General features: G+C 49.9%; 4 protein-coding genes across 4 annotated transcripts in view; 1 reads left to right on the top strand and 3 right to left on the bottom strand.

The window, feature by feature from the left end:
• Positions 1-721: 721 nt before the first annotated feature.
• On the bottom strand, positions 722-14,345 carry KCNK4 (potassium two pore domain channel subfamily K member 4). The gene is made up of 6 exons (XM_060269583.1): positions 14,063-14,345; positions 12,151-12,271; positions 8,808-8,968; positions 8,159-8,345; positions 6,998-7,137; positions 722-2,890 (listed from the first exon to the last, which is right to left on the bottom strand). Exons 1-6 carry the CDS (start codon positions 14,318-14,320, stop codon positions 2,360-2,362), a joined length of 1,398 nt encoding a protein of 465 aa, XP_060125566.1. The 5' UTR covers positions 14,321-14,345; the 3' UTR covers positions 722-2,359.
• Positions 14,346-22,608: 8,263 nt separating this feature from the next.
• LOC118076235 (centromere protein F-like) lies at positions 22,609-38,014 on the bottom strand. Its single transcript, XM_060269849.1, has 9 exons — positions 38,006-38,014; positions 37,728-37,920; positions 37,316-37,452; positions 32,186-32,294; positions 28,968-29,944; positions 28,205-28,367; positions 27,056-27,223; positions 26,059-26,215; positions 22,609-24,809 (listed from the first exon to the last, which is right to left on the bottom strand). Exons 1-8 carry the CDS (start codon positions 38,012-38,014, stop codon positions 26,073-26,075), a joined length of 1,899 nt encoding a protein of 632 aa, XP_060125832.1. The 3' UTR covers positions 22,609-24,809; positions 26,059-26,072.
• A 7,277-nt stretch (positions 38,015-45,291) lies between these two features.
• On the bottom strand, positions 45,292-57,705 carry GPR137 (G protein-coupled receptor 137). The gene is made up of 7 exons (XM_035099094.2): positions 56,220-57,705; positions 53,473-53,522; positions 51,974-52,199; positions 50,694-50,843; positions 50,211-50,339; positions 49,071-49,165; positions 45,292-47,441 (listed from the first exon to the last, which is right to left on the bottom strand). Exons 1-7 carry the CDS (start codon positions 56,583-56,585, stop codon positions 47,276-47,278), a joined length of 1,182 nt encoding a protein of 393 aa, XP_034954985.2. The 5' UTR covers positions 56,586-57,705; the 3' UTR covers positions 45,292-47,275.
• A 1,525-nt stretch (positions 57,706-59,230) lies between these two features.
• Positions 59,231-60,948, top strand: part of BAD (BCL2 associated agonist of cell death) — an 11,018-nt gene continuing 9,300 nt past the window's right edge. The window contains exon 1 of the mRNA XM_035099085.2: positions 59,231-59,359. The gene's annotated coding sequence lies outside the window, so the exon portion shown is untranslated. The remainder of the gene's footprint in view (positions 59,360-60,948) is intronic.

The following is a 60,948-nucleotide window of genomic DNA, read 5'->3' as shown; positions in this document are numbered from 1 at the left end:
TTTTGAGTGTTTTGTAAATGGCATTGTACAAATGTGACACTAGGTGGCGACGGTGAGCTATGGCAATTTTGATATATTTTTCTAAACTTTTTTTTAAAAAAAAAGCATTTTCACAACTTTTTAAATATGTGCCTAGATTCCACCAAGGCCTCAGATTCCTATACCTGACCATAAATGGTCAGGCGGCATTGTGGCCTGGCCACGGCCATGTCACCAATCCAGAGGCTGGCTGGGGAGGACTGCATGCAGGCCTGGGAATGGGGATTCACCAAGGTTGTGGGACTCACCTACCTACCAATGAGCATCACTTCGGTCTGCCCCTTGAGCGGGGGGGAGGCCGGCCCAGCACTAACCCCCAAATAGCCTGGAAGTGCTATCAGTTAGATAAGGCCAGTTGGAGCAAATGCAAACTTTCTTACTACAGTACAAACTTTCCTTCCTTCTTGCATTCCACCTAGGGAAGCTTTTTGGCCCAGTGGACTGTGGACCAGATCTGTCTCCCCTCACTTCGCAGGCCAACTTAGACAGGTGGCTGTAGGCATGACTGAGGTTACCTGGTGACATCAGCTGATTGACATACAGGTATGGTTTAGTTGACCAAGACGGACCCACAGGACAAAGGTTCCCCACCACCACTGTAATTTAACATGGAGACGTGTCCCTTTGTGATTAATACAAACAAACAACACAGACACACAAATGCTTCTCGTGTAGTTTTGGTTTTAATATCTGGAAGACCAGACCAATATATAAATAAATAAATAAATTAAATACTTCCAATATACAGAGTCAAGAACAGGCACATTTGTGAAGTGAAAGATGGAAGATGGGGAGAGATGAGGGTAGCCTCCTCCCACACTCTCTTCTCTATAGCTTGGGGTGGCTGCAGAGCCTTGCCCCATGTAACCAAACAGCCCTTGGAGGAAGCCCAACCAAGAGGGAGCTCCCGTAGGGTTCACACACTCCCAAATCTTACCATACCTCTCCAACATGACTGGATCACAGGAAGGGTTGGATAGGGACCCCTCCCCAATGCAGTTGTTGGCATTTTTTAGGCAATCACACCCCAAAACAGCCTTCCTAGACACCCCATGGTAGGGATGGGCAAATCTGTCGATTCTGATTTCCCTCAGTTTCTTATTTTTTCCAATCTTAAGTTTAGCTATTCACATTTCTACATCCATTTGCAATTGCTTTAAAAAAGGAATGCAAAAAGTCACCATGACAACTCACTGACATTTGTGTGTGAATTTCTCCTAACAGACACATTTTTACAAAGCAGTTTTCTCCAAACAAAATGCATTTTTTGCACTTTGTTTTCAGCACTTATAAGCATTTTTGCACATACTTTACCCCAAATTATGCATTTTTCTACACATTACTTGGCTGGAGGAACTGCAGTGCAAAACACAGAGGAGTGTGAATCTCCAAAGAGGGTTGTGTTTTAAGTTTCAGGTAGTTCCAGTTTGGGAGGTTGGCCTCTAGATGTGAACGAAACCAAATTTCTCCTCCGTCCCTACACCAAAGCAGGGGAGGAAAGGTGCATAAGTTTGTGACAAACTTTCAGCAAGTGTACAGGTGCAATACTATCATGAGTTCCCCACCCCACCCCCATCCTGGGAACTGTAGTTTGTCAAGGGCACTGAGGCTTCTCAACAATGGTGACATCTGTTCAGACATCTACTCTGTTAAAAGCCCAATGCTAACATAATTCCCTGGGGGAAAGGGAACAACAGCTATGAAACTCATTCACACTTTGTGTGGATATTTGCCTAATTTGACTCACAAGGCAGGAGGAGTTTTGTGCGTGTGTGCTTGGGGACAGGGATGATCAGGAGAGCATGCAACAGGAAGTAGACCTGGTGCTTGGAGCCAGAGTGGATGGGAGAGATGTTGACCTGTCCACCCACTCACAAGGTGCAGTTCTGGAAGATTAAAGGAGGACAACCATAACAGGCACACAGGTTGAGATGAGGCTTCCAGTGATGCTCGGGGAACAGGAGTATAATCCTGCTGCCAGGAGGAAGGCTGAGTTGGGGAGCACCATGCGGAGAGGAGAGCGGTGATGCCAGGGTTTGTCCCACTGGAAGCAAGAGACTGGGTTGGCACAGCAAAGAGGGTGGCGTTCCTAGTGTCTCTGGAAATGGGGACAGAGCCCAGCTGGCAGCATAGAATGGGATACCGCAGTGCAGAGGGTTTGTGCCAGGGCACACAAAAAGGCGGGCACTTAGCACCTCACGGAAACAAAAGCCGAGACGCTTGGGTTTCACTCTGCTGGGCACAGGAGGAGAGGAACAACGAGAACTGCACCAAGAGGTCGGAAACTTGCTCCAAGACAGGCTTTGGCCTAGCCCTAGCCTTAGACAGGTTCACCTTTGTCCTGGGTCAGGCTCAGCAGGACCATGGGCAATCCCGGTGGCTGGCCCGTGTTGGCACGGTGCCGTGCCCGAGGGCGCATGCGGCGGGGCAACCTGGCAGAAGGCGGCCCTCCATCGCTCAGCGCATCCGAACTCTCGTCAATGAAGGCCAGGTTTTCACCCGCGTAGTCTATAGGCCGCAGCTGGGCCACACGCTGTGCAGTTCCTGGAGATGGGCGCGGGGATGGCGGTGGCGGTGGCAGCAGCGGGGGTGGTAAAGGTGGCAGCTGCGGTGGCAATTGCTGCTGCGGTGGCAATTGCTGCTGCGGTGAGAATTGCTGCTGTGGTGGCTGTGGCAGTGGTGGCAGTACCTCTAGGCTGTCCCCCTGCTGCAACATGGCCGAAGGCGACAGCGGCTTCCCTTTCAAGGTGCCCACTCTGTGCAGCTTTTCTGGAAATGCCATGTTTGGGACACGGAGCTGGGAGGCCACGTTGCCCGTCCAGGAGGCAGCGTGCGCAGTCAAGTCTCCCATCTGTAGGGAAATAGGAAGGGGGAGATCTAGTTATGACAGAAAATTCCAAAATCCACATTGGCGGAATGCCTTTTATTCAGTCATGCAAAAGGTCAGAAAGTAGAAAGGTGGGGAGAAAAACCCATTAGATGCCACTTAGGAACATGTAAAAACTTCTATGCTAAAAGATCTATCTAGTTTAGCATGTTATTTCCCCTGATGCAATATCCCCTAATGCAATACATTTCACATGTTATTGTTGTGGATAAAGGTAAAGGGACCCCTGAGCTTTAGGTCCAGTCGTGACTGACTCTGGGGTTGCGGCGCTCATCTCGCGTTATTGGCTGAGGGAGCTGGCGTACAGCTTCCAGGTCATGTGGCCAGCATGACAAAGCCACTTCTGGCGAACCAGAGCAGCGCACGGAAACACCGTTTACCTTCCTGCTGTAGCGGTACCTATTTATCTACTTGCACTGACATGCTTTCGAACTGCTAGGTTGGCAGGAGCTGGGACCGAGCAACAGGAGCTCACCCCGTTGCGGGGATTCGAACTGCCGACCTTCTGATCGGCAAGCCCTAGGCTCTGTGGTTTAACCCACAGCGCCACCCGTGTCCCTATTGTCATTTTTATGCACAGATTTTTATATGCATTTTTGTAAACACTGGTTGGAGAGGAGAGCTGCATTGCTCATTCCGGATAAATGCAAATTCTAAAGGACTATAAAGGATATAGGAACACATACTGAGTCAGACCAATTTAGCTTTGTATTGCATACCTTCTAACATGACTCAGATGGAAATAGGGACATTTCTCATTTCCCCCGCAACTGATCCTCCTCAACCCCCCTTTTTGTGTGTGTGTGTGTGTCCCAGCAGAGCATTTCATATCAGACGGGCGAGTGCACCACTGCCACACCAACAGGACCCAGCACACATGCCCTCCACCATCCTGAGAAAAACCCTTAATCCTGTTGTTGTTGTTTTAATTCTATTCTTTAGCAGATTTATAAACAGGGAAACACACACCAATAAATAAATTTTAGGAAATGGCTCCGCTCCCCCTTTCTTCCCACCCAGGGCAGCCCTGCCCTCTGCCTGCCCCTCAGAGACGGCACATCACAAGGGGCTGGGACCTTGGCGACTGCAGCCTTTCCTTCTCCTTGGCCAAGGGAGGAGGCCAGCAGTGGCAGCCATGGTGAGGCAATGGGATGCTGCCGCCGCCATCTCTTGATACAAGTGCTGGCTCATCCTCTCCCCTGAGCTAGGCAGTGGTGTTGTTGGTGGAAATAGGGACATTCAAGGATCAAATTAGAAGCTGGGATGGCTTTTGTAATTCCAGGACTGTCCCTGGAAAATAGGGACACTTAGAGGTGGTATTGTCTACATCAAGTGTGGGGAACCTTTGGCCCTCCAGATGTTGCTGAACTACAATTCCCAGAAGCCCCACTACGCCTGGCCAATGGCTAGTTGCAATTCAGCAACAGCTGGTGGGCCCAAGGTTCCCCACACCTGGTGTACACTGACTGGCTGTGGCGCTACAGGATTTCAGATCGGGAGTCTCTCCCAGGCCTATCTGGAGCTGCCGGGGATTGAACCCAGGACCTTCTCCATTGAAGGCAAGCACTCCACTCCTGAGCTGCAAGGATCCTTGTGTTTTGGTTCTCAGTGTTTGACCCCCCCCCCCCCGTGCTTGAATCTCTCCTGCAAAATATTTATGCTCCAGAGGTCAACTTTCAGCGGCCGTTTTACTGCAGCTGATTTTCACGTCTACCCCTCTGAGGCTGCGTTAGGAATTATTTCTTTTTGTTTGCCCTCAGCTGGCTGCTGACATGCCTATCGTGTGTGATGCCCTGCTACACCCATTGCATCCCCGTTGAGGTGGTTGTCTCTCACACCCAACAAGGCCAGCCACAACTTGGGCACGGTAGGAAATTGTGCTGAGCAGCAGTTGCAGGGCTAATGCATCCCCTGCATTGCAAACCGCTTCACCACCAAATAAAATTGAGACCCGCTGCAAACACATACATATATCTCCTTAACCACCCCCTACTTCCCGTCACTGCGCCTGGTCCTGTTTCCAAGCTCTTTGCCTGTACAGGGGGGTGGGGCGGGTGCAAAATGCCACCCATCATTTCCAGCTGTTTTTATTGCCTTTCGTCTGAACGCCAGGGTCAGCGAGAAAGAAATGGCTTTCAATTAGGCAAGCCGCTTAATGAGTTTATGTACAAAATTGATGCCATCTGCTTTTTTAATTGGCAAAAGGGGAAATGCTTCAAAACTCGGAGGCTGCAGATTCTCGCCTTCACTTTGAGTTATGATAGAGCACCGCCAGCAAAAGGAACGCTGTGTGTGTTTGGAGGTGGGGATGAGGACACTGTAGGAACAAGGCCCCCCAATTGTTGTTTATTTGTTTGTTTGCTTGCTTGCTTGCTTGCCAGCTGTTAACAGTGGCTTGATCTGCAGACTTCTACCTTCACACCTTGCTAGCGGATCAAGTTGCAATTTGAAGGGAGCGTGGGGCTTTTTTCAGTTCAAGGGCCACATTCCCTTCTGGGCAACCTTCTGGGGGCCACATGCCAGAAGCCAAAGTGAGTCATGGATGTAAATTTTGCTTTGCTCTACCTTCCACACAGTTTTCGCAGTAGTGATGTATGGAAGTGAGAGCTGGACCATAAAGAAGGCTGAGCACCGAAGAATTGATGCTTTTGAATGTATGGTGCTGGAGGAGACTCTTGAGAGTCCCATGGACTGCAAGAAGATCAAACCTATCCATTCTGAAGGAAATCAGCCCTGAGTGCTCACTGGAAGGACAGATCCTGAAGCTGAGGCTCCAATACTTTGGCCACCTCATGAGAAGAGAAGACTCCCTGGAAAAGACCCTGATTTTGGGAAAGATTGAGGGCACTAGGAGAAGGGGACGACAGAGGATGAGATGGTTGGACAGTGTTCTCGAAGCTACGAACATGAGTTTGACCAAACTGTGGGAGGCAGTGGAAGACAGTGCCTGGCGTGCTGTGGTCCATGGGGTCATGAAGAGTCGGACACGACTAAACGACAACAACAACAACCTTCCACACACATTAAACATCCATCTCTTTCCTTGAGCAAGACAAATAAGAGGCATGAACATTCCAGCCAGGCAAAAACACTAAAGGAGGATGAGTCCAAAGGGCCGGATAGAAAAGGCTGGAGGGCCACATTAGATTTCCAGACCTGAGGTTCCCAACAAACAAACCTTGGTTGGTGCTCAGGAGTTGGCCTGGACTGGGGCGAGACAAATCACGAGGCTAGATTTGGACAACAAGCCTGGCATAGCTCACAATACCACAGCAGGAGGAGAACCAGGGTAGGGGAGGAGCACAGCAGTCAGGGTATCCTCTCCAGTGTGGAACCATGCTAGGCCATGGTTTGGGTTAGTGTTCTGTACAAACTGGGCCAATACTGGTCTACATGAACAAACAGTCTTTAACCTAAGATCTAAGGTGGCTTCCAATGTTACACCATTGGCTTTTGGGAGTTGTGGACTGGAGAACCTGGAGGTGAAGAGGGAAGGTGTGTCAGAAGGAAAACGAATAGATATTGATTTGTAAATATTAGTCACTTTGTATTAATTACAGGTAGGTAGCCGTGTTGGTCTGATGTAGTCGAAACAAAAAATTTTTTTCCCTTCCAGTAGCATCTTAGAGACCAACTAAGTTTCTTCACATTTGTATTAATGTGACCATTTTACATGTAGCGGTGTATTTTTGTAATATTTTGTTTAAGTTGTCTGTTGTTGCTTCCTTTTTTGTACACTGCTTAAAGATATTTCTAATATATTAAGTGGTATAGAAATTAAATAGTCAGCCAGTCAGTCAGTCATCACCACACCACCATAACAGGGAAATACTGGGAGAAGGTAGGGTTGCCAGACCTCCAGGTCTGACCTGAAGTCTCCAGGTTGCAGCTGGAGGACTTGAATCTTCAGGTGAGCTATAATAATGTGACATCACTGGGAACCTCTCCTAGGTCTTGAAATCTCAGGGTCTGGGATACTCCTGACCTGGAAACCCTAATAATGGGGGTTGTAGAGGACATGGGGATGATACAATGGACCTATTGAGTGCACTTAAAGCACAGTGTCCTCACCTCAGCCCTCGTGCGCCGGGACAACACTCTCAACCAGTTGCCAATCATAGTCAGGATGGAGGCGAAGTAGGCCAAACCCAGCAGAATCCAGACCACCACCAATGGCTGATACCACAGGTATTCTTCGCTTTTGGTATCACCTGGAAGGAGCAAAGTTTAAGGCAAGACACTTTGTAATGAGCACTCCCACCACCACCCAAACTGGTAACTCTGCATCTTAGTACGGAGGGAGGAAGAGAGAGGCGAGAGGGGTGGTCCCAAGAGACTTGACTGAACCACTTTGCTGAAGCTAAGTTAAGATCATGTATGGTCAATGCCTGGATGAAAGGCTCTGTCAGAAAAACCCAACCACTGTAAGTTCTCAATTGGAATAGACCAATAGGGTGGCAATTTGTGCTAGTCTTAGGCCACATCCACTTCATACATTTAAAGCACTATGGTGCCACTTTAAACAGCCAGTATACCTGAAGTATACCTGAAGTATACCTGAAGGAGCGTCTCCACCACCATCGTTCTGCCCGGACACTGAGGTCCAGTACCGAGGGCCTTCTGACGGTTCCCTCGTTGCGAGAAGCCAAGTTGCAGGGAACCAGGCAGAGGGCCTTGTCGGTGGTGGCGCCTGTCCTGTGGAACGCCCTCCCATCAGATGTCAAAGAGAAAAACAGCTACCAGATTTTTAGAAGACATCTGAAGGCAGCCCTGTTTAGGGAGCATAGCTGCCAAGTTTTCCCTTTTCTCGCGAGGAAGCCTATTCAGCATAAGGGAATTTCCCTTAAAAAAAGGGAGAACTTGGCAGCTATGTTAGGGAGGCTTTTAATGTTTAATTGTTTTATTTCATTTTTCTGTTGTAAGCCGCCCAGAGTGGCTGGGGAAACCCAGCCAGATGGGCGGGGTATAAATACTATATTATTATTATTATTATTATTATTATTATTATTATTATTATTATTGCCCTGGCGTCCCTCAAATAATTATGGGAAACAACAGTTTGTTAAGTTTGTTACAGCCACTGAGAGGAGAGCCTTATTCCCCTCAGAGAGCTTCAGTTCCCAGAGTTCCCTGGGAAGAGGGGTTGATTGTGCTCTGGGAACCACTCTTGGGGGCAGAAAGGCACTCCACCCCACCGGGCTCACCCCCTTTATTTCGCCCCATGGCACCCACCTGCCACATAGTCACCAAATCCAATGGTGGTCAGTGTGACGACCACAAAGTAGACGCTCTCTAAAAGGGTCCACCCTTCCACCCTCTGGAAGATGATGGTCGGCAGGGAGACGAAGAGGAGGCAGCCAATGAGGATGAAGAGCAAGGCCGAGAGGACCCTCACAATGGTAGCACTGACCTGCCACTTCTGCAGGGAATAGGAGGGAACAGGAGAAAGGTCAATGTTGAAAAAGCCAACAGCTGATCCAAGAGGCAGCCAACATTTTTTTCAAACAGCCCGTCGAGACTAGAGGCTGCCAACATTCTGCCCTGCAAACACATAGGGGACATTCTTGGTGCCCACAAGGTCCCCTGATGAAACTGGGGAAGGCAAGCATTATACTGCAGTCAACAAAACAGGCTGTGTGGGGTGTGTGTGTGTGTGCCCATAACTGTTTCTCCAATTTGCAAATGTGCCCAAACAGGACTCAAAAAAACCTGGCGGGAAGTTCACAGAAGGGCACTGGCGCCAGCAAAACAGGCAGGTGACCTGAGTCCTGCCCAGCAGAACAAGCAGGAGGTCCCTGCAAATAAAGGTGGGCAGAGAAATGTACAGGTAGTGTTGGAAAGGCTGGAGAGAAGCTGCCCTCCAGGCGAGGGTTTTGCTCACCAAGAAAATGTCCTCCACTTTGCCAATGCCTTTCCGGAGAGACGATCCCAAATGGTCCCCGACTCCTGCCAGCAGCATGCCAAAGAGAGGAATCCCCACGAGGGCATAGAAGATACAGAAAAGCCGGCCAGGGTCAGTCTTGGGGGAGATGTTCCCAAACCCTGTTAGGGCAGGAGAAGAGAGAGAGGCAGAGAAAGAGTCAGCAGAAAAGAGAAAGTGCTCCTCGATATTGATCCAGACTCTGTTCTAACGCTCTGGCTCAGACTACTCCAAGCAGGCACCCTCCAAATGTTTTGGACTACAGTTGCCATCAACCCCAGGTAACAAAGCTGCAATAGCCACATGGTCTTATTGTACAAATGAAGGAATTAGGTTCTTGGCTTTTTTTAAAAGCAAGTTTATAGTCTTTACGACTGCAAAAACAGCCCTGGAAGTATGTGGGCGACTGAAGACACAGATGCTTAAAAAGGCAATTTTTACATTTGGATATTACTGTAATTCTGTTTTTGGTTTTTAAAAAGCAAGTTTGTAGTCCTCAAGGTTGTGAAAACAGGCCTGAAAGTGTGTGTGCAATGTCTTAAAAATACCTTTCCTTGCTTTTACATCTGGATGTTTTATTAATTCTGACGGCTGTTCTGAAACTGTTGGCGTGGTTTGGGATATTTTTTTCTGCTAATACCTTGAGTACTGCAGATTTGACTGAACTGTGGGTTGTTTTATATTATTATTACTGGTTTTTGTTAGCTGCTTATAATTTCTTCTGGAAGATGGACAGGATATACCGTAAGGTTTTTTTTTAAAAAAAAGAAGAAGTAAATACACAACAAACAAACAAAACTGAGAGGTTTCCCCTCCACCCAATGAATCCAATTGGCAGCAGATTCAGGGCAGACAAAAGAAAATAGACCTGTACCAAAACGTACCACTAACTTATGGAATTCACTGCCACAAGCTTAGACAGATTTAAAAGGGGGTTAGGCAAATTCACGGAGGTGATCGTTTAGCCATGAAAAAAGAAATGGAGCTTCTCAGTTCAGAAGCAGTCTACCTCTTGCCAGGCAGCAAGAACAGGAAGAGTACCATTGCACTCCTGTCCTGCTTGGGGGGTTTCCCACAGGCATCTAGTTGGTCACGGTGAGAACAGGGTGTTGGACTAGATGGGTCTTACATCCTTAATACTCTGTGGGATAAGAAAGATGCACTCTTCATATCCTCAGAAGAAACCTTTGCTTCTTTACTATTACCCTAGTCATTGTTCCAGGGACGAGGCCTGGCTCAAAAAATAATAATGTTGCACAAGGATGTACACACACAAAAATCCAACCCCCTTGTTCCATTTCTGCTTCCTTAATTTTTGGAGAAATGCCTGGATCAGCCTCTGTCCCAATCCTGCAGACTCCAGCAAAAATAAGCAAGCAAAGCCTCTTAGCTTCTTTGCTCAGCCCCAGGTTGTAAATCCTTTGTGTGGCTCCCTGGCACCGTCTTGAAGCTGCAGCCAGCTGGCTCCATTGATCACCCTGATATACCCACTCCTAGGTCAGTTATGCAGGAGGCAGCTAGACACACAGCCAGACCAGGGGTCCATCTAGCTCAGGCACGTCCAACTCCCAAGAGACTGCAATCTACTCAGTATAAACAGACTGGCTGTGGGGCTCAAACTCATGACCCTGAGATTAAAAGTTGCATGCTGTACCGACTGCGCTATCTCAAATAACCAACAACACCTGGAAAGTCCACAGGTTCCACCTTCCCACTTTACACCTTGGGAAGTACATTTAGCATGTGATCCCTGATTGGTTGGGACATGCGCCTAGCATGGGGAACGTGTGGCCCTCCAGATGTTGGGCTACGACTTCTGTCTCCGCGAGAGATTTGCCAAACACCTTTGAGGGCAAAATAACACTTGGATCCATGCTGAACCAGGTGCCACAATTGATTCAGGCTCGTTGAAGGGCTGTGGACCATTCATGAATTATACCTTGCAGGGTCAGCTTCAGTTGTTGCAACCTGAGGATGTGGACCAGGCGATTATGGCCGTGAGGCCAACAGCATGCCCTCTTCATCCCTGCCCATAGTAAAGGGACCCCTGACCATTAGGTCCAGTCGTGACCGACTCTGGGGTTGCGCGCTCATCTCGCATTATTGGCCGAGGGAGCCGGCGTACAGCTTCCAGGTCATGTGGCCAGCATGACAAAGCTGCTTCTGGCAAACCAGAGCAGCACATGGAAACGCCGTTTACCTTCCCGCTGTAGCGGTTCCTATTTATCTACTTGCAGTTTGACGTGCTTTCAAACTGCTAGGTTGGCAGGAGCTGGGACCAAGCAACGGGAGCTCACCCCGTCACAGGGATTCGAACCGCCGACCTTCTAATCGGCAAGCCCTAGGCTCAGTGGTTTAAACCACAGCGCCACCTGGGCCAAATCTAACAGAAGGGGACTGATTGGATAGATTCAATGGATGAGTGAATGCTGTGCCGTTGGAAGGAGCTACGCCTTCTGCCTTGAAAGAGGCGGTGGTGAGCCTCCTCCTAAAGAGGTCCTCCCTAGATGCAGATATTTTGGAAAACTATAATATTACTTTCCTGGGCAAGGTGGTTGAGGGTGGTAAAGGTAAAAAAGGTAAAGGACCCCTGGACAGTTAAGTCCAGTCAAAGGCGACTCTGGGGTTGCGGTGCTCATCTCGCTTTACAGGCCGAGGGAGCCAGCGCTTGTCCACAGACAGCTTTCTGGGTCATGTGGCCAGCAGGACAAAACTGCTACTGGCGCAACGGAACACCGTGATGGAAACCAGAGCGCACGGCAGCGCCGTTTACCTTCCTACCACAGCGGCGTGCTTTCGAACTGCTAGGTTGGCAGAAGCTGGGACAGAACAACGGGAGCTCACTCCGTCGCATGGATTCGAACCGCCAACATTCCAATTGGCAGGCCCAAGAGGCTCAGTGGTTTGGACCACAGCGCCACCCGCGTTACCTTTGAGGGTTGTGGTGGCAAATCAGCAGCAGGTATGCCTAGATGAAACAGATGATCAAATCCACGGCCTGACCTACGGTGGGGCGCAGCAGCAGCAGCACTACCACCATAGAGATAAATGGCAAAAACCTCTTTTTTAAAAATTAAGAAATGGGTGTCTAAATGCACGCAGGTGGCTCCCAGGACTGGCAGGAGCTTTCCATAGTGTTTCAGACCTGACAAAACCAGGGATTGAACCTGGGCCTTTTTGCATGCAAGGCACGTGCTCCAAAACACTGCGCTACAGCCTTTGCCAGGCTTCCCTGTAGCAAAGTAAGGGAGACAGCCACACCTTCCCCCTGTCTCCTCCCTCCTCCCCATCAGACCCCAGATACCGATGGTGGTGATCACGGTGCCAGCGAAGAAGAAAGCGCTGCCCATATCCCAGTGCGAGCTGTTGACGTTTGTGCTGTTGATGGCAGGCTCCACTCCGACGCCCATGGCATCGCCCACTTGCTGAGAGGAAGGGCACAGGAAAAGGTTAGGACAAAGCCACTGGGGGCTCAGCGTTCCAGCGCAGCCGTAACCCCAGAGCACTGAGCCAGGCCCCTTCGCCCACATGGAAGCAGTCTTATACAGTCAGATCACTGATCCATCTAGCTCAGTACTGTCTACACTGGCTGGCAGTGGCTCTTCAGGGTTTCGGGCAGGGGACATTCGCAGCCCTACCTGGAGACTGGGATTGAATCTGGTTTTATTATTTGCAGGCAAGGCAGGTGCACTGAGCTACTGCCAGGAGCAAGTCAGCAGCAAATCAAATGGAGTAGGCAAAGCTAACTCTTTATTAGGGGGGGGGGAAACCACAGGATCTGCACAGGAGTGCTAGGCCTAATAGGCACAGCAACTCGTCCTGGTAAATCTTGCCCCTAATGAGGCAGTTGTAGAGACAGAAGGGGTCCTCGCCTTCCCACAGCTGCCTACCGTAAGTGCCTTCCTCTCCTGGGTTTTCCCCAAGCAATCTGAGACTGCACCTGTGTGTCTACCTCTGCTCCTCCCACTTCGTGCCTCTCTGGATTCCAGGAGACCAGTGGGGAGGGGTGCATGTCGCAGCAGGAGGGGGAGACCCCGTGGCTGTTCAGCAGCCTGACTCATCTCTGCCGCTTGGCCTCCCTCACCCCACTCTCCTGCTGCCGATTTTGAGCTGCTCTCTGCCACGGACTCTCCCACCTCACTAAGCCCCGTTACCCCTTCAGCTTCTGACATCGCCTCCTCCCAGTCTGCTCCCTGTGACCACTTATCATCAGGGCTGGCCCTACGTGCAGGCTGGGTGGCGCAGGGCACCATGGCACCGGCCCACCAGGAGGGCGCCGCGAGCTGTGCCCGCCCGCTGGCCGGCTGGTCTGCTGTGCAGCTGTGCGCTGCGCCCACCGCGCTGGGAAACGGGGCGGGAGGGCGCCGGAGAGATTTGGTGCACCACGGCGCCAGGGGCGCTTAAGACGGTCCTGCTTATCATCGTCCTATCACTAGGGCTGGAAATATATCAAAATATCGTTCAAAACCGGTTTGGTATTCCATATTGTGATATCGGTTACATCATTTCAACCTGGCAATATATCGCGAATCATGGTCAAACCTCGGTTCCCACAGTCAAACCTCGGTTCCCAAACACCTCTGTTGTCATACGTTTTGGGTCCTGAACGCCGAAACCCCAGAAAGAAATGCTGTGGTTTTGGAACATTTTTCAGAACCCGAACGTCTGACGTGGGTCCCCCTTGAGTACAAGAAGCTCTTGCAGTCAATCGGAAGCTGCGCCTCGGTTGTTGAACGTTTCGGAAGTCGAACGGTCTTCCGGAACGGATTAAGTTTGACAACCAAGGTTTGACTATATAAAAATCAGAACATGGGAAAAACCGTGAAGCCGGCCAATGCTTCTCTTGATTCCTGCAGCCCCATTAACTCTGCCAGCTCAGCCCCCCACGCCCGGTCTTCTGCAGGGGGCAGCGAATCAGGTGCTGGCAAAAATCAGGATGCAAGAAAAACCGTGAAGCCAGCTAATGCGTCTACATAGCTCCATCCTTATTTCGGACATTGTGATATATTGCTATTTCGCAATATTTAGCTGTTGATATACTGTATCACAATGTTGAAAACAAGGTATTGCCCAGCCGCCCCTACCCATCACCAACCCCTGGGCTCTGAGCCTTCTTCCTTTGGTGGTTTCCCAGCTGGTTCCTCCCACCATTCCTCTGGGTCCAAACCCATCCCCGAACCCTGTTCTCCCCCAACCTTTTGGCCTCCAGCTCTCACCTGGATGAGGTCCTCGAGGTCCTCAGCGGCTACACATTGGTGTAGCTTTAAAAACTGCTCCAGGTAGGCTTTGATCTTCCCCTGCTGGTGGATCTCATAGGGCTGCTCCAGTTGGCGAAAGACGAAGGCACCTGTGACCAGGTAAATGAGGACCACGGAGAAGAGGGCCAAAACGGTGGTCCGGCGCATCACAGTGTTGCTCTCCTGCGGCCGTGGGCTCAAGATAGACTCCTTGGACGGGTAGCAGACTACGGGCATAGAGCCATGATGGTCGGGGGGGCAAATGGCAGGGGGTAAAGGCGGTGGAGGATAATTCACTGTGGGGGGGGGGTGAGAAGAAGAAGAAGAAGAAGAAGAAGAAGAAGAAGAAGAAGAAGAAGAAGAAGAAGAAGAAGAAGAAGAAGAAGAAGAAGAAGAAGAAGAACAGGGTGAGTCCACCTTGCTCCACCCCAAAATCCCCAGTCTACATCATGCCTTAAAAGTCTCGGGATCGCCCCCTTGAGGACTGACAAAACGGGCGTACTTCACACTGTTAAGCTCTGGAACCTCCTACCACTAGCTAGGACAGCTTGCGGGAGAAAAGGAGGAGACAAGTCCATGGAATATGGGTCTGTTGCTAATCCCTAGAACTCATAGTCGCTATCCTTGACAACTCTGAAAAGGAGACACATTCTCAGAAGACGGCTCTGCCGTTAGCCTCTGGAACCCCCTACTACTAGTTTGAACCCCTTTTGGAAAAAGGAAGCTGTGGCAGATTCAGCAGCAGGGGAATTGTGCTGCTGACTAATCACAAAGTGGGGAGGGGTCTTGGGGTCTAGTCGTCGCTCCCTGCTGCTCAAGGCAGAATCTGCAATGCAGGATGCAGTGGTAGCATCCCTGACCAGGTGGCCAGCCAGCTTCTGCACTGACAGCGCCCCCCGGTGGTGGCTGGTGCCCATCAAGCCAGACTTGATCCCCTGGGAACTGTAGTTTGTTAAGGATGCTGGGAAAGATAGTTCTGTGAGGAGTAAACTACAGTTCCTGTGATTCTTTTTGTTTTGGGTGGTGGTGGTGGTTTACTTTACATAAGCTTTGAATTTATGATGCGCATGCAGTTCAAGACCTCTGGTTCAAGGGCGCTCCAAAACCACCTGCTTCCAAAACCACCGGAAGCAGGAAACATTGAATTGTAGAGTTGGAAGGGACCCTGAGGATCATCTAGTCCAACCCCCTGCAATGCAGGAATATGCAGCTGTCCCATATCGGGGATCGAACCTGCAACCTTGTTGTTATCAGCACTGTGCTCTAACCAACTGAGAGGCAGATCAGATGAGGACTATTGCCTTCATCCCTTGCTGGGCGCATCTGGGTACAGAACACTCCATTAGACACAGCATGGTTCGGATCCAGGATGCCAGAACGTAGATGCCATGGCTTAGAAAGGGAGAGCAGTTCCCTCTTTCCTCCTGTCCCCCAATACAGGCAGAATTTAAAACACATTCTTTCATGTGAGCCGTAGTTTACCCCTCTCGGAACTAAAATTCCCAGCACCCTTAACAAACTACAGTTCCCAAGATTCTTGGGGGGGGGGGAGCAATGTGCTTTAACTGTATGGTGCGTGCACAGCCTAAGTCTAATATCTTCCCACCCCTTTAAATCAGCAGAAACGTGATATTTCTTAACCTTAGAAATATTGACCCAAACAACTTAGCATTGAGCAGTCTCGTCAATAAACGTTATTCTGATTTTATGAATACAGCAGGGGAACTGCGGCGTTTAAAAACAAGATTGTTCCTGGTCACAGAACAAAACTTAAAAAAAAATATTCCCCAAACTGAGCACAGACTCATCCTTATAATCAGTGCCGGGTTTAAGCTAAACAAGCTATAGTTTAGGGCCCCACTCTCTTGGGGGCCCCAATTTTTTTTTAAAGAAAAACAAAACCTGGGTGTACATTTCCAAAATATAAGATAAAAAACCAATAAAATAAAACCTACATACAGCAACAGTGTTTTGTGTTGTGTAGGCTCCTATTTATTGTGTGCAAATGGCTTTAGATACCTATTAGGTCCATAAATTACCATATAGCATATATTTAACACAAAAAACAGCGACAATTTGTTGTTAACAAAGGACAGCTGGACATATAAAGGGCCCCATTACCTTCAGTAGCTTAGGGCCTCACCAAACCTAAATCCGGCCCTGCTTATAATGATTCCTTCCTTGGGTCTTCTAGGGTAGGGGCTCGAGCTATCCCATAATCTCTTTGCTCAGCTTGCTCCCAGCGCCTAGGCTGGGTGGAAGAGTAGAAAACAAAGCACCCACTCCCCAACATTTCACCCCAGGCTATGCTTCCCCCATGTAGACTCCACACTTCCCACTTCTTCTCTGTGTACAGCTAACTGGGAATGGTATGTTGTTTCACCCCCTCCTAAAATTTCCCTACAGAAGCAACCAATGTGCAGTACTTCAACTCTTCCTCTTCTCCCTATCCCTGCAATAAACCTTGATTTCAAACCTGGAGCAATAAAGTAACACCCCAAATATTGAATGTTGCAGTCCTGCGCCACTTCACTTGGGAGTAAGCAAGCCACATAGAACCCAACAAAACTTAACTTCCTCCAAGTGGACAGATAAAAAGCTTTGAGACTTGGGGAAATGTTATGTTGCAGGTTTTTGCTTTTGGTTTTTTTAATGGCTGAGTGTAAGAACTGCAGAAACAGACACTTCCTATTAATGCACACTCATTTTCTAGTTACATTGCAGATCTTAAGCTCCCCCCCCCAAAAAAAACCCCCGGCTATTTGCAAAAATTGCAAATCTTATTCCTGATCTATGCATGGACACTGTATTAGTTAAGAGTTCTTAAAAAGAAGGAAAACCCTAAGAATGAAATATTGTATTCACAAAACATCAAAAGTCACAGATCCCCCATCCTGCTTGTCTCATACCACCCCCACCGGGTCCTGTACGGAGGTCCGCATGCCCAGGAACTGCCCACTCACTCATTGCTGTTCCCCAAAGAAGGGTCAAAGACGGACCGGCAAAATCAGAAAATGCAGAGCAGGAACAAATCAAGGCAGCTCTCCCAAAACTTAGTGCATTTGCAAACTCAGCCCAAGGGACGAAGGTGTCTGGTATTAACATGCCGGGACGAAGGAGAAAAGAGACTCCACCACTCTGTATCTGGGGCACACTTTCTTTCACAGTGGGGGAAATTTCACAGTGATGGGTGCAAGGGATGGGGGAGGCCTATGATTCCCCCCCCCCGCATTCTTCCCAGTGCCCTCCCCCCCACCGGCATTATACACTCACCTTCAAGGCCACCGATTGTAGTCCTGACATGGTCGCTACACAAATGGGTTGGTCCTTTTATTGCAGTGATCTGGGGGGGGGGGGTTGCTGTGTAGCAGCTGGTAGCCCTTCCCAGCACTGCGCTGAGGGTAATGTCTGCGGTGCAGTGGGCCCCCTGCCAACCCCCAAGATCCCAAGGATGGCTCCAATTAAACTGAAGACAATTCAATTATACACTACCCTCTCTCCAAGACCCAACTCCCCAGGCACATCCAACCAACCAAAGATGGATGCAAAGTGCTTGTGTGGATTTTGCCAGGGACAAGCACCTCCCCACACCTGTGTTCCCCAGATCTACCTCTCCCATAGTATATATTGGAATGGGGGCGGGGGTCACTGAAACCAGGGGAAGGCTGTTTGGTAAGGGCAGTGTACCTGCCACTAATTGTCGATCAAGGAAAGGGGGTTATGCATTTTCGGAGGGGGCAGCAGAAAACAGACTCTCCACTGCCATTCCTGGAAAAAGAGGTATTTGTCCATCCTGCCCGAAGAAGTGCTCTGTGCAACATGGAAGCTTGCTAGGGTAGGCCCACCCTTGGTACAGCGCTGTAGAATAACAGAACCACAGAGCTGCAGAGTTGGAAGGGACCACGAGGGTCATCTGTGCCAACCCCCTGCAATGCAGAAATCAGGGCTCGGACCCAAAACACTGAGATTAAGAACCTTGTGCTCTACCAGCTGCATATCTTTGAGGCATATGGCCACAGGTGTTGCACTCCATTTCCCCTTCACACAACATTTATACACCCATTGTTGATAACATAGAGCACCTCTGCTATACATCCCTTACTCCCAATCTCACCATCGCTCTTACATACCTACTCGGGATATCGCTCATTTGCACCCAGACAAAACAGGAAGGGTGGCAGCTCAAGGGTAGAGCACCTGCCTTGCATGAAGAAGGTCCTAGGTTCAGTCCCCAAAGTGCCCAGGCAGGGCCATAAAAGACCCCAGTCTGAAACATGGGAGAGAGATGCTGCCAGTCAGTTTAGAGAGTGGTGGACTCAATGGACCAGTGGTGACCAGGTTGTAGCCCGCCAGGACTGGTAGGGTGGAAGACTGGGAGCTCAACAGCAGGTGGCGCCAGAGCCTACAATGAGCCGGCCCATCTCCTGCTTGGTTTTTAAGTGAAGAGGGCAGGCAGGTGGGAGCTGATTGCAGGCTTAGGTTGGTGTCTAGTTAAAATACGGAATCCCTTCCCATAAGTGACAGTGATGGCCACCCACCTGGGTGGTGTTCAAAGAGGATTAGGCAAATTCATTAAGAACAAGAAGACTATATGTTCTCCCTCCACTGTCAGAGGCATGTGCAGTATGTGCCTCTGAGTGTCAGTTGCTGGGAATCACAGCAGAGGAGAGCTGCTATCAGGGCCGGCTCTAGGTATAGTCCTGGTGGCGTGGGGTGCCAGGGCGCCGGTCTGGCAGGTGGGGCGCTGCACGGCAAAGCCGCGCGGAAGCCATGCTGCGCGCTGCGAGGGCAGGGATGTCAGAGCGATCTCCGCGCCTCAGCGCCAGGGCGCCCGACCTGCTCGAGACTGCCCTGGCTGCTGTTGCGCTCAGGCCGCTTGTGGGCTTGGCACTGGGGCATCTGTTCGGCCACTGTGAGAACAGGATGCTGGACTCTACAAGCCTTGGGTTGTGTCCAAGTAAGCTCTACTCAGAGTAGCCCCGTTGAAATCCATGTCCACGACTAACCCATTGATTCCAGCAGGTCTGCCCTGAGTAGGACTTTATGGGATGCCACCACATTTCAGATGCAGATGTGTGTGGAAAGAAATCGGCGTCTACACGTACTCACAATCTCCATGTGTTGTTGTTTTTTTAATCACTATATGGTGTTTATCCCTTGCTCCCCTCTAGTTAGTTATTCATCCTTCCAAGGACTTCAAGGTGGCATACATGGTTCTCCTATACACACAACCTGCCCTTGAGGTAGGTTAGGTTAGCGACTGAGGCTCTGTGTACCATACATGTAAAGCAACATGGCTTCCTTCCCCAAAGCATCCTGGGGACTGTAGTTTGCCCCTCACAGAGCTATCCTTCCCAGAACCCTGCAATTTATATCCCTGGTGTTAGGCATGCAACTATCTTTTAACACACACACACACACACACACACACACACACACAAGCACTCACACCCATGCACTTCTCTCTCACACACACAAAATTCCCCTCTCCCTCTTTTCACATCCTCTTTGTCAGTTTCAACACACATGCTCTATGTATGTATGTGTGTGAGAGAGAAAGAAAGAGAGCATGCATGTGCATTGATTATGCTTTCATTTCATAACATACAGACACACATATTTGTAGTGTCCCATCCCACTGGTTTCTCCTTACATACACAAATCAACCTTGCATGTAAACACACATGCACAGATATACCTTCATCACCCACCCCTGCTCATCTCTCTCTCTCTCTCTCTCTCTCTCTCTCTCTCTCTCTCTCTCTCTCTCTCTCTCTCTCTCTCTCTCACACACACACACACACACACACACACACACACCTGCCCTGCTTCAAGCACACAGCCTGTTTGTCTTGCACTATCACTTTCCCCTGTCCCTCCCACGCACACGCTTGCACTGCCCCAGACGCTGTTAAAGGTTCACTATTTCCGACACTTCCTCTCTAACCCTCACACACTTGTGCTCCTTTCCGCCTGCCTCTTTCTCACCCACAAACCCCTACCCTGCTCCAAGCCCCCAACTTTGCTGACTCAGCCTATGTCAGTCTTGCGCTGCTGCCTCTCCCGCACGCTCCCTCGCCACCCTGTTCCCACAAGGCAGCATCCCCTTGGCATGTGGCTGCTGCATACGGTACGTACCTGGAAGCCGGCAGCCCCACTAAAAGCGACGGGACTTGCTCCCTAGTAAACAACATGCTTCGCAACGGCGGCGCCTGCGCTGCTTTGCATAGGCAGAAGCCACTCCACCGACACAACCATCCCTGCTTCTGCTTACACACACACACACACACACACACACACACACAGCTTGCAGACAATGCACTGGAGAGCAGCCTCCCCTCCCCACAAACCCCAGGCCTCCCTTTCCCTGCAAAGTGCTAGGGTGCAAGGATGCAAGGTGCTAGGGTGGGGTTGGGGGGGGGGAGTGCAGCGTTCAGCCCTGGGACCCGCCCGAGCATCCCTGCAGTTACTCACTCTCGCTCTCTGCAGCAGCAGCAGCAGCAACAGCAGCTCCTCCTCCTCCTCCCTTCCTGGTGCTGAGGCTGCCGGCTTGCCCCGGGCAGGTGAAGCCTCCCCGCTCCACCCTACCCCACCGTCAGCCTGCCCCACCTTCACTCATAGCTCGCCCGACAACCCACCCACCTCCTCCTTGCCCAGGCGGTACCACTTCGCCACCAGACAGATGGAGCCCCAGCGTAGCCCGGGGAGACGCAAGCGAGGTGCGGTGGGGGTGTTAACCCTTTGGGGGTAGGGGTGGGAAATGGAGCAGGGAGGGAGGGGGTGGTTTTGGGGCAGAGGTTTTCAGGAGGCGAGAGCCGGCTTGCCTTGCCTGGGGAAGCCAGGTGTCCATTGCTAAAGATTTATCACCAAGATAGATAAAACACACACGTATTCGCAAAGCATTGTGAATAATTGAAAGTGGCAAATCCCAACACACACACACACACACCAAATTCCAACCTCAAAACGATTTAGGGAATGAAATAAGTTTGCTTTTTGGAGAAAAAGGTGGAAAAATCTTAAGGGGGGGGACACACACACTTTTTTATCAGCCCCCTTGGGGTGCAGGGTGCCTCAACAGACATACCACACTTTTTCTATCTTCTACAGGTTTTTATTTTAAATTGTATTGTTTTACCACTTGATTCGTTGCTGCTCTGGGCTACTTTGGGAGGAAGGGCTGGGTAGAAAATAAAATAAATGGGTGGCTTTTGCGGGCGGGGGGGGGGGAGAGGTAAAGAAAGAGAGGTGCAGGCACTCCTATATTGACAAAAGTGCCAGCAAAGATTTTTTAAAAGGTGACATCACAAGAAAGTAATTAATAATAATAGTAATATAATGATGTCAACTAGCTTCCTTTTTTATTTTGCACTGTCCAGATTTCACCCATAGCATTACATTTATTCTATGTTTGCTGAATTGCTGCCTTTTGGAATTTACTGCTAGTTTTTTAACTTCATTTCTCCGTACCACCTGATGGTATTTTGATAACATGGACATTTGTCGTGAGCTACTTTGGGCACCATGGTGGGGAAGGTGGAATATAAATGAGCTTAGTAGTGACTCATTCCATCACTGGTAAAAACAACCCTGTGTTTACATAGGGTGCAAAGGAGCATCCTTTGTGGAGATAGGCAAAGGGTGCTTGATGATGGCATAGCCAGTTAATCTTTTGGGTGACTAAATGTGATGAATCTTTCTGAGCCTGCATCTGTAGTGGAGTCATTTTTAGATTTTAAAAAATTATTTATGTGCCTGCCCCCCCTCCCCCAAGTCTCCTTGAAGAAGAAGAAGAAGAAGAAGAAGAAGAAGAAGAAGAAGAAGAAGAAGAAGAAGAGGAGGAGGAGTTTGGATTTGATATCCCGCTTTATCACTACCCTAAGGAGTCTCAAAGCGGCTAACATTCTCCTTTCCCTTCCTCCCCCACAACAAACACTCTGTGAGGTGAGTGAGGCTGAGCGACTTCAGAGAAGTGTGACTAGCCCAAGGTCACCCAGCAGCTGCATGTGGAGGAGCGGAGACGAGAACCCGGTTCCCCAGATTATGAGTCTACCGCTCTTAATCACACTGGCAGGATATATATTTAAATATTATTTTAATTACTATTACTACACTTTCCTACCCTAAAACTAAGTAGAAAAACATCTACACCACACATTTAAAACACACTGCTTCCCCCAAAGAGCTCTGGGAAGTGTAATCTTCCACTCACATAGCTACAATTTCCAGCAGTCTTCACAAACAACAGTTCCCAAGTGAAGTTACAGAGAACCAGGCAGAGGGCCTTCCCGTTAGTGGCGCCCTCCCTGTGGAACGCCCTCCCATCAGATGTCAAACAGATAAACAACTATACAATTTTTTTAGAAGACACCTGAAGGCAGCCCTTTAATCCAGTAGTTTTTAGTGTCTGATATTTTTATTGTGTTGTTTATATTTTGCTGGAAGCTGCCCAGAGTGGCTGGGGCAACCCAGTCAGGTGGGTGGCATATAAATAATAAAATTATTATTATTACCACTACCCTGCTAAATGCAATGTCAGGATGGTTCAGGAAGGCTGAAATATCTCCCCCCACTGCCATTTCATACTGAGGAATCCAAGACAGAGTGGTGTGTGTGGTTTATTTTATTATTGATTAACTGATTGGATACTGCCTTTCTGCCAAGGCACCCAAGGTGGTTCACAGTTTAGACACCAAAAGAAACACACAATATGGAACGAAAGACTGGCAGAGTCCACTCATGTCAGCGGGTTGCTGGTAGTCTGTGTGCTCCCTGCTTTGGGCCATACCTGCCAAGTCTCCCGTTTTCCGCAGGAAACCCCCGTTTTTAAAGCCGTTTCCCGCTGTTGTCCCGAATGGCGAAACATCCCGTAATTCCCCTGGATTTTCAAAAATCGGGCAGCGCCGGCACCGGAAGTCACTTCTACGCATGTCTGGACATGTGTAGAAGCGACTTCCGGTGCCGCGCCGCTGCTGATCCCGGATTTTTCAGTCCGGGAGTTGATGGGTATGTATGCCTTGGGCTCCCCTTGCTTCTGCCTGTCCTCAAGGGCATGCAAGTCTCCAGCAGCCCCCAGTGAAGGTAGAGGAGCAGCAGGAGGAACTATCATCACTCAGCAGTAGAGCACCTGCTTTGCTTGCAGAAGGTCCCAGGTTCAATTCTTGGCATTGCCTGATGAATCAGGGGAGGCTTTTGAAGGCCACCTGATCTTCTGGGGCAACCTTGGGCAGTTGGATACCGGCGGTGGGCAGAGCAACAGAGCAGCCAGCATTCTCTGTGGCAGCCCCTAAGCTGCAGGATTCCTTCTTGCCAGAGATGCCATATGACACCTTCGGCGTAGAGCTTCCATCATATGCTGAATACACGCCTCTTTACCCTGGCCATTCATTTCAGCAAGTCTACTCCTGAGTTGGGCTAGCTCTGGAGACAACCCCGTGTTTTGGATCCGCAGCAATAGTGGTGCAATTGACTTCCGACAAGCACACAGAGTGCGAACAAGACTGGGTGTATGTGGGAGGGGGGCTTGTTTAATTTCACTGCACACAGGTGGTGTAGTGACAATAAAGGTTTATTATTATTATTTACCCGCCCTTTCCCTGCCACCGCAAATTATTTTAACTGATTTTAATCTTGTTATCTTGGGACCTTATGGACAAGGGTGGGTAAGAAATCCAGTAATTGTTATTAATAATAAAGCTGTAGATTCTCACCCTCCCACAAAGATATAAATGTCTCCCCTTCTGAAACCTGTGTTTGTGTGTAATATTTATGTACAGTATAGTGATTCTGCTTAGGATGGCTTTGTTCTTTGCCTATTGAGTAGCTTCAGAATCCTTACCCTTTTTTTTGCACTTGGCTTTGGGGGCAAACACTATATTGGCCGTCGCAAGTGACAAACACTCGTGGCTTGCCAGCATCCACACAGCATGTATGTGCAGTGTAAGCCCATCACATGCGGTTATCTGAACTGCACTGCTCCGTGTTGATTTTGCCACATCTTCCATCATTTGCATTGCTCCAATAGCAAAACAAAAAAAAACCCTCTTTTAAACAGCGCAATTCTCCTGGCAAGGTGAGGGTCTCTGGGCTGTCCTGTTTATTGCTGATCGGAAAGCAGCAACAACCCCTGCTCTTCCAGGTAAAAATAAATAAATGTAGAGGGCAGGAAACCAACTGCAGGCATGTGTTCCATCCTCTTCGCTACTGCTTTCTCACTCGGAGCTATGGAGTCTGTGATTGGCTGTCAAATAGGAACGGCCACTGTGGAAAGATGGTCTCTTCCAATGATGGGCGAGGGGTGGTATAAATCCAGGAGGGATGATTCCGCCTTTTCGTCTAGTCTCTTCCAGTGGATGTTCCCCAAATATCCTTCCTCATTTCCAAATGGTCCTCTGGGTATCAGAAGGATGCAGGAGAGGGAGGGTGGGGGGCAGGGGGAGGATGAAGACTGAAAACACTTTCCCCCCTTCGGCTCAGAATGCCTGTAAGGAACATCATCTTTTCAGAAACTTACGAAGCGTGGCAGCCAGGGAACCGAAAAGGAGACTCTAGTGCACAGTGGCAGAGATCATTAGCCCATCTCCTTTCAGGTCAGGAACCAAGGAAGCCCACAGCAGCGGTTTCCCACAGAGACACTCATCTTTTGGTGGCTGGTGCAGAAATATTGGCGCAGGTGGGAAAGGCCAGGTACTCCTGTGGTACAATACGGAGAGAAGGATAACCTGTGCTGAGACAATTGGGGGGGTAGGGAGGGAGGGGGGAAATGTTACAGGTCACATACTAAAAGAAGGAGGAAGTTGCACTGCCAGTACAGTGGTACCTCGGGTTACAAATGCTTCAGGTTACAAATGCTTCAGGTTACAGACTCAGCTAACCCAGAAATAACCTCAGGTGAAGAACTTTGCTTCAGGATGAGAACAGAAATTGTGCTCTGGCTGCACGGCGGCAGCAGGAGGCCCCATTGGCTAAAGTGGTGTCTCAGGTTAAGAACAGTTTCAGGTTAAGAACGGACCTCCGGAACGAATTAAGTTCTTAACCAGAGGTACCACTGTATGCAGTGAGGGAGAAGACTCGGGATTGTCTGCTCAGATTGGCAGTTTTGTCTCCAGGGTTTTGTCTTCTCCATCAATTGCTAACACAGACCCTTTTAAATTGGAGGTGCCTGGCATGCTCGACCACTGAGCTGTCGCTTCTTTCCCTTTCACCCCACTCTGTTTTCACTTGAACAGAATGCTTAATGAGTCTAACAGCAGTGGGGAAAACCCCCATCATCAACTGACATTGCAGACAAAGGAACCATCAGTTTGTGCATTTATATTAAACAGGTAAGTTAATGTGTAAGCCCTGCAAACATCCAAATAGGCATCCGCACGAAATTGAAATACTGTATGGCATATGCTCAAATGTAGGCAGGACGGAGAGGTCCTCAGACAATCATAATACTGTGTAGGGTTGGAAGGGACACCTAGTGCAGGAATCACAGCTAGAGAACCGCTGACAGATGGCCACCTGAACTCTGTTTGGAAACCTCCAGTGAAGGAGAATCCATTGGTTGTGGTCCTCTCCTCTGGAGCAGCAGAAAGCAAGCTTGCTCCAACTTCCATGTGACAGCTTTTTAGATATTTGAAGATGGTAACAGACAGGCAGGCATCCCCAAACTTCGGCCCTCCAGATGTTTTGGACTACAATTCCCATCCTCCCTGACCACTGGTCCTGTTAGCTAGGGATCGTGGGAGTTGTAGGCCAAAACATCTGGAGGGCCGCAGTTTGGGGATGCCTGTACTAGGGGTTGCAAAATCCTCGGTGTGTGTGTGTGTGTGTGTGTGTGTGTGTTTGTGTTCTCCTGCCACTAATCCCCATATGCTAGGCATATAATTTATTATTGCATTAAAATGCAAACAGGGCTTCCACACCCGACTCAAAACTGCAGCTGACTCCGGGGCGGTGCAGCTGTTTTAGACACCAGGATCTCTTACCTGGTAGGCTGTTCTCAGACGCCCGTCCCCTCCTCTGCCTCAGGGGAATCCTCTTCTGGTTCTGCTCGCGGTGCCAGCTGGGCAACGGGGGCACTTCCCAAAATGCCCCGGCGGAGAACGTATGGGCAAGAGGGACCGGATGGGATGTCAGCAAAGCCTGCAGGGGAGAAACGAAGCCAGATTTGCTAAAGCAGACACAGTGGTGTGGGGTGTCCTTTTCTGGTACGTTTTCAAGTTGAAAAAATCTCCTTTCAGCTGAAAGGTTTGCATGCAAACTAACGTATGCATTCACCCTAAAATAGTACCATCCCATGCTCCTCAATGCACTTTCCCATTAAACAAACATTTTATATACTTTCTAACCGTATTTCTGGCTGCATTTTTGTTCTGCTCAATTCATTGTGTCATAGTTGTGGTGCCAGCTAGGCTTGGCTCCCAATGCAGTGGAACCGGTCGCACTGCCTTAAATCCGTCTCTGTTTTAAAGCACTGTTATACTGCTTTAACAGCTACAAGCTCCCCCAAAGAATTATGGGAGCTGTTGCTTGTTAAAGGTGCTGAGAGCTATTAGGAGACTAGCAACTCCCCTCACAAAGCTGCAGTTCTCAGAGTGGTGTAACAATCCATCTCTCTTCACTGGGAACTCTCAGAATTCTGGCTCTGTGAGTGGAATAGAGAGGCCTCCTAAAAAAGCTCTCAGCAAACTACAGTTCCCATGATTCTATGCGGGGAGCCATGGCTGTTTGGTTTCCACCATAAGTACATTAAGTCCAGACTCTAAACCAGGTATCCCCAAACTTCGGCCCTCCAGATGTTTCTGACTACAATTCCCATCTTCCCTGACCACTGGTCATGTTAGCTAGGGATCATGGGAGTTGTAGGCCAAAACATCTGGAGGGCCGCTTTTTGGGGATGCCTGCTCTAAACTCACCTCATGGTACCACTGATGGCCTTGTGGTGCTTCCTTTGTCTCTTCCCCTCCCCGATTCCCCACATACCTTTCATGACCACCTCAGGGAGCCCGTAGGGTTCATACTGAGTGTCATCAAAGGCCACGGAGACACGTTCCCTGCGCCGATGGCCAAACTCTAGTCCTTCAGTTTGGGTCTGGACATTTCGCCGGCTCCCCTGAGACAAGGGCTCTCTCTTCTGGGAAGCTTCAGGAACTGCAAGTTGACACAGAGGCCTTGAATTAGGGTACATATACACCAGATATTTAAAGCACCCTACCCAACAATCCTGGGAGTTGTAGTTTGCTCCTCACAGTTACAGTTCCCAGCACCCTTAGCAAACTGGGGTTATTGGGGCAGCTGTGCGGTGACAAAAGAAGAGATGTCCGGTTTCCCCCATGACCTTCCTGTGCTAAAAAGAAAAACATTGCCATTTCAAAAAAAGGAGAAATATTTGGCTCCATGTTCCTCCAAGGAATCCTGGGAAATGTAGTTTGTTATGGGTACTGAGAGCTGAGATTCCCAGAGTTCCCTGGGAAGTACTCTGAGAACTGTAGCTCTGAGGGGAGTTCCCAGGATTCTTTTTATTATTATTATTATTTTAAATTAAAAAAAATTATTAACTTTTCGCACAATTTACAATTTTTTTTGCCATAATCAAAATATTATTACAATAAATCAAAATAAAGGAAAAATAACGCAAACTAACCTAAGATACAAGAACTAAAAAATAATCTTTACTTAATTAAAAAGAAAACAAACTCCCCCACCACCCAACTCTCCACCCACCCTTTAGTGCTTCCAACCAATCTCAATTGGAAGAGTAATGGGGTACCAATTAAGGAGGATTGGCTACTAAAAATGATATCATATTATAATTTGGCAACAAAAGCAGCGGAAATTAAAGGGATAAATGGGGGGGGGAGAGGAAGGCCCAAAATATTGAATATCAAAATGGACAGTAAGGAAATAGGTATACTGACGAACAAAAGAATAAAAAAAGGCGCAAGATGAGATTGAGTTCCCAGGATTCTGGGGGTGGGGTGGGGGTGGGAGCCATGGCTGTTGAAAGTGATATCATAGTGCTTTAAATGTATGCTGCAGATGATTTCCCAGTGCACGAAACAAGGTATTCCTCTTCTCTTCCTCCCCCAGTTTGGATTCTCTCCTCCTATATTCTATGCCCCCCCCCCTTACCATCTGCCATCTCGGCTGCTTCTCTGCCATTTCCCGAGCCGACCAGTTCAAAGGGGCCAGTGGTGTCCTCCTCTCCTCTTTTCTGGTGCCAGGCCTCCCAGGTAGCCAGCTCCTTGCGCAGGACCAGGTTTTCCTGCTGAAGCTGGGCAAGAGAGGCCTCCAGCTGCAGACAGAAAACGGACACCGCTAAGAGCTCGCCCACACTTCCGCTTGCCCCCCTGCTTGATTTGCACTTTCCGTTTCCCTCTTGCCCCGATCCTTTCCCAGGGAAAACCCAAGCTTTAGTGCTAAACTGGAGCAAACATCAATCCATCCAGAGAAAACCAGAATTGCAGCTCGCTCTGATTGAGAGCCTAAGAACGATTTTCCCCAGGGGAAAGCAGTGCAATAAGTTGGATAGCCTGAGGCCTGATTTCAAAAGGTTACTTGCAAGAGATCAGTCCAGACACCTGGCAAGAGGAATTTTGTGCTCAGCACCCCCTTCCCCCTCTCCCCCAATATATATATATTCCAAATGCTCTCTCTTTCTTTAAATAGTGTAAGCCTTGGATCTGGCTTGCCCTCCCCTTCTCCCTCCGAATTCCTTTTCCTTTTGTTTTGTGTCTTTTATATTGCAAACCACAGGCAGGGACTGATAGCATCAATGACCTTTGTAAGCTGGTCCACGGGCTTTTTGGTTTTGGCGGGAGAGTGGGACAAAGAGGCTTTCAACAATTAAAATCCATAAAAAATTCCTAGCACGCCTCGAGGAGAATAAACTTACCTGTTCCTGGACTCCAGGCTGAACCTGCTTCTCTTCGGGCAGACGTCCCGCTAGACCAACGTCCGCAGTGCTCAACATGCCTCCCTGCAGCTGGGCCGACACCAGAGGGACCTCCGAGGCCTCGCTGCCTCCGCGTACCTCCGAGGTGTTTGAGGGGCTTTCTGCGTGGTGGTGCCCCTCCGCCTCCCTCTGCCCCAGCAGAGCCCGCAGCCTCTGGCCCTCGTCGTCCGCCATTTCCAAGGCTTTCTTGGTCTCCTCCAGCTCCTGCCGGAGGCTCCTCATCAGCTGCTCCTTCTCCTCGGCGTCCGCCAGCAGCTCCTCCACGTGGCGGCTCTGGGTCTCCATGGCTCGCGCCAACCGCTCCGTCTGCCTCCCCAGCGTGGCCTGCAGGACCTGGAGTTTTTCCTGGGCCAAGATGGCTTGGGCCTCAGCTTGGGCTTTGCCGGAGGCCAAGTCCAAGAGGTTCTCCTGCAAACCTTCCACATTCCCCTCCAGGTCGGGGGTCCTGCCTCCTTGGCCCCCTGCTTCAGTCTTCCCATGGGCCTGCCGTGGGGCTGGCGCTGGTGCATCTTCTCCTGTTTCAGACGTCTCTACGTCCAAGGCCAGCGCCTTCCCCGGCTCTGCCACAGCCTCGGGTTCAAGTGCCCCTCTTTCCTCCTCAACCTCTTCTGCCACAGAGACTTCCCCGCCGCCCGCCAAGGCCTGTCCTTTGCTCCTGGGGGCCTGGCAATCCCCATGGATCTCTGGGGAGTCCTTTGTCTTTTGCCAGCCCGCCGCTCCCACCAGTGGGCCTAACTGCCTCTTCTGGGCCCAGGCCCGGCTTTTCTCTTGCTGCCAGCAAGCCTCAAGGAGGGTTTTGCGTTGGCTCTCCGAGGCATCCAGGCGGCGCCGCAACATCAAAACCTCGGTTCTGAGGGCCTGTAGTTCCTCCCGGCCCCGCTCCGTACTCTGGGCCCGGGAGCTCGGTGAGGGAAAGCCTGAGGAAAGAGATGGCAGAGAAGAGAAGGCCTGAGAACAGTGATACGTTGTAGTTAAAAGAGATAAAATCACAATTTTGTCATTCAGGTCTTGCATTTTAAGTGCACACTTCCAAAGCATCCTGGGAATCGTAGTTTACCCCTGTACGGAGCTGTGGTTCCCAGCACCCATAACAAACTACAGTTCCCAGGGTTTTGGGGGGGGGAGCTGCGTGCTTCAAATGTGTTTTGAAAGAAGCCTCAATTAAAACAAAAATTGAACTGCATGCGGCAAGTTGCTAGTGCTGGTGGGTGCGTGGAGAGAAAAAGCAGCAAGCGAAATTTCAATGGGTCTACTCTGAGGGCACAGTCTGAATCAGGTGTGCCGAAATCAGGAGTCAGGATCTGGAGGCAAAAATATTACGTTCGACCATTCTGTGTATAAATCTTGCTTGCAATGCTCCCTTGCATTAAAAAAAAAAATTATGGGTTGGGGAGGAATTCAACATAGTGCTAAGGAGATCACTCTGTCAGCAAAAGCATTTCGGACGGCTTGCCTGGTGGAAGGATCTGCCCTCTCCTCCCCCCACACACCGTTCGGGGTGTGTGTGTCTCCCAACCCCCCCCAAAGTCTTGGGGGACATGGAGGGCAGAGGAGGGAGCCGACGGGGGAGAGCCCCACGGCACTAGCGGAAGCTTTCACTAGTGGGACGCATTCACTGAATCCAGCCCCATATATTTCTTTTAAAGAAACATATAATTTAAAAAATCCTCCATTCTCCAATTCTTTACACCTGGACAACAGGGGAAAAATGATTTAATTAGAGTTCCTGGAAGTTCAAATGCAAGCTTCTGAATATGAATGCACAACATTTCAATTGCGTATTTTTTATTACTAGGTATTACACTTATAAATAGCCACACAGACACAGCACTCACCTCTGACACTATCCATCAAAAGAAAAAAAATATTTCTGTTCCTCCCCACTCAGGAGGAGTTCAAACACAGTTAGTGGGGGAACCAGTTCACCGGTTTGTCATCCATTAACTAGGTAGCCTTAAATCATCCAAATTTAGGATTGAGGTTACATCCCTAGTTTAAAGGGCTACTCCTCCTTTAGAACTAGTATAGGTAATAAAATCTGGAGCAGCAGCGTGGTGCAGTGGTTAGGGTGCTGGACTAGGACCTGGGAGACCAGGGTTCGAATCCCCCCACCCAGTAATGAAAGCTCACTGGGTCATCTTGGCAGGGGGCTGTCACAGTCTCTCAGTCTAACTCACAGGGTTTTTGAGAAGATGAAATGGGGAGTGAGAAGAACCATGAACTCTTGAGCTCTTAGGAGAAAAAAATGGAGTATACAGTGGTGCCTCGCTTAACGAATGCCCTGCTTAACGAAATTTCCGCTTAACGAAATGATTTTTTGAGCAGAGGTTGCCTCGCTAGACAATTTCGTTTTATGAAAAATTCGTCTAGCGAATCGCGGTTTCCCATAGGAATGCATTGAAATTCAATTAATGCGTTCCTATGGGCAAAAAAAAATCCACAAAAAAAATCAATGCATTCCTATGGGATTCGCTAGACGAATTTTTCGTTATAAGAAAAGACCTGTGGAACGAATTAAATTCGTCTAGCGAGGCACCACTGTAACTATAACCAGGAATGAACACATGAAAGAAAAGCACAGTTAACAGAGTTTTAAAGAAAAATAAAAATATTATTAATTTATTAACTTGCAAACTTGTTCCCTTGTTAGCAAGGGATTACCCTACAACTGAAAAATGCCATAATACAAGCAAAACAGGGTGGAATCCAACTAAGTTCTGCTTGTAGGAAACTTTTTTAAATGAATGGGCCTAAATTGGTCATATCTATTAATTTCAAAGGTCTACAGGAGTGCCTGGGGTGCTCTGGTCCATGGGGTCATGAAGAGTCGGACACGACTAAACAACTAAACAATAACAACTCTGAGTAGGACACTGGATCAAACCCATACACCTACTGTGCATGAAAGCTACATATAATACAAAATATAACTATTCCATATATATACCAGAAAGGTATGCCATATATGAAATACTATACATAACATACAAAATATAATCACAATATGCAAACACATTTCTATATAGCCATGACCAGGGATAAATACAACAAGGACTGAAGGCTCGCGATTCTTGCAAAGACAAAAACAAATGCAGACTGCTCTTTACATCCCTGCCATCTAACACAAACACACACAAAAAACATGCGCAGAGTCCCACCTTTCAATTTGGTGTGAGCTCCCCGTTTCTCAGCCGGCTGCTCCAAGCGGGAAGAGCTTATGCTACGACGGCTGCCACTAGAGGGCACCTTTTCTGTCCCAAGCAGGCCCTGTTTTGAAAGTGGGTGTTAAGAGCAGAGAGGTCAGAGGCACAAGGCACAAGGCCACTTTTTGCACCCATGTCTGTCCAATGACTGCTTTGATGCCCCCACTGCAAAAGAGAAAGTTGGCAAAAGAAAGGAGTCTGGGTTGTTGTTGTTTTCTTGGAGACTATTATTCTGGTCCACCAATTTTTTTCAGGCCGTGGCCTTTTCCTTTGTTGCAAATATCGTGGCAGAAGGGTCCTGAGTTAAGGCAACTCAAAGAGTACTTTATTAATCTTATATTAAAATGACATTCCAATAAAACCTGCAGAGTGTTGTTCCATGCTTACATCAGACACATGTAAGGAAAAAATTGAGTGCGGACACTGTCAAATCACTGAACCATTTAATACATTGCTAAGGCTTCAGCTATTCATGACTCATTCTCTATAAGCAAGCACGAGTGTCTGCAGGTCTGACATTAATGCCATTCTCTTTACCTAACCTCAACTCTCCACAGGCCTCAATGGTCGGTGCAAAGGTTCCTGGGATTGCTAGGCGCTGTTTTTGCACCATTTCTGCCATTTTCGCACTCTCTTAGGGCCGCTTTTGCCCCTTTCCGTGCCACTTCCAGGTTCGCAGCGATGTGCACATGCGCAGTTGCTTGTGCCTTGAATGTATGTAAATGGGGAGCTGCTTGTACATTTTTTAAAAATTCAAAAACATGGAGAAGCGGCAGTTCTGTGGCAGAATACCTGCTCTGTGTGCAGAAGGTTCCTGCTTCAATCACAATTTAAAGAAGTCTTAAAGGGAATTCTCTCTGCCTGAGGACCTTATACAGCCACTGCCAAGAACTTAAAAAGAGAGACCAGCATCCTGGTCTCACAGCGGCCAGTCAGGTGCCTGTGGACAACCTGCTACCAGGACCCAAGCACAAGAGAACTCTCCCTTCCTGTGGTTTCCAGCAACTGGTATTCAGAAGAATTGCTGCCTCCAGCTGCGGAGGCAGAGCAGTAGGCCTCTATTCCATGAATTTGCCTAGTCCTCTTTTGAATCCATCTAGGTTTGTGGCATCAAAAAAACCAAGATCATGGCCACTGGTCCCATCACCTCCTGGCAAATAGAAGGGGAAGAAATGGAGGCAGTGAGAGATTTTATTTTCTTGGGCTCCTTGATCACTGCAGATGGTGACAGCAGTCACGAAATTAAAAGATGCCTGCTTCTTGGGAGAAAAGCGATGACAAGCCTAGACAGCATCTTAAAAAGCAGAGACATCACCTTGCCCACAAAGGTCCGTATAGTTAAAGCTATGGTCTTCCCAGTAGTGATGTATGGAAGTGAGAGCTGGACCATAAAGAAGGCTGATCGCCGAAGAATTGATGCTTTTGAATTATGGTGCTGGAGGAGACTCTTGAGAGTCCCATGGACTGCGAGAAGATCAAACCTATCCATTCTGAAGGAAATCAGCCCTGAGTGCTCACTGGAAGGACAGATCCTGAAGCTGAGGCTCCAATACTTTGGCCACCTCATGAGAAGAGAAGACTCCCTGGAAAAGACCCTGATGTTGGGAAAGATTGAGGGCACAAGGAGAAGGGGACGACGGAGGACGAGATGGCTGGACAGTGTTCTTGAAGCTACAAACATGAGTCTGACCAAACTGCGGGAGGCAGTGGAAGACAGGAGTGCCTGGCGTGCTCTGGTCCATGGGGTCACGAAGAGTCGGACACGACTAAACGACTAAACAGCAACAGGTTTGTGGCCATCACTGCCTCCGGTGGGAGTGAGTTCCATAGTTTGCGCTGCACGAAGGAGGACTTCTGTTTACCTGTCCTGAATCATCCAACATTCAGCTTAATTGGATGATTTGGTTGCTACAAGTCTTCATTAACTTTGTGACATATCAGTGATGGCGTTATCATAAATTGCTGCTTATTTTGCACCCAAGGATTCTTGGTACTGCAGTTCTGCCTGACCTCACTGTTTGAAAGCAGCCCATAGCACATGTGTATGGTTTACATTATATACTATATTATATTATATTATAGTTATGAGTTTGGGGGAGGAGGAAATAGGCTAGATACATCCGGGGGCGCTGGATCTTAGGGAAGTCAATCAAAAACTCTTCTTTCTGGGGGTGTTTTTTGTATAAAAAACAGCTCAACAACTTTCGGGGTGTCCTGGTTTTTACTTTTTGAAACATGGCAACCCTAGTGTTGAGGCGATAGCCTGGGAGATGAGCCATTAAGGAAAACAAAGGAAAGTGGCTCTGTGCAAGACAGCAAACTCATGGTTAGTTAGAAGAAGGACGAAGCCAGCGTTATAGTCGCAGTGATTTGACCTGGAAGTAAAGCAGCAAGCCGGAGTGTGTTTGAGAGCCGTGATTGATTTCTGTTTGAATCCAAGGCTGCGGCTATGAGAGAAGCAAGACCCTATTGGGATGCAAATGCTGTAAAACCCACCACTGTAGGCTTGGATTGTATATATGTGGAAATAAACCATATATCATAAGGACACCACGGTCTCAGCTATGCCTCATTTCCAAAAGTAAACACCAATCCCAGATAAGTGCCTGAAACTACTGGAGATTTGCACCGCACAGAGATTGGGGTGGCGTGCAACAATATGTTAGGAAGATTAGCCCACCTTTTGCTGGTGCCTTCTTTGGCGCAGGTCTCCCACATCGACTGACGGCCGGCTCCCTCTGGTTTCCAGGGGGCTGCTCTGGAACGGAAGAAAAAGAAAGGAACTCTAATCCATTAGAGGGAGGCAATAAATGTCAACCGCTGCGACGCCACTTGAAACGTCCTCACCTGAGCAATAGCCCAGTGGCCATTGGGAGAGAAGGATGCTGAAATAAATGGGCCATTGGCCTGATCCAGCAGCCAGACTCTTACATCATTAAGAGGAAAGAGCACCCTATGTGTTGTTGTATTATGGGCTACGCTACAGCCATGAGGGGAAAGGCAGAGGTGTCTAGGCCCCAAATCTACACATCTATCTATCCACCTTGTTGCCAGGCAGTTGAAGAATGGTCACAATTCAAGGGCACAGCACAGGACCATTTTGAGGACAGCGAGGAGCAAGGCTGGTGAGGGGTGTCAACTGGGAGGGGGCCTGGGCTGGGGAAAGCCCTGAGGACTGCATAGGGAGGCCTGGAGTTCCCAAAGAGGCAGGAATTGCGAAGCCCTGCTGGTTCCGCTGGTGTTGCAGCCAACGGAGAGGCTGGATCGGGCTGCTCTGCAGCCAGCATCTTGCATAAAAGTGCCTGCCGCCGTCCCCCGCCCCGTCCCCTGCAACCTCCAGCGCTGCCAAGACTCCCTTGACCTGTTCCCGAGAAGAAGCTTGTAAAAAGGCACTCGGCTGATGAGCTGCAGCCTTGTAAAACTCTCCACCTGCAGATTGGGGGCCGGAGGGGAGGGTGGGTGATGGGAAACACTGGCTGCTATCTTCGGTAGCGTTTCCTGCGAAGAAACACAGCCGATATAATTAATGGTGCTAATAATTGTGCCCGGCCAACCAACGAGGACACGGGGCCTCGTAAAACATGTCAGGCGGTGCACGAGGAAGGGGGGGGGGGAATACCCAACCAGCAAGGTTGCTTCGTCATGGTTTTGCGCAGAGCTGGGGCCAGGATTTAGGGGGTGGTCGTGGATTCCCTTTCTCTCTCACACCAGCAGTAGCTGGTGCCCATTAGAACCGGTAGGGCAGAAGGCAGGGAGCCCACCAGTAGGTGGCGCCAGAGCCAATGGCAGGCAGAGCCAACCAAAGCTAGTTTGGTCCCCATCCACCTTCCTGTTGAGTTCTACAAGGGGCAACGCTGAGGCCAAGGAGGAGGACTCTGGCAGGCAGGGCCACCACCTGGACTGGCTGTAAGAAAGAAGAAAGGCAGGTGGGGGCTGTTTGAGGCAAAGACCGAGGTTGGTAGGGCAGTTCACCATTGCCCTGATGGACCAGAACTTCATGATGTGGGTTTGTTTATCTTTTTACAAGGCAGGGGGATGCCTCATTTAAGAGAGAGCAGGGTGGTTTGGGGGTCATTTCCTTCCTTTCCTTTTGCAAATTCATAATCACAGTCCTCCCGTGCTAGCCCAGTGAGGGGCAATAGATGCACCCTTTCTGCAGGGGGAGGGGAGGCTAACACTTTGCAGACAAGCCTCTTTCTGAAAAGCAGGTGGTGGAGCTCAAAGCTCCTCCACCAAGCTGGAAGCCTGAACTCCTAACAGGACAGGACAGGCAGGTAGAGGCACAGGAGCTGTTTAGGAATTGAAGAGTCGAACTAGGGAGGGCAAGGGCTGGATTCAAATCAGCCCAGTTCCCCATTCAACTATTACTGCTCTTGGATGGGGCCGCTAGAGCAAGTATTGCAATCGCTCTTCCTCTGTTTGGAATATTAATAGCCCTCCTCACAGGGTTGCTTGTGGAGACAAAAGAGGCCATTACGGTGAGGCACATGCACAGTTAAAAAGCGAAACTAACAGCGCCCCTCGGAGAGGACATGAGGATGCCTTTCCGCCTTTGGAACCATGCAGGTTTAGTGTCTTTACGTACCCCTCCCACAAAAAGCCCTGCCTAATAATAGTATTTCTTAAAAGGAGCCACACAGATGTGTGCATAAATTCGGTTGGGATTAGATACTTATAGGCTGCAATCACCCACATCCTGCCCTTTCTCCCACTGCTGCCCTCTCTGTGTGGATGTGGCAAATTTGGACTACCATACCAGTTTGTTCCACAATATGGCCCACCAGGGTCTCACCAAAACGTATGAGTCTGCTGCCAGCCTGGTTTTGCAAGACCCAGAGCTTTGGTCAGCCGGGCAACAGTAGCATAGACCCCTCCCAGAGCCTCAACACCAGAGGTTTGGTCAAGCAGGCCACCATGGCATAGACAAAGGCTGGCACTGGAGCTGTGTGCTCAGCCTTAAGTCAACCTTAAGTTGGAAGGGACCCTGATGGTCATCTAGTCCAACCCCCTGCAGTGCAGAAACCTTTTGCTCAACGTGGGGCTCGAGCCCGTGATCCTGAAATGTAGAGTCTCATGCCTACTCACCTCCGTCTGGCCGCCTCGCTGCTTCTTCCACTGAGCCAGCTCAGCTCGGATCAACTCCAGCTGCCCCTGCAAATTCCATAGTTCCCTTTCCTTTTCTTGCATCCGGGTTTCCGCTTTGCCAAGAGCGAGTCTCAACTCTGAATGGCAGAGGAGGGAAAAGGAAAAGCTGCTCAGGCAGCGGTGGGGAACCGTTTCCACCCCGAGGGCCACATTCCCTTCCGAGGGCCACATGGTGGGTGGGGCCAGAGTCTAAAGTGGGTGGGGTGAGGATGCAAATGCAGCGTTTGCATGGTAAGCCTCACGCATTCCCAGCAAGGCCAGGGAGAATTGTGGTCCGGGGAGAGTTCTGAGGGCCGGGCGGAATTCTGAGGGCCGCATGGTTTTTAAAAACCTACAGACCACGTTCCGATACCTTGATTTTCTTTCTCCAGCCTCTCTCCCATGGATGCCAGTTCCGATGCCATCGCCTGGGCCCCTTCGCCATTCTCTGTGGGGATGGGGCTCCCAGGTGGGGCACTGGGACAAGCCGCTTCTTGCTGCCAGGAGGCGGCGGGGCTCTCCTTCCCGCAGGGGCCTCTAACAGCAGGGCTGCTATCCTGAATCTGCTGGAAAGTGGGAAATGAGTAAGAGAAAGACCAGCTTTAAAAGCAGACTCTGCCAATCTGAAGCCTTTCAGGTGTCCTAGACTACAAGTCCCATCGGATTCAACCAGCGCTGGCTGATGGGAGCCAGAGTCCAAAACGCCTGGAGGGCACCAGTTGGCGATGGCTGTTCCAAAGCCAGATTAAAGCAATACTCACACTTGCTCCGGCTGCAAGGGTCCTGCTAAGCTCTGCTTTGGCCTCGATGGCACCTAGAGAACAGAGGGAGAACTGGTTGCCTGGGGAACCAATTTGGGCCTGCAGACTGAATAAAGCCTACCTGTGGTAGTAGGTTATATAGACACGAGCAAAACTACTCCGCTGTGGACTACCGCCCCATCTCCAAGCCACCAGAGTTTTGATTTTCCTCTTCCCTCCGTGTCCCTTTTCCCTTGTGTGTCGTGTTTTGTCTTGTTTTCATATTGTAAAGCCTGTGGGCAGGGACGGTCCTGTATGCAAGGCTTTGTGGGAGCCTTTTTGGGTGAAGAGTGGGGGTACAAATGCCCTAAATAAATCTAAATCTAAATCCCTCAACTGACAAGCCCTTCTCTCCCCCCCCCCCCCCCGCCACGAAGTCACAGACACTGCCTTGACTCTTTCCCGTGACTCTTCAGCCGCTAATTCCACCTCCATCTGGCAAAGCTTCTAATCCCCGGACGTAGGAAGAGGCGCCTCTTGCTTGCAGGCTTGGCCTAAGAGGACCCTGTGCCCTTTCCTCAGCTTCCGGTTTCTTACCTTCGGCCCACGGCGTGGAGGAACCCCAGCGGGGGGGCAGGAGGGCCAAGTGGGACTGCGACTGCAGCTTGTCCAGTTCGATTTGGCACCTGGAGGGAGGCAGAGAGAAGGAAACAGGAGAAAGGAGATCCTCCATGGTCATAGGCAGTGTACCTGTGTGTACCAGTCTGCAGTGAGATCCTGTACCTGGGGAACTTTTTACTCCAGCCAATGGAATGTACCAGCTTTTTTTTTTGCTTTTTTGTTTCATGGGATGCTCCAAATAAAGAACTGATCCAGGAAAGTAGAACTTAAGAAGTTCAAATCTATTGTCCCAACGTATTTTGTTTAGGGGCATTATATGACCCCAAAATACGTTGGAATTTGGCTTGGGGTAGCAAAGCATCCCTCAAACACTTAGACCCTCTAAGTATCCCTATTTTCAGGGGCAGTCCCAGATTTACAAAAGCCATCCTGGTTTCTGATTTGATGCCGGAATGTCCTGCTTTTCCTTAAAAGGTAAAGGGACCCCTGACCATTAGGTCCAGCCGTGACCGACTTTGGGGTTGCGGCGCTCATCTCGCGTTATTGGCCAAGGGAGCTTCCAGGTCATGTGGCCAGTATGACAAAGCCGCTTCTGGCGAACCAGAGCAGCACACGGAAACGCCGTTTACCTTTCCGCCGGAGCGGTACCTATTTATCTACTTGCACTTTGACGTGCTTTCGAGCTGCTAGGTTGGCAGGAGCAGGGACCGAGCAACGGGAGCTCACCCCGTCGCGGGGATTCGAACTGCCAACCTTCTGATCGGCAAGCCCTAGGCTCTGCTTTTCCTTAGGACGTCCCTATTTTCATCAGAGAAATGTTGGAGCTTATGGAGTTATCTGACCCCTGAGCCATCTGAAGGCAGCCCTGGTTAGGGAAGTTTTTTTTAATGTTTAATTGTGTTTTTATATATGTTGGAAGCCACTCAGAGTGGCTGAGGCAATCCAGTCAGATGAGGTATGAACAGTAACATGATGATGACGATGGAATAGGAATAGGACGTCACTATTTTCATCATTTCACTATTTTCACCTGGGACCCAGGTGGCGCTGTGGGTTAAAACACAGAGTCTAGGGCTTGCTGATCAGAAGGTCGGCGGTTCGAATCCCTGCAACAGGGTGAGCTCCCGTTGCTTGGTCGCAGCTCCTGCCCACCTAGCAGTTCGAAAGCACATCAAAGTGCAAGTAGATAAATAGGGACCGCTCCGGCGGGAAGGTAAACGGCGTTTCCGTGCGCTGCTCTGGTTCGCCAGAAGCAGCTTTGTCATGCTGGCCACATGACCTGGAAGCTGTCTGCGGACAAACGCCGGCTCCCTCGGCCTATAGAGCGAGATGAGCGCCGCAACCCCAGAGTCGGACACGACTGGACCTGATGGTCAGGGGCCCCTTTACCTTTATTTTCATCAGAGAAATGTTGGAGGGTATAAACCAGGCATCCGCAAACTTCGGCCCTCCAGATGTTTTGGACTACAATTTCCATCCTCCCCGACCACTGATCCTGTTAACTAGGGATCATGGGAGTTGTAGGCCAAAACATCTGGAGGGCCGCAGTTTGGGGATGCCTGGTATAAACTCTCCATCAGGCTTTTTGTTTTGTCCTTGACAAAGAAGTCACCTGAAGTGGCTATGGCAATTGAATCAGATGGGTGGGGTATGAATGAATGAATGAATGAATGAATGAATGAAGGTTTTGTGGTGGTCACCTGCTTGGAGGGTTTTTTAAAAAGTATTAGACAAACCCATTGCTATCACTGGGTACTAGCCACAATGGCTATGCCACTGTTGGGAGACGTATACCTCCGATTCCCTGTCTAATTGGCCACTGTTTTGAAGAAGGTGCTTGGCTGCATGTTTTCCATTTTAACCCCCACCCACCCTGAACCATAATGCAAGAGTCCTACCTTACAGGGTTGTTGTAAGACTTACTGAGCGAATGTACACAGAGCATTTTGCATGCTCCAAACGCCAGCTTTTATTTACCAAAGGAAGCTCAGAGATTTTGCCACCTGCACAGATTTATGGAAATCAAACTAATCTGCATATATCTGCTGACTGTGCTATAATTTCTTCTGCTCCTGTAAGCACCAGGCAGACCAAACGGCTGTCTAGGACACTGAAGCCCTGTCCTTTGAGCCATGGAAATCCAGCATAGCTCCTTCCCTCGGACTTCTGCGATTTCATCAAGCATGGCGCCCCCCCCTTCCTTCACGGCCTTCAGGTCTAGAAACTTGTTTTGTTATTTTAAAAGTTGTTCCTAGGATCCCTGCACCTGGCTACTGAATTCTGCTTCCACCCGACAAGCCTGCAAACCCGAGGGGCACAGACTGCTGCTTTCGCCTCTGTCCGTGTGACGCCAAACCCACCGACCCCACGAATCCCAGCAACGTTTCCTGCACTGTACCTACGCAGCTCTTCTTCCAGTTCCGTTTGGCGTCGGGTGGCCTGAGCGAGCTGAGCCTCCAGGCAGCTCAGCTGGGCTTCTTTGGCTTGCAGCTCCTGCGCCAACCGCTGACGGCTACGCTCCACTTGCTCACACGCCTCGGCCAGACTCCTGTTCTCCTGAGAGAGAAGGGCCCACGAGGCCCGTTCCTCTTCGTGCTGCAAAGAACAGCAAGAGATGAGCCGCATTAAAACAAAACCAAAAAAAGCAAGGTGGTTTGTGTCCACGGAATCATAGAATTGTAGAGCTGGAAGGCACCCAAGGGACATCTAGTCCAGCCCCCGGCAATGGAGGAATCACAGCTCCAATCCAGCCCTGCTCAGAGGAGACCTGTCGAAATGAATGAAAATGCGTCACCCAATTTCAGTTCAGTGCAAACTCTGTTGGGTGCAAACCAATGTTGGTTGTACATCAGGGATGTGGCCCTCCAAGGCTCTCTATCTGGCCCTCAGGAATCTTTCTGAGCCACATACCCATCCTTTGCACACACAACTTGTTTCTGCCTGCCTGGAATGTGCCCTTGAACTCTGTTCGTGCCTCTTGCTTCTTTGGATGGAGCACAGAAAGGTGTGTAGGGTTGTATGTAATATTTGCATTCCTTGCTCCACCCACTTTTGTCTAGGGCCCCACCCACAATTAGCATGCGGCCCTCAGAAGGTTGGCCAGAAGGGAATGTGGACCTCGGACCGAAAAAGGTTCCCCACTCCTGCTGCACATCCTGCCTATATATTGTAGTGTAGTGATATTCCTTGCTCCAAAATGTGAGTCAGCTGGGTACATTCTGAACACTCCCCGCTAAAAAAATAATCAAGTTTCATGATCCATATAAAGATACTGCATTGTTTCCCCTGGTTTATTGCACTTCCAGTGCTTTTTCCCAGCTTGCAGTCTGGTTTTTTTATTTGCCAAGAAAGCACACAGATTATAGACATAATCCTGAGTTTTTCTCCAGTATCACGAGAGCTAGAAGCTTGCTTTTTGATAATTTTCGAAAACTTAAAAAGATTCATACCCTTCTTTCGCTGACTGCAAATCTCCAGTCAGCCCAGGATCTGCAAATTGGCCTGGGCTTCATCCTCTACCCCTGAGCTATGGGGCAATAACCACACTGGCCTACCTTGCAGGGTCCGTGCAAGAACTCTGAAATTGTGTATGCAACATAAATTGAACATATGGGAACAGCAATACATAAGTGCTATGCAGAATAAGAGCCAAGACGGCATATTGGTTAATGCAGCCATCGGCAACTGATGCCCTCCACAAGTTGTTGGAGTACAGTTCCCATCTGTTCTGGCTGGGGCTGATGGGAGTTGTAGTCCAACAACCTCTGGAAGGCGCCAAGTTGGCAAAGGCTGGGTTAATGGTATAAGTTTTGCGTTTGGTTCAAACATCAGCTCCCTCATAGCTCACAGGAGATTAGAAGCAAATTATTTCTTAGCCTCAGCACCCCAGCAGTCTTGAAGGTGGCTTGCTCAGTTGCTGACTATTGATAAGTAACCTCCCAAGTGCTCTTTGTTCTAAAGCAGGCATGTCAAACCTGCGGCCCTCCAGATGTTTTGGCCTACAACTCCCATGATCCCTAGCTAGCAGGACCAGTGGTTGGGGAAGATGGGAATTGTAGTCCAAAACATCTGGAGGGCCGCAGGTTTGACATGCCTGTTCTAAAGGCTCTTCGTCTTTAAACAGAACAGAGGACCATCCTCTTTAAAGTAGGACCCATGGCCGCTCTGGGCTAGGAACTCTATGCAGCGTGTCTGCAGTGAACAGGGAGGGGAATAATGTTGTTCTACCTTACAGGGTTGTTGTAAGGATAGCTCTGAAGCACACCCCAAAAGCACTGTATAAGTTCCATGACCCAGGTGCTCGAACAAAAATAAACTGCGTACATTTGAAAGTTTTCAGGGAGGGGAATTCCCCCCCCCCCCGATCAAGGGCCACAAAAATCCCAGCTACCTTACACACACACACACACTTTCCTCTATCTTCCAGCCAGACAAGCAAGAGGCAATGTCAGAGTTCAAGGTCACATGCCAGCCAGGGGAAAAAAGGAGGACCGATGAGGGGGTGGAGCTGAGTATATCATACAGCCTGATTCCTGAGAGCCAGAGAAAGATGCCTGGGGGCCACATTTGACCTGCAGGCCTAAGGTTCCCCACCTCTGGATTAATACAAAGTGCTGGTGCTGACCTTTAAAGCCCTAAACGGCCTCGGCCCTGTATACCTGAAGGAGCGTCTCCACCCCCATCACTCAGCCCAGACACTGAGGTCCAGCGCCGAGGGCCTTCTGGCGGTTCCCCCACTGCAAGAAGGGAAGTTACAGGGAACCAGGCAGAGGGCCTTCTCGGTAGTGGCACCTGCCCCGTAGAACGCCCTTCCATCAGAAGTCAAGGAAATAAACAACTACATGACTTTCTGAAGACATTTGAAGGCAGCCCTGTACAGTGGTACCTTGGTTTACGAACTTAATCTGTTCCGGAAGTCCGTTCCTAAACCAAAGCGTTCTTAAACCAAGGTGTGCTTTCCCATAGCAGCGGAGGACTCAATTTACAAATGGAACACACTCAACAGGAAGCGGAACATGTTCTGCTTCCAAGGCAAAGTTCACAAACCAAAACACCTACTTCCGGGTTTGCAGCATTCTTAATCCACGTTTTTCATAAACTAAGTTGTTCTTAAACCAAGGTACCACTGTATCCGGAAGTTTTTTATGTCTGATGTTTTGTTGTGTTCTTTTATACTCTGTTGGAAGCCACCCAGGGTGGCTGGGGCAATCCAGTCAGACAGGCAGGGTACAAATAATAAATTTGGAGAGTATAAATACCCTCCAAAATTTTCCAGTGAAAATTGGGATGCCCTGTTCCATAATAATAACAATTTTATTATTTATACTTTGCTCATCTGAATGGGTTGCCTCAGCCCCTCTGGGCAGCTTCCAACATATATAAAAACATAATAAAACATTGAACGTTAAAAAACTTCCCTATACAGGGCTGCCTTCAGATGTCTTTTAAAGGTTGTATAGTTACTTATCTCCTTGACTCAGAGATCACATAACTGCACACCGTCCAACATTTCTCCAATGAGAATTGGGACATCCTAAGGGAAAGCGGGACATTCTGGGAACAAATCAGAAACCGGGATGGATTCTGTAAATCCGGGATCTTCCCTGGAGAATAGGGACACTTGGGGGGGGTGTCTGCATTATTGTTATGATAACAAATGGAAGCCTCAAACCGGAACCACAGAAAACCCCTTGCATGGCAGATGTGTCCAGAGGATGGGAGACTCTTGCCAGGTACGAGCTCCCTGCCCCACGGCCCCTGCAATTACCTTCTGCCTCTGTTTGTGCATCATGGCCTCGAGGGTGTCCAGCTGCACCTGCTTCTGCTGCCGCTCCTTCTGCAGGCGCTCCAGCCGCTGCTCCACCTCGGCGATGGCCCGCAAGGCCCGGGACGGCAGCCCCACCTTCCATTCCTCGCCTGGCCAGCTCATGGTACTTCTCTGGAGGTGCTCCTGTCAGGGCCCGGCTCATGAAAGGCTTCCGTTTCTCCCCCCAACCAGGTCTCTCTCTGGCCTCCCAAGGACAGATTGGTGGGATTAAAAAGCCAGCCAGGGCTTACAGCGGCGTCATGCAGAGGAGCTGCCAGGATACTTTCCTGTGCAGCCGGCCGGGCAGGAACAGGTCAGCCTCCACCTAAGGCTGGAGGGCATGGCAAAGACCCCCCGTTTCGAAAAGCAGCAGCTAAATCTCAGGGCTTCCACTAATCGCCACCTTATTGGGATCTCTAGGGAAAGGAGTTTTTAAACTGGTCTCAGGGTGGGGTGGGGGGATTAAGAGCACACAGTCGGGCGATTTTAATTTTCCCACTGGGCCAGACCTCAGCCTTCCCCGGCAGTCTAAAAATTTAATCCTCCTGATTTTTCCAGCTTGCCCTGCTTAACATTCTCATGCAATCTTCCTTTTCTCCTCCCTTCTAGGAGCGTGCAAAAATGAGGAAGATCAAGGCGGGCATCAAATGCTCTTTAAAAAACAAGAACACACAGAGGGGAATCAGCAGAGTGGGGCATTAAACCTCCACTCAAAAGAGAGAAATTCTTGTGCAAAGAATTAGGGCTACTAAACTCTCCTGCTTCAACAGGCTTCATCCATGATTTCCCAAGCCCCGCCTCCTGCACATTAGGGGTGGAGTTTCAAGCCCTACAGAGGCCTTCAATCAGAAGCAGAGTTTAAGCAGCCCATATATCACTTTACAGTGGCTTTGCCTCTGTACGATTCAGGTGTGGATTGCAGTGGAGGTTGTGCAGTCATTCGAGTGAACTCCTTCCTAACACCTTCCTAACTTTTTACAACCAGTCTTCTTCAGGCTGGCCCTGTTTGCCAGCTTCCTCCTTAGTCTCAGCGTCGCCCCTTATGGAACTCAGGAGGGAGAACGGGGACAAAACTAGCATTAGTTGGTTCTGCTTGTCATTGGCTCTGGCTCCACCTAGTGGCAGGCTCCCTGCCTTCCGCCCTACCCACCCTGCCGGCCACCATTGGCAAACTGTGCCTTCTGGATGCCATTACGGTGTGTGTCGAGTGAAGGGTGTCTTCCAAAAGCAGTGAACAGGGGCTGTAGCTCCGCTCTCTCTACTTAAGTCCAAACCGGAAGAGGAAAAAGCAGCCAGTGACATGGGGGCCAAGGAGTGCTCCTGGCAGTTTTTGCTTTCATTGGAAGCACAGGCTCTTTCGCCAAAGATTTAAAACAAGGAGACCTCTTCTACTGGCACACAAGGCTAGCTGCAGAAAGCAGGTCTGAAAACACTCCATGTATCAGCTAGTGGGGAGAGGAGTTCAATTCTGCTCAGTTCAGGTGCCCACCTGGCATGCCTGAACCCTGCAGGAAGCAGGATTGAACCCCCATGTATCGGCTCACACATGCAGAGTCCAATTATGTTCAGGTACGCGAGCCAGTGTTCCCCTCCACAACCAGTTTAAAGGTTTCCTCCCTCTCACCATGTTTAGGGGGGGGGGAGATAAATCTTCCACTTATCCACAATGGACAGCAAAAACCCATACTTTCCAATAGAAAGCCAGAATGCCTGTGCACATTTTATTTTGGGGTTGGGGTTTGTGTGTGAGAGAATGACCTGGATACTTTACAGATCCAACATTTACCAAAAAGAAAAGAAATATTTTGTCACGTTTTTTAATCTGGTTTTACCTTGTTGTTGACTTTAATAGGTGTTTGAATGTTTCAAATACTTGTCTTTTACCGATAATTTTATTTATTCTTTCTGCAAACCCACCCTGAGGTTTTGTTACAATCAAATAGTATATCAATGTTGTAAAATAAACGGATTCACCTGTTCCATGGCACTTATTTTGCTATGTTTTTATGCGTAAGAATGCTTGGAAAAAGTAATTTTGTTCAAAGGAATGGGGGGGGGGAATGTAGCCCTCAAGACGGGGCTCTGATACCCATTAATCCCCAACCCGCCTGGACTGCAACATTTGAAAAGCCAGAGAGAGGTTCCCCCATTTTCGCCGCAGCACAACTACAGAAAACCACACGCAATGTCGCTAACACAAAGTGGACTTTATTGTTAAGTGGGGGGAATGGAATAGCACCAAAACTGCAGCATGTCTAGCAAATAACAAAAGGCTACTCCAAAACACTGCCGCTACCAGCTCATGGGAAGGGGGGGGGAGAGGAGGAAACCCCCAGCCCCGCCCCGCAGACACATTTGACCAGAATTCGTTTAAATAATGACATCACAGATAAAACTGAGCCCGCCCCTCTCCTCAATCCGAGTAAATTAAAGTGCCAAGAGTTCTCCGTATACTACCGGTTAAGTACCCAGGGTGGGCGTGGGGGCAGAGGGGGGGCTGGGGAAGGAGGGGGAGAGCTTAAGCATCAGGACCGAGATGCCAGCAACAAGAGCCAACCCAGCCCCCACCTCCACCCAAATGGCTAAAAGAAATAAAGCTGGGTTTTCCTACAGTCTGGGGAATGGGGTGTTGGTGCTTAAAATACCGTGTGTGCCCGATCCCTGCTCCTTCATAGAAACCTGTCCTACATCAGTAGTGATTCCTGGGTCTTTGCATCAGTGCCCCACAAACCCGCCTCCCCCCCCCCGCTCCCCTCAGTTCTGCGGAGTGGAATAGAGGCTGTGGTGGTGGCTGCCGGACACCGTGGCCTGCGAGAACAAAAGGGGGGCCGTGGGAGGGGGCCCCCCAAACCAGTCCTGCTCCCCGCTGCGGTTGATCGAGCCGTACCAGCTCCCGACGCTGCCCAGGCGTCCCGTCAGGCTGGAAGGAAGCGGGTGGGGTGGGAAAGGAGAGGCAATTTGGGTGGGTGGGTGGGGGAGTTAATGTGGGTGTTAGGAAGCAAAAGGAAAGAAAGGAATTAGATCAGTGGTTTCTAACCCACTGCCCCCTTGTTTCCATAACCCACCCGCCCCCCACCTCTATAAAAAGTGTAATTCAGAATAGTAGTTTGTACGGCCCACTCAGGAAGATCAACACGATAAAATTCAAAACGGTCGCTATTAATGGCACATTTATTCAAAATCCAATTAAAACTACTTAAGTTTAATTACGGATGAACTTGATCCAGTGGTACCTGCTTTTCAGAGTCTGAAATCATTTACCCCTCACCCCTCACCCCCAAGTCTAGGGGTGGCACGACCCACGTTGGGAACCCCTGAATTAGGTAAGAGATGGGGCTCAGTGATGCTGAAGCACTCGGGAAGATAAGACAACTTTTCTATTCCACCAGGCCTAGGCAGGCAACTTAGGAATATATCCTTCCACAATGGTTAATTGACGTTTAACCTTTCTGTATTGCTTTTATTGTACGGCTTTAAGTTTTATTGCTGTAAGCTGCTTATGACACAGCAGTATAGTAAAATGCTTTTGTAAGTAAAACGACTGTTGGTATGCTGTGCCAGCTTCATCGATGGAGCTTTTACAACTTCCAGGCATGGAAATGATTTCCATTCCACCTCTGAGGGGGGGAGAGCCAGTGCAAGGATGGCAGTGGGGTTGTCAGCCAGGGACCGCACACCTGCCCCAGTCTAGTGCTAGCGGGTCAGGGATGGGAATCTGGGGCCCCAGGAGGACTCTTCTCAGGAGTTTGTGAAATGAAGAGCCAGGGGGAAGGGCCAACAGGAAAGCAGTTTCCCCTCTGTCACCACCAGGACATAAGACACCCCAAGTGCACGGGCCATTGAGCTGACTCCTCCTGGGTCAGAGACTAGCTGGATGAGGAGGACAGGTGAGCACTGGCAGCCCAAGAGGACATGGAAGAAGAAGACTTAGACTCCGGATCGTGGTGGTGGGACACTGGGGAGCAGTCTGGGGAAGCTACGAGCTGGGAGGTGCTAGAAGCAGGGGGCTTGAGGGGGTCAGAAGAAGAAGGGCCTTCCAGGACAGGGTTGGAGGCTTGGAGTCGCAGTGTGAGCGCAGACTCAGGCAGAGAGGAGTTGGAAGTTGCCCCTGCTTTCCAGCAGTATTGCTGGGTCTCCTCCCCTGCTAACACCGGACACAGCCTTTGTCTGCTTCGGAGGGATCCAGAGTGAGAGGCTAGAGGGGAAGGGCGGGTCCAGCGGTCAGTTTCAGCAACGTGTTCAGCTGGATTAAGACACAGCCAGCTGTGTTGTTACTTTCTGTGAATAAAAGCTAACTGCATTCCTTGTCTCATATTCTTTCCTGCTCTGTGGATGACCTGGGCTCGCCTGACAACCCCTTGACATCGTGTGAGTGAACAGATGGGAGAGTATCTGCTTGGGAATGTCCCCTCTGGGAAACCCCGGAGAGCTGCTGCCAGTCAGTGCAGACAATACTGACCATTGGCTTGACGCCGTATAAAGGCAGCTCCCTATGCTCCTGAATCTGGAGGCTGGGACCATTGCGGCCTCGGGGAAGAAGAGAAATTACCTGCTCGTCAGTCCTTCACTGTCGCGCTGCCCGGGATGGTCGAAGAAGTAGGATCGGGAGACCCCCAGCTGCCGGTTGAAGACACGGCTGGCACTCTGTGGGGAGGAAGGCACCATTACTGGGGACGCTGCTCCTGCAATCTGCCTTTCCCTGCAGGATGGCAAGGTAAGGCCATGTCTGGTGCCCTGTTTTTTGGCAGGAGCCCTTGCCAGTGGATTGCGCCCAAGGGATTCAAGCTCTTAGCCTTGGGAGACGCCACTGGAGGAGAACGCAGCACCCACAGAAATAGCTGCACCCAGAAGACTGCAAAGCTCCATCCCTCTCGGTGGTGCCCCAGAGCTACAAAGCTCCCTTCCAAAAGACTTTCACCAGCTGTCCTCATTCTGGTGCCCTGCAAATGTTGCCGAACGCTCTCCCTCCGGAGGTTACGGACTCTCCTTCCTTGGAGGTTATTCAGCAGAGGTTGGGTAGCCATCTGTCATGGATGCTTTAGCTAAGAGTCCTGCATTGCAGCAGAGGGTTGGACTAGATGACCCTTGGGGGTCTCTTCCAACTCTACAGTTCTATGATTCTATGACTTTCAATTCATCCCAGCCAGCATGGCCCATGGGCAGGGATGTTGGGAACTATAGGGGGGGGGATGAAGCTGGCTCCGGCTGATTTGCACCTCGTCCCTACGATACAGGAGTTTTAAGCAGACCTTGCGGAGTTTCATTTTTGCTGCTGCCTTCAGCTAGATAGGAAGTGGTCTGGCTCAGAGCTGCTGAAGTGCCTGCTGTATCTATGGTTACCTTTCTGCCACCTCTTTCTTGAAAATGGCGCTTGGGGAAGGCATGCCTTTAGAAAGCAGTTTAAAAAACACTAATGAGCAAATCTAGAATTCCTTCTGCTTTGCAACATAAAGACAAGAACCGGAATTTGCCGCGGCGCTTTTCTTTTCTTTTCGCCTCTGCTTGTGGCCCTCGGAAGGCTGCCCAGAAGGGAATGTGGCCCGTGGAAAACGTCCCCACCCCACCCCTGCTGCACTGAGTGATGCTCTCATAATGGCAACAGCCCCCTGCCTCCCCCTACGCTTCGGGTCTCTCCTTCCACTGCCTTTTTGCGGTTCTGCTCCTCTCCCAACCAACCGCTTCAACTCACCATATCCTGAGCTGGCCGGTGCACCCGGAAGAAGCCGACTAGCAGAGTCGTGGGCAGCAGCTCCCAGATGAAGAGAATGAGGCCGAAGACGACGTAACCTTGGTCTCCCAGGTCCGTGATCAGATCTGCCTGGAAGGGGAGGGAGAAGGGAGACACCTGAGCAGATGGTTCTCCACTGGGGTGGGAGACAGAGAGCCCAATAGCTGGTCCAGCCAGAGCCAGTGACAGACAGAGCTTCCCCCTGACTGGCTGGACAAAGGCAGGGTGAGGCAGCAAGCCTCCCCCCCACCCCACTTACCTGGGATTAAGCCCCAGGTCCGAGTGGACAAAGTTAGCTCTGCGCTGCAATGGCTGCATCCAACACAGAGTCGACCCGCGGAATTTAACGGAGCCCAGTCCGTTGTTTCGTTCCGTTGCGGCGGGTCTCCTCCCGGGTAGGAAGGTTGGCCCTTAAGGAATCCGAACTTAGCCCGTCCTGCTCACCTGGTCAGATACGTTGTACCAGTCGTAATCGAAGGAGTCGAGGCGGGTGCGGGAGGACAGAGCCAGGGCCGCCAGGTTGTAGCAAGCTCGGCTGGCGTAGAGCAGGACGATGATGCCCCCCATGGCGGCCGTTTGGCACAGCGAGGTGCCCTGTCACAGAAAAGGGGCAGACAGGAAAGAGAGAGACCGGTCAGCGGGTCTCAGCAAACTCAAATCAAGAGAGCCTTGCTGCGCCTTGAAACTGGCTGTAGGACCCCGGTGGCCCGCCAGATATTTATCGGACCAAAATTCCTATCGTCCCTGACTGCTGAACAGGAAGCTGGCGGCTGATGGGAGCTTGAGTCCAGTTGGATAGCGTTGAACTACTGCTCCCATCATCCCTGGCCGCAGGTGGGCGAGGCCTTCATGGCGACAGCTCCGTGGCTATCAGGGAGGAGGGTCTTGGGGAAGAAGAGTGTCATCACCTTGAGGAAGAGGGGAACATTCCCTTAGAAAGGATCCGTAATTTGGGGGACGAACACCTATCCTCTTTTGCTAAGGGTACTTCTCTGGGGACCGGGGGCACTGTGGTAGCGGCCGATCCAATCATTACAAATATTGATAGCAGGGTGTGTGCGACGGGCATGCAGATCCCAGGGCAGACAGGCTGCCTGACACAAAGGTTGCGGATGTTGCCCGCCACCCAAATAACCTGAGGAGTCATCAGGGGTTGTGGAGTGTGCTGCCACCGACACTATGGGGGAAATGTAACCACGAGGTCCTGGAAACCAAATTTAGGTTGAACCCTGCCGTGTGGGAATCCCTTGCAGACGAGCGCAGTGCCTGGAGTCAGGTCATGCATCTGGAGCAGTGAGCAGAGGTGGAATGACCGCCGGGAGGAGAGCCGAGAGAAGAAACGCCCTGGTAAATCTGCAGCAGCACAACCAGACACCTTCATCTGCCCCAGCTGCAACAAAACATGTCTCTCCCCTATCTATCTCTACAGCTATAACCTTCCAGCAGTTTGACTTCACCTCCCAAAGGCACACTCCTCCATGTTCTTCCGAGACAGAAGGATGCCAGCAACAATGTAAAGTGCTAAAAGCCAGGACCTCCAAGGCAGCTTTCTCCGACATGCTACCAGTTCCAGGGCCAGCTCAGCAGGTGAAACGCTGCGGTCTCGGTGCAGGGATGAGATGCCACCGCAGCAATGTCAACCCCCTACCGTTGAATAGCACAGGGAAAAGAAGACGCAGCAGGCTCCAGCTCCCCCCCCCCCGCGCCCCCTGGCAAATGCTCACCTTGGCTTCCAGGTAGATGCGGGTGGAAGGAGAACCCCGGGCAACGAGGCAGAGGCAAAGGGCCAGAGAGACAGCCCCCAGCACAAACAGCGAGTCGCTGATGAGGACCCGCGCCAGGACCACGGCCCAGGGCTCGGCGCGGCGCCCCCGCACCAGCACAGCGCACACCACGTTCACTGCCAGGAAGAGGAGGCTGGCGCCCAGGCACGCCCCTCGCACTGCCAACCTGGGAGAGAGAAAGCGGGGAGGCAGAGTTAGCGCGGCTGCTGGCCCCCGTGGAGATGCTCTGCATCCATTGTCAGAGGCAGACTGCCCCAAAATGCCAGGTGCTTGGAATGGCAAGCAGGGAGAGAGCTAGTGTGCTCTTCTAATGTGCAGCGAGAGCCCCCTGGCATTGGGAAAGGTTCCGATTTTGAGCCGTTCTCCAGTTGCAGCTCTGTAGCTTTCCGGTTGTGACAGCTCCTTACACCCATGCTAAACGGCAGTTAGTGTTGGTTTATTAAATTAAGGTGAACTGTGATTTATGAACCACAGTTAGGCCACAGGGCCAGGTTCAGCCAACCAGCTTTTAGCAAGGGTAAGCATGGTTTATAAACCATAGCTTAGTGCTGCTTGCGAGCCAGGCCACTGAGAAAGAGAAAGTGGAAGAGCACAGAAGAGAGAGGCCTGCTGGAACAGACCCAGGGGCCCTCTAGTCCAGTTGGTCGTTCAGCTGTGTCCAGTCAGATGCAGCCAGCAAGCCTACAAGTCAAAGGCACGAAGCATTTGGTGGTCCGAGACAGATTGCCCCTGAACATGGAGGCTCCATCGGGAGGCCTGTCCTCCCTAAATTTTCCAAACCCCTGAAAGCTATCTAATGGCAGTGTGCGGGAGTGAGCGAATCACAGCTGTGAATCTCAGGTAAGCTCCTCCCCATACTTCGGGGGTGGGGAACCTTTCTCAGACAGAGGGCCAGGCTACCTTCTGGCCAACCTTCCAGGGCCACATGCCAGCAGTGGGTGGATCCAGAGGCTAAGGTAGGCAGAGCAAGGGTTAATTTTACCCGTGCACCATAGGTTAGTTTTACACGCACACTCACAAATTCCTCTTCATCCAGGCAACAAGAGGCATGATCAGAGTTCAAGGACCCGCTTCCAGCCAGGCAAACAACTCAGTTTTGAAACTTCACCCTGTCTCCTACTTTTGTATTGCAAGCTATAGCTAGGGTGCTGCTGGGGGAGTGTATTTTTAATTTCCTATAATGTTGTGATTTTGCCTTTTAAACTTGCAATCCTGCGTTCTCCATTTATTTGCCAGCTATTTTATGTGAAGAGCCACATTGGTGTTTTTTTTTTAATTTTTAATTTTTATTTTAAATGGAAAATGCAAGTGGTTGTTTTTTTTAAAAAAAATACTAAAATACTTTATCTTTTTTCTTCCCTGACACTTGAGGAGGATATATGGCAAGGTGGAAGAATGCAAGATGTTATGATTTTACACACAAATACACATCTACTCACAGGCCTTTGGTCAGTTCAGGGCGGTATTTTGCTTTGGCCTTGAAAACCACCTGGAGGGGAAGGGAAGAAAGGGGCAGGGATTAGCAATTACAGAAAACAAGCAGGACCTGCAACAAGCAACCATAGCATAACTTCGCCTGCTAATAAGATAGCCAGGTAGAAGAGCTGAAAAGAATGCCAATATATTTCACATCTGGCACCCCATGTGGCCTTTTGATTTTCTGATGGCACATGGGTAGACCAGGCTAAAAAGCTCCAGACAAAAGTGTTCATGGCCCTCTAGCGGCTAAGGTGGCTCATTGGAAGTAATGGAGTTAGCATTAACTCCGGAAGCATATTCACGATTCTGTCCAAACTAAGCCTCCTGGTGTGTATATTTTGCTCTTGTGCTCTGAAGAGACTGTGACCGGTCACCAAGCGAGCTGCAGGGCTGCACAAGGATTAGACCCCAAGTCTCTCAGGTCCTAGCCCAGTCCTCTAACCACTACCCTGCCCTGAAAAGGCAACAACTAGATTTGTGCAGCAAGTTGAAATTTCAGACCCCACAAAGCTGGTGGACATTCCCATTCAAATGGTATATGTGCACTGCATCATGTGATCAGTTATGCAGGGCGGGGCTTACTTGGGCCCCCACAATATTTTATTCAAGTTGGCACCCCTGTGTGGCACCATCACAAGCAGTGATGTAAGGAACAGAGCCTTCTTGGTGGTGGTGCCAAGGCTTTTGGGTCTTCTTTCCTCCCTGTGAAAATTCACCTGGTTGCCTCCCTGTTCTATGCACTTTGTGAATAAGTACTTCCTTTAAAAACAGAAACCAGGGCAGAGGTCGGTGGGGAAGAGCCATAACTCAGTGGCAGCAGAACAACTGCTTTGCATGCTGGATCTCTCAGTTCAATCCCCAGTCTGAAACCCAGGAGAGTTGCTGCCAGTCCGTGCAGACACTGCTGAACTAGATGGACCCGTGGTCTTGCTCTGTTTAAGGCCGCTTCCGTTGGTTTATCCTGAATCTCCCAGCATTCAGCTTCATTAGATGATTCTAGGACAGTGGTACCTCGGTTACGAACCTAATTTGTTCTGGAGCTCCGTTCTTAACCCGAAATCGTTCTTAACCTGAGGTACCACTTTAGCTAATGGGGCCTCCCGTTGCCGCCACACGATTTCCATTCTCATCCTGGGGCAAAGTTCTCAACCCGAGGTACTACTTCCGGGTTAGCGAAGTGTTTGTAACCCAAACATTTGTAACCCAAGGTACCACTGTAAAAAGAGGGGCAGGGAGAAAGCTTCCCTCCAAGCTTGACGACTGTAATTCGCTCTACACGGGGCTGCCCTTGAAGCTGTCCCAGAAACTCCAGCGGGTGCAGAATGCTGCAGCGAGGCTCCTCACGGGGTCCCTGCCATGGGAGCATATTCACCCAGTGCTTTTCCAGCTGCACTGACTCCCGGTGGAGTACAGGGTCAGATTTAAGGTGCTGGTTTTGACCTTTAAAGCCCTTTACGGCCTAGCACCCTTGTACTTAACGGGACCGTCTCTCCCGGTATGCCCCGTGGAGGACCTTAAGGTCCATAAACAGTAATACCTTAGAGGTCCCAGGCCCGAAGGAAATCAGATTAGCCTCAACTAGAACCAGCCTTCTCAACACTGGCCCCGACCAGGTGGAACGCTCTGTCTCCTGAGACCAGGGCCTTGCAGGACCTGATTTCTTTCCGCAGGGCCTGTAAGACAGAGTTGTTCCACCTGGCATTTGGCATGGAGGCAACCTGATTCCCTCTCCTATTTTTCCTATCTTTTCCCCTTTTGTATGAGGTTGCATTTTTAATTTTTAATTTAATTTGGATGCATTTAGTCTTGTGTTGAGTTGTATTTTAACCAGTTGTTTTATATTTGGTGCTAGCCACTCTGAACTCGGCTTTGGCTGGGGAGGGCAGGGTATAAATAAAAAATTTTTATTATTCTCTACACCGTATGTAATTTTATACATGTCTATCATGCACCCACCCCCCACTACTTGCTCCCCACCCCCAAAAAAGCCCAAATTGTTGCAACATTTCCTCATTGCTGTTCCAGCCCCCTGATCATTTTGATTGCCCTTTTTCTGCAGAGGAATGGTACTTTTGATCCTGAAACTAATTAGTTAAGAGCCATTTCATGACCAGTAGCCATGAGATCGTGAGGACAGGCGAACAAGGCAGAATGACTGGCTGAGAATTCAAGGCAGCAAGTGTGCAAGGATTGAGGCCAGAGGGAGGGGACCTGTGGCCCTCCAGGTATTGGCGGACTCCAGCACCCATCTGCCCAGGGGCAGCATAGCAAGCAATACAGAGCCCATATTGGGGGGGAAGAACCAGGCTGAGAACCACATTCCTTGGGGCGGAAGCTTCTGGAGCCGGTGGACACACATGCAAGTGGTGGGCAAGGCCAGAGGTAAAAGTGGGCAGAATAATGGAAATGGCTTTGTACAAGAGGCTACATTCCAGCCATGGGGGGGGGGGAGGACAGAGGTTTCTACATCCTCTCCATCCTCTTTCTAGGCAAGCAAGAGGCATTGGAAATTTTCAAGGGTGGGAGGTGTGGAAAGAGTTCCTGAGGGCCAGGTACAGAGGCCTGAAGGGCCACTATTTGGCCCTGGCAGCCGGAGTTCGCCCACCCTCAAGGCCCCATCCGCTAAACTGGCCCAGCATTCCAAGCGCCCCTCTTTTACCCACAGTCCACCTGGGCAAGCAAGCAAGCACCCCCTCAGAAGAGTTACCTGGGCAAAATACAAGTTCATGAGGGTCAAGGTGAAGAACTGCAGGCAGACGGGGCAGCAGTAGAGGAGCCAGAAGAAGAAAGGGCTCAGGTGGTTGGCTTTGAGGGTGTTCTTGAAGTAGAAGGAGAAGAGCGTGGTGCGCAGTGCAGCCCAGAAGAGGCAGAGGAAGAGGAAGACAGTCTGGTAGCTGAACTTCTTGTGGCGATAGAAGAGGACCAGCCAGAGCTGGGCGTAGACCAAAAGGAAAAGCAAGGCATAGAGGCCCGTGTACAGAGCCGTCAGCCCAACCTTGACGGCCGGCGGGAAGGCCGGGGTGAGGCGCGAAGCTGGCACAATCGCGCTAAGGTTGCCAAAGGTCTTTTCCATCTTGAATCCTGGCGAGATGGGCCCCGGTCCGGTTAGCAAAGCGTCATTTCCAGGGGGCAAGCCTTGAGGCAACCGGCACCACTTTCTTAAGACGGAGGAGCTGCCCCCGGGTTCGGTAGTTGGTTACATCCTTCAGGGCTGCTGCGGGAGGCCAGCCCCTCAAGCAGATGAATCAAGGGATTTTTGCAAGTTCCATGGGAAGCGTGGAAGGGATTGGAAGCAGGAGAGAGAAGGGGGGGGGAAACGACAGCTGGCCCACCCACCCTTCTTTGCTAAGAAGGCATGGAGGCGAGAAACAAATCCAATTCTTGTTGTGAATAAAATCAAACGGAAGACTTCTCCTATGCCTGGAAATGAGCTGGGTTACTCCAAGGTTCTGATCCTGTCAAATGTTCAGCAGGAATAACAAGACACCTCCCGAGGGGCTGTCCCCTCCCCAACCTAGGGCTCTTGCATCCCACCCCAGGATCAGGAGGTGAAAGGTGCCTGGGTCGCTTGGCAGGTCCTGCAACGCTTCCTCAACCACCCAGATTTCAGGGCCACATCTGTTCAAAGTGCTCGGACACCAGGGTCCCTTAGTCCTTCGATGTCTGGATCCCTTGATTGCCTCCTTCTCTGGAAATCCCTGGTCACTTGGCTCCGTCCTCAGAGAGCTGGACCCGTTTTGCTTTGCTTTTCCGGAAGCTCAGGTGCCCTTCGCTCCAAATTTCCAGGTTACCTAGAATTCTTCATTCTGCTTTCTCCGCGGTATCGGACATCTGGTTCCCTCGGCTTCTTCGCCTTCTCCAGTTTGAGGCGCCGGATGCCTGCGTCCCTTAACCCTTTTCTTCCCAGGCGCCGGGGTCTCTTGATCCCCTCGCTTCAGACCCTCGGACGCCTGGGTCCTTTTTGTTTCCCTGACTAAACGTCAATATACCTGGTTCCTTTAAGCCTCCCCTCAGATGGTCGGATGCCTGGGTCCCTGGGCTCCTTCCGGATTCTCGAACAATAAGCAGCTCTTCCTTTCCTTTTGCTGTGTTCTGCCCAAAAAATTGGGATGGGGGGGAGAGGAGACAGAGAGAGAGAGAGACGGTTCCCAGGCCTAAAGCAGCCCCAGCTGCGTTTCTTCCTGGTAGCTTCGAGCTGCGCAAACAGAGTAAGGCCCGCCCCCTCCCTCTCACCGGCTTGGCGTGACGAAACCAGCGCCCGCTCTAGCACCCTCGTCTCCTTTTACGCAAAGGACGTAAGCGGCTTCGTGAATGGGACAGGCCGCAGAAAGTCACCCGGCTAGAGCGTCTACGCTCTTTCCGGTCGCCATCTTAAGTGTGGGCGAATGAAGCTGACCCTCCTCCCTTACTACTGTACGGACCCAGAGATTTCTGTGCGTTTCCAGGAAATGCTCCCCCCTAACTATTCCCTCCCAGTTCTGTCCTAGTGCCCAGTAAGGGCACCTTCTGCCCATATTCTTCCAATAAATCAGCAGAGGCTATGAAACTCCCAACTGCTCCAGTATGTTCCAACGTTTATTGATGACAATATGGGATTGTCCCTGCCTGTATATCACAGAAACCCCCAATGTCAGACTAGCAGCAAAAGTGCTCGCTTGCGGCAAAATTCTAGCCATGTCTACTCAGAAGTAAGTCCTACTGAATTCCCAGGTAAGGGAGGAGAGAGATGCAATCTTCCTTGCTTACGTTTGTGTAAGCGTCATTGAACTCGATAATAAATATTGCTTCTGGATAAAGGATTGCACGGTGAAAGGCAATAATTGTAATAACTTTTAAATGAAAAATAAAGATGGCCAAAGCTGAGAGGCAGTGACTGGCCCAAGGTCACCCACTGAGCTTCAGGGCTGAGCAGGAATTTGAACTCTAGACTCCCAGGCACTAGTCCAAGGATCTTGCCACTGTATCTGTTTCTGTACCATCCTGGGACTAAAGGTTGACACACTGGCTGTGGGTTTATTTTCCATTGCACTATTTCAGTTTTGTATTATATTTTGTGTTATCGCAACCAGCCATAATCCCTTTATCAAAGGGCGGGTTCCAAGCCTTCCGAAGAAATAAACAGATAAACACTGGGTGACATCCTTTCACTGTGAAATATGCGAGCTGTGCCATTGATCTGTGTGTGGCGCCACTGAATACTGTATCTGGTATGCAGAATTGAGTTGTGAATTATGATGGCCATTTATTTACGGCTATATACCACTAAATAAATAATCTGGATATATTTAAAATGGTATTTGTTTAAGGAAGGAAAGAAGACCCAGAAATTGGCTCCATTGAGAGTGATATTTGCATAGGTACATTTGAATTGAATGTAAACTCACAGTGCCATTTAGCCCTACTACAGGCATCCCCAAACTGCGGCCCTCCAGATGTTGTGGCCTACAACTCTCATGATCCCTAGCTAACAGGACCAGTGGTCGGGGGAGATGGGAATTGTAGTCCAAAACATCTGGAGGGCCGAATTTTGGGGATGCCTGCCCTACTATAATAATTGAGAAAGAATTCTTTCCCCCTTTTTTGCAGGTACGTCTGCGATTTACAAAAGCATTTTTGAGAATTTACCTTATCAAATGAGCGTGGAAAGAGGAGGGAGGGGGTAGAAAAGGGGGTGGGAGGAGCCGAAGGTAGCAGGAGGAGGAGCGTTCTTATCTCTCCCTCCCACCGTGACGTTGACGGCCTTGATTGGGCACGGAAGCTGGCAGTTCTTCATCGCCCCGGCGACTGTGGCTGGATCTCTGCTGGCTGTAAACAGGAGGAAGAAAGAAAAGAGTGATCCTAATTTTGGTAATTCAGGGCGCGGGTTAGAGGGGGGTGAATGGGTTGGGTAGAGGGGGAGAGGGAGAGGGAGATGGGGATACAAGATTTTGAAGGGAAGAGGAGTTGAAAATCCAAGATCAGGAGAGAGGAGAGAGAATTGACCTGGAAAGGAGGAAGCGACCCTAAAATTTGGAAGTGAGGGGGGGGGGGAATGAAGGAGAGAAAAACCATCAGTGCGGCTCCCTAATTCAGGGGACTGAGGAAGCAAGAGAGTGCAAAAAATAACAGGAGTTGGGAGAGGGAGAAGGAATCATTACTATTTAGGGGAAGGGGCTTTGACACAAATCATGGGTTTGCATTCTTCTGCTCTCTCCTCCCCTTCTTCCTTGTATGAGTTTTTAACCTTAAGCCTGAGGGCAGGGAGGGACTGTCTTATTTCTGTTTTTTTGTTTTTAAACCAAGGTGCTTTGGGAGGCTTTCTGACTGAAGGGTTAGTTGAAAATGCTTTCAATTTTTTTAAAAAACAAAACCTAAAACCCACATTGCGGCAATACCTTTACTGGTACAACCGCAAAAATGTTGCGCAAGCATGCGCGCGCTTCTCAGTTCTCCAAAACTCTTCTTCAGGGTTGAATTGGTGAGTAAGAAATAAAACTCAAAAGCTTGCATGCTGTTTTGTAACATTAAAGGTGCTGCTCTGAGGTGGATTTTGATTTTTCTTCTTCCGGGCTATCTTTTGCTTTTAAAAAAATAAATAGAATGAAGAGCAGGTCCCCAAGGTGGGGGCTGTTAGGGGAGTGGAGAATTAGATCCCGAAGCATTACCATATTAAATACTCAGAATGGTAAAAGAGGTTTGTAAAAAGACATGTGGGGTGGAAAAAAGCAGATAGATAGAAACTTTTCCTCCCTCTTATCTCACAGATGTAGTGATGGCCACCAGCTTGAAGGTGGATAGCTTTTCTCTGTGTCTCATAATTCTAGAACTCTGAGCCAGCCAATGAAACGGAAGGTTGGGAGATTCAGGACAGACAAAAACAAATACTTCTTCAAACAGTGGGGCATAGCTAAATTGTTGAATTTGCTCCCACAGGAGTTAGTGATGGCCACTAACTTGGACCGCTAACTTATCCTCATGTGTAGACCATGAGACCAGGGCTGTGGGTTCAAGCCCCACGTTGAGCAAAAGATTCTTGCATTGCAGGGGGTTGGACTAGATGACCCTCGTGGTCCCTTCCAACACTATGATTCTCTGCAAGAAATATGCATGTGGTTCTGTGTAAGGATGGCTGTAAAAGAGAATTAGACAAATTTGTGCAGGGTAAGTGGCTACTAGCTGCAATGGCTGTGTTCTCCCTCAGCTGTCCGAGGCAGTGTGCTGGGAATTGCAAGTAGGGAGGGGGCTGTTGTGCTGTGGGCTTCCTTCGGACTTCTGGTTGGCCGTTAGGAGAACTGAAAGCTAGACTAGATGGACCACTGGTTTGATCCAGCAGGCAGGCTCCACTTACATAGAATGCTAGATCCTGTGGTTTTGAAAAGGTGATTGGTGGTAGACGTAGGGCAGAAGCAGGGAAAATTTCACAGGAAGCTTAACGGACTTGCGGAACTCACTGTCAC

Source organism: Zootoca vivipara, chromosome 17, assembly GCF_963506605.1.
Source record: "Zootoca vivipara chromosome 17, rZooViv1.1, whole genome shotgun sequence".
NCBI lineage: Eukaryota > Metazoa > Chordata > Lepidosauria > Squamata > Lacertidae > Zootoca > Zootoca vivipara.
The sequence above is the reverse complement of the archived record's forward strand: the minus strand, read 5'-3'. Positions and strand labels throughout refer to the sequence as shown.

What these genes read in the sequence shown, in the direction of transcription:
- KCNK4 (XM_060269583.1), bottom strand. Translation starts at nt 14,320, where the DNA reads ATGCCCGTAGTCTGCTACCCGTCCAAGGAGTCTATCTTGAGCCCACGG. An exon ending in ATTTGGTGACTATGTGGCAG is followed by an intron (nt 7,138 to 8,158) that starts GTGGGTGCCATG and finishes TGCTCCTTCCAG; the next exon opens with GTGATACCAAAAGCGAAGAA. An exon ending in CCCGGCGCACGAGGGCTGAG is followed by an intron (nt 2,891 to 6,997) that starts GTGAGGACACTG and finishes ATTTCCCTACAG; the next exon opens with ATGGGAGACTTGACTGCGCA.
- LOC118076235 (XM_060269849.1), bottom strand. An exon ending in GCTGGAGAAAGAAAATCAAG is followed by an intron (nt 37,453 to 37,727) that starts GTATCGGAACGT and finishes TCTGCCATTCAG; the next exon opens with AGTTGAGACTCGCTCTTGGC. An exon ending in CCCTGAGGTGGTCATGAAAG is followed by an intron (nt 26,216 to 27,055) that starts GTATGTGGGGAA and finishes TCTCCCCTGCAG; the next exon opens with GCTTTGCTGACATCCCATCC.
- GPR137 (XM_035099094.2), bottom strand. Translation starts at nt 56,585, where the DNA reads ATGGAAAAGACCTTTGGCAACCTTAGCGCGATTGTGCCAGCTTCGCGC. An exon ending in TGAACTTGTATTTTGCCCAG is followed by an intron (nt 53,523 to 56,219) that starts GTAACTCTTCTG and finishes CTTCCCCTCCAG; the next exon opens with GTGGTTTTCAAGGCCAAAGC. An exon ending in CCTGAACTGACCAAAGGCCT is followed by an intron (nt 52,200 to 53,472) that starts GTGAGTAGATGT and finishes TCTCTCTCCCAG; the next exon opens with GTTGGCAGTGCGAGGGGCGT.